This window comes from Cucumis melo, chromosome 6 (assembly GCF_025177605.1).
Source record: "Cucumis melo cultivar AY chromosome 6, USDA_Cmelo_AY_1.0, whole genome shotgun sequence".
Lineage (NCBI taxonomy): Eukaryota > Viridiplantae > Streptophyta > Magnoliopsida > Cucurbitales > Cucurbitaceae > Cucumis > Cucumis melo.
Genome location: NC_066862.1, coordinates 10,323,936 through 10,396,024, shown reverse-complemented (window position 1 = coordinate 10,396,024; position 72,089 = coordinate 10,323,936). Strand labels below are relative to the sequence as shown.

General features: G+C 33.1%; 3 protein-coding genes and 1 pseudogene across 3 annotated transcripts; 3 read left to right on the top strand and 1 right to left on the bottom strand.

The window, feature by feature from the left end:
- The first annotated feature begins 15,445 nt into the window (after positions 1-15,445).
- On the top strand, positions 15,446-16,358 carry LOC127150089 (uncharacterized). Its single transcript, XM_051086924.1, has 3 exons — positions 15,446-15,643; positions 15,719-15,910; positions 15,984-16,358. Exons 1-3 carry the CDS (start codon positions 15,461-15,463, stop codon positions 16,329-16,331), a joined length of 723 nt encoding a protein of 240 aa, XP_050942881.1. The 5' UTR covers positions 15,446-15,460; the 3' UTR covers positions 16,332-16,358.
- Positions 16,359-21,979: 5,621 nt separating this feature from the next.
- Positions 21,980-31,202, top strand: LOC103496112 (potassium channel AKT2/3). Its single transcript, XM_008457846.3, has 9 exons — positions 21,980-22,672; positions 26,818-27,036; positions 27,782-27,940; positions 29,002-29,059; positions 29,147-29,464; positions 29,581-29,820; positions 29,910-30,227; positions 30,387-30,618; positions 30,845-31,202. Exons 1-9 carry the CDS (start codon positions 22,422-22,424, stop codon positions 30,952-30,954), a joined length of 1,905 nt encoding a protein of 634 aa, XP_008456068.1. The 5' UTR covers positions 21,980-22,421; the 3' UTR covers positions 30,955-31,202.
- Positions 31,203-45,295: 14,093 nt separating this feature from the next.
- LOC107991457 (uncharacterized mitochondrial protein AtMg00810-like) lies at positions 45,296-49,002 on the top strand. The gene is made up of 2 exons (XM_051086726.1): positions 45,296-45,728; positions 48,998-49,002. Exons 1-2 carry the CDS (start codon positions 45,296-45,298, stop codon positions 49,000-49,002), a joined length of 438 nt encoding a protein of 145 aa, XP_050942683.1.
- Positions 49,003-49,263: 261 nt separating this feature from the next.
- On the bottom strand, positions 49,264-49,517 carry LOC127150030 (xanthine dehydrogenase 1-like; annotated as a pseudogene).
- Positions 49,518-72,089: the final 22,572 nt, after the last annotated feature.

Below are 72,089 nucleotides of genomic sequence, written 5' to 3'. Positions count from 1 at the left end.
TAAAGAGACCCATGAGGCTAAGCTAAGATTCTTTGTGAACAATATTATTGAAAAAGACTCTTGTGGGTGTAAACATTGTTGGTTGCCCCATCACTAGTAAATGCCAAATGAATTACTTTGAAGCATTGCTAATTGCAATTGGTCCATACATTTATTAATACCCCCATTGAATTAGGGCCACATGTTTCCTGTTTTCCTTTTACAAAGGTCAAAAGACATGTTTTTGTTTCAACTGTGGACCAAATATGTTGAGAAGGAAGGAGAAAAGAAATAAACTTATATATGGGTAACTTTACATGTTAGGGTTAAAAATTCTAACACTCTAACATGTTAAAATCAAACTCTCAAACTTACGTAATTGTAGAAATTGTAACAATTGCATGAATTTGAGTGTTCAATTTCTATCCTTCAAAAATCAAGTTAATATGATTATTGTATAAGTTTGAGGATTAAATTCTTAGAATTAAAAGATTGAGAGGATAATTACAACTACCATCGTATCTCATGTAATTTTTGTAATTTATGATGGACACTCTTATTTCAACATAATTTTTATTTTGACATTTTCCAATTTGACGGTAAAAGCAATTTTGGACCAACAAAAATAGAACTTGTATTTAAAAATATAAGTTTGAATTCCTTGAGGGAATGTGAGGCAGACAAAGGCTCTTATGAGGTGGTTTGTTTGAACACGTAAAATTAAGTTTTGATGAGTGGTTGATTCAATATTAATTGTACTATATAATAGTGCTTAGGTTACATTATTGTTGTTATTATTATTTGAATATGTGTCGGTTGTGTTTATGTCATTGCACTTTTAGCTAAGTGGTAATTAATATATGAAGATCAGATTTAAATAAGTTGGTTGTATTTTGAGAAAAAAAAAACCAATATCTTGAAAATAATTTTGTCATGATCATTGATCCCTATGTTGATTAAAACTTAAAACCAAATATAATTAATAGCATTATCGTTTCTTAAAAACAAAACTAATAGCATTGTTTTTTAATAAATGTCTTTAAATATATAGCATAGTTTTACTTTTTTATTTGTAATATAATAAACTCAAACAAATAAGTAATGTGATAAACACTAATAAATATCTATTTGAGTCTATTGTAGTATCAATTATCTATTTGAGTTTATTAAAGTGAAATTTTATTATATTCGTAAATATTTTTTCATAGTTTTGTCATTTAAAAAAAGTTCTCTTATAGCTTGGGTAAAAAAAACCATTATTTATAAAAAAAAAACGTTTTTACTAACAAAATGAACTAAAATATTTACAAAACATAACAAAAATTTAAATTTATTAATGATAGACACTGATAATGTATATATTATTCTATTTTGATTGTACTAAATAAAAAAAGCATCACATTCTTTAAAAAAAAAAATACAACCACTAGAAGAAATATGCCCTTTAATGTCGGTTGGAAAAAATGAAAATGGAGCTTTAATGTCGCTTTTTGAAATGCGGATGTTTAATGTCGGTTTAAAACCGACATTAAAGAGAGAGCTTTAATGTCGGTTTAAAACCGACATTAAAGGTATAGTTAATTTTTTTTTATTTTTAAAAAACTTAAATACCTTCTCTCTTACTTTACTCTTTTATTTCTCACGATCCCTCGCCACACGATTTCTTCCCTCTCCTTATCAATTTCTTCCATCTCTTCTCAATCTCATTTTCAACCTCTTCTCCGACGAATAGTCACCGCGCACACAATCGTCGTCCCTTGTGTCCAGCCATCGCCACGTCTGTTACTATTGTGCTCGTTCGTTGTCTGTTCACAGTCCTCATTCCTCACGTTTGCGCGTTCGTGCCCAGCCCTCGCTACCACCGTTCCTAGCCCTTTCGTCGACCACTAGCTGCTAAAAAGCTTTTCCCACTCTTTCACGACTTCATCGATGTTCTTTCTTCTCGTTCTTGCTGTGAAATCTCATTTTCAATACTTCAATCCCTTTTTTTCTTCCGTACAAAATTGGAGAACATAGTTTCATCCGAGGTTAGGGATTTTCTTTTATGTTAAAGCACTTGAGTGTGGTTTTATCCTTTTAGGTTTAATATATACATATGTTCCCTTAACTCTGGAAATTGCTGAGCTTTCTTTTAGGTTTATTCTTTTATGGAACTGAACGCAACTGCTGAGCTTTCCTATTGGAGACGTTCGTATGGATTGTTTTACGAACGTTTTTCCAACGTTTTACGATTGTTTTTCCAACTTTCCTATTGGAAAAAGCATCATCGGCGCATGAATTGTTTTTCATGAGGAACAGAATGTTGAAGGAAGGAGATAGGAGACGTTCGTACCTTCCATACCGGCAAGACCTCGTCGGATTCTGGGCAAATCTCAACACCGTGAGCAAAGCATTACCTCCATTCTAAGCCGCTCAATAGGTTCTACTACTAAATTCAATATTTAGATTAATTATTTTTTATTAATTTTCATGATAATCGTAATTCTCCGAACATATCCATGAGTTTTTGATCATCTTCAAACACAAAAACGGTTGGATTATTTGACTGTATATATATGAATAGTTGTTTGATCTATGAACTCCATGATTTCTTAGGTGTTTAGCTTAAGAAATGTAGTCGATATAGATAGGAGTTCTAAACTATACTCTTTGATTTACGACTAAATTTGTTTTCTAAAATTTTACTTCATTCCTTTGTAAGTGTTTGAATAATTTTCATTGATCGAATTCAGTTCTTTTTTTTTTTTCTTTTTTTTTTCACCAAGTGGGTATCTCTTGACTTTCTTTCTTCTAAAGTGTAAGAAAATATTATATGTGGTATGTACAAAAGACACTAGAAAACTAGAAAACAATTGAATGATGGATGAGTTGACAAAAAAAATAATGATTTGGTATATGTTGCTAAAAAAATCAACATCTTTTAGTCCTTTTTGCTTACTTCTCTTACGCTGTTTGGTACTATCCTGCTTGGACAATATCACAGGGATACTTGCTGTAGCTTACTATAGAATGAGTCATTTTATATGTAGCGGTTGAACATAAAGTTCCTTTACAGTAAACATTGCTTACTCCTCTTGGACTTATATGTGCATTGTTTCCTGCTGCAAGAAGTTGAATCCGTTTCGTTATTTTGTGTGTGTGTGTTTTTTTTTTGTTGGTTTGTTCTATCTTTCTTGTTTTCAATGCTTAGAGAAGTAGGATTTAGCTCATCTGGTTAAAGGAGAGGTTAGTTTAATATGTTAGGGGAAGTTGTCACTGCAAAAGTTGTATTTGAAAGATGGGTTTTTGTGTGTGTGTGTGTGTATTTGCTATATGAGGGGAAGTTCATTCTGAAGTGCTTAGTTCACTAGCTTGGCTGCAAATGCACCGGCATTTGTGGTGTTACATTATGTAATAGGACCTGAATGTAAAAATATATGAATACCCTTAGCATGCACACAACTAAGTATATCTTTTTGATTGCTATTTTCATGAGACACCTCTGATGAAATTTGTTTCTTGTTAAAAATAGATAGCTTTTTTTCCTTCATTTTACTCTGTGGCAATGATAAGTTTTCTAGTTTCTAAGTTTCTGACCAAATTTTTTTACACCCAAGAAGATATTTGGTATTTCTTAGGCTAGGTTTGGTTTAGGCTTGGGATGGTTTTGACATCTTATCATCACTTATGGAGAAATATTCCACTAGTTGCTTCTTTCTGACAAGGTTACTATAGTCGATATTTCTTCATGTTTATATCAACTTTCCTTGTAATTCAGATTTACAAAATAGTTTTTCTCTTTCTTGCTTAAGCTTTGTATTGTTCATCTAAGGCCTTTCAAAGTTCTATTGACTATATTTGATGTGTTTCTTGTGCAAATACTTTAAGAGTGAGGAATTTGTAGAGGCATCCTGATAAGGAGTAGCCAGTAGGTCATTTGCTATCCACTTCTTGAACTAATACTTATTACAAATATGACATTTTGTGAGCGTCAAGCTTGCTTCCCTTGATGGTAGGAGAGGCTTTAGTGTGCTCTAGAAGATAGTTTATGTTATCAAATATGAGGGAAGAATAATTTTACTTTTTAGTATAGGTGTTGCCAGGAGGTGGGTGAGTTGAAAGTTTCTATCTATGTGCAAATATAGAGTTGCTTACAACACACGGGACATGTCTAAAGTTATAGTGTTTGTTTCCTGTGATTAATTTCTAAAAAAATATACTTAGTAGGCTGGTTAATGTTGTTAAACAGAAACCAAATAGCAGTGAACCTAGGAGAACTTGATGACTTGCTTTAGCTGTAGGAAGATGCTAAAATTTTGTTCTTTTCATTCAAGGTTCTTGTTGATTATGGGTTAAAGAGTTAGTTATATTATGGGTTAATTTGTATGAGGCAGTTTCTTGTGAAAAGTATGAGGCAGTTGAAGAAGTTAAATGACTTGTGGTGGTAGTATTCAGTGTCAAACTCGTGTGGTTTTTAACTTGAAAAGAAAGAGGAAAAATATGAGACTTAGTCCGATGCAGATTAGTGTTTTGAGTCTTTTAACTAATTGTTAGTGGGATAAATGCAGTTACTTTATCAAAAACAAAGAAGAAAGGAAGGGACCACAAGAAATCAATGGTGGAATCGATCAGGCAGGCTGTGGAAAATTACAACTCAGTGATATGAATGTACTTCCTCTATGTTGTTTGGTTAGCTTCTCGATTGCACAAGAAAAGATATAAATAATAAATAGCACATTTTATAAATAATAAAGAAGAGGTTGAGAGGTAAATAAGCATGCACTGTTTAAAAATCGACAAGCTCTGCCATAAAGTAGCAATTTTGACAAGTTGCTATTTCATTTTAAATTTATATACCTTGGTATTTAGATTTCATGAATTATGCATTCTGGTTTTATTTGTAACCTTTTATTGATCATTAAATTGTTTCTGGTGTGGCCTTAGTTGTGTGCTTTTTTTGCTTCATAGGTTACTGATGGAGAGAGATTGCCTTTAGCTGTTAAGGAGATGGGAACTTGTGATCTTTATCCTCAAGTAAGTTATTTACATCTGCGTTTGAATTCTCTGTATATTTTGTCATGAATTGGTTGGAGCTATTCCTTTATCTTATAAAAAACCTTTGATTGTAGCCTCCAGTGATATTTTAATATTTTCAATATATATAATGTTTATAGATGTGTATGTCAATATTTTTAATATACACGAGCACTTTCCATGAACACCGCTTTTGCCCGTGTTTGCTGAGTTTTAGTTCAGAACCTCTCAAGAACTTTTCTTAGGTTCTTGGCCCCATTTTTCTGCTACTGTTATGTTTTATTCTAAGTCAATGAAGTTGTTGAGTCTGAGTTCAATTCCCAATTATAGTTTCTTGTAGAGTTGTAGTTACTTGTAGAGTTGTAGTTACTTGATAGTTACATTAATTCATATACCACGGGTAGAATATGTTTGGCTACCAATTCAAGTTACATATCAAAGAAGGGGCAAAAAGGTCAATGGAGGTCAATCGTCGATCAGGCATGAATAGAAAGTTGATAACAATTTGTTCATGGGAAGTTAACAAAATCTTGCCTTTGTTTGGAACTATCATATCATCCTCATTTTGATATTTTGATATTTCTACTAACAACTAGGTCTTAACATTGTTAGTTATCAATTCAACCATCTTGATGTCTTTTACAGGGAGTTATCACTAAACAAATGACTGCAATAGAAGAAATGGTTGCAAGTGAGTACAATTAGCCAGACCCTCATCTTTGTGACAAGATCTTGAAGTTAGTCATTTGTGAAGCGTTCTAGTTTGCTATTAGTTGCAGTTTTAGTTATTGCTCTCTCAATATATTCTTTTTCTTTCTTTTTTTTCAAAAGATGATCAGTGTAATAATTAAGCTTCATAATTTCTGTGTTTGGATCCAAGTTGTATATAAATGTACACATTATTAAGATTTCATTTTGTATATGTACAAGTAAAAGATTTCATTTTTAACTATTTGGTGTCATACAAAATGGACAATAATGCAAGGATTTAATAAAAATAAATTTGAAAAAAACGACATTAAAGACATCGTTAATGTCGGTTTCAAAACGACATTAAAGACAGCTTTAATGTCGGTTAAAAAAAATTAAAGACATCTTTAATGTCGGTGGAAAAGCGACATTAAAGATGTATCATAAGCGACATTAAAGATATATTTAATGTCGGTTATCCACCGACATTAAAGATGAACCGACATTAAAGGCCTTTAATAACACCTTCAAAGATGTCGGTTTATAACCGACATTGAAGGCCTTTAATGTCGGTTTATAACCGACATTAAAGATGTCTTTAATGTCGGTTATAAACCGACATTAAAGCCCAACCGACATTAAAGCCCTTTAATAACGCTCGCAAAGATGTCGGTCGCCAAGTGACATTAAAGGCCTTTAATGTCGGTTTTAAACCGACATTAAAGGCCAGATTTCTTGTAGTGAACATCGAATTATCGAATTGATTCACTTCCAACATGTACAAGAAAATAGGAACAACAATTGGAAAACTTTGTGATTACGTTACATTGAACGAAATTCTTATGATGCAAACAACAAATAGAATGAAGAATTGGAAGTCGTAACCTCAAAATAAAAAAACCAATATCAATGTGTTGTTGAAATGTTATGGTTTTTAGCATATTTGACTCGTACTATTCGGGTAACACTATCAATGTGGTCTATGGGGATTATTTTTTTATTCACTCATAATGTTTGAACATATACTAGAATGAGAATATTTGCATCAAATTCAAAAGTCTACCATGTTCTAAAAAAAGGTACCAAGACCACAACAAGAGAGCTGCATAACGTAGAATAAGTTTTAGAATATTTAAAATGTTGTCACTTTATTTAAATTTCACATCATTTAAACAACTATTTCAATAGTAACAATTCTAAATTTAAAATAATAAAAATAATAATAATTTAAAATTATATTTTCTTCCCAATGCTCACTTTGAGGGGCCGTTTTTTGCGCTTTACAAAGTTTGTTCTTTGTTTTTTTGTTTTTCTCAATAAAAGAAAAGATGAATTCAACAATCTATTTTTTTGAAGGACGTCAGTAGTTCATTTGCAAATTAGATAAATAATCGGAACATAGTCACGTGAAGTTATTTTTTTTCTTAAAAAAATCTAACTCATGGTTTAATCCAATAAATTAAGACATTAAATAATTATAATAGCTTAATGTATTTCAATTTGTTTACAATTGAGTTCGATATATCTTAATTAACTCACTCACTTTAATTTAACGAAACTAAATTAGCTAATTATAAAAAATAAGAATTTTTTTTAAAATATAACCAACCAATAAAATATTTACCCCAACAATTTTGAAGAAAGAAAATGTTCACAGACCCACAATGTGAAATACAAAAATTATACCAGTATACATGGGATTGATCGGCGCGAGTAATCTTCTTCTAAACGATCGTATGCTGCAATTTAAACGATGGTTTATATTATTATACACGATCGTATAGTTCATTTTAAACTATAAAAGAAAAGGTTTGAAATTTAAACGATCAACTAATAAACTCTAAATGATGGCGAGAAAACTTTAAACATAAACAATCGTATGATATAATCTAATCACAAATATAAGAATAGACGATCGTGTAATGAAATAATATACTTTAAACAATCGTGTTAACTATGGTAAATGGTCGTATTGATCATGATAAATGATCGTATTGATTATGGTAAGCAATCTTGTTGGTTATGGTAAGCAATCATATAGTCCAATGTAAATGATCGTGAAAAACTTCAAATCTAACAGTCATATAATACAATATACACAATCGTTTAAATTTTGGGACACAATCGTTTGTAAATGCAACGGTACATAATTCTTTTTTTAACATTTTTTTACTAATTTTCTAAACAATTTAGAAATTTTACCAAAGACGATGAAATAAATGAAATAGGGGCTAGATCTAAACGATCTATCTTATACTCTAAACGACCGAAGAAAGAAAATTTGGAAGAGGAGATGAATAAACCACAAAGAAAAAAAAAAAAGAATAAGTGAAGAAGTACACAACTCTCATCTCGCAATATTCAAAACCAACAAAAGCATATATGGAATTTATGAAAAAATAATCGTACTTCATAGACTTCTTTTATTTTGTTATACGGACCGTAAATATTTAGAGGTTTTGTTACATGATTTATATGTAAATTAACCAAAAAAACCATATCTCATATTAATGTACAAGAAAAGCAAAAACAACATTTAAAATATAATGGTTCTTTTGGTCACACTTTCAACCTTTTAATTATAAAAAATGAAGCATCATATAAGGCTCTTATTAGACTTACGATATTTGTATCCTCAATCGTATATGATTGTTACAATTTTTAAAATGTGCAAGTTTGAGAGTTTAATTTTAACTCTTATATAAGTTTGATGCTCAATTTTTATAAAAGAAAATTTGTGAGCATAGTTGCAGATACCATCATACTTTAAGGAGTCATTTGTTTTTAGGAAACATAGACAAACAAAATCTTTGATGCTCAAAATGATTGAGATGTCTGAAATCTTTATAATGTTATGTTTGTTTTGTAGGAATATACTCGCATATATATGAGAATATTTGATAATTGTGTTTGTTTCACAGAATTTCTACTTAGAAAGATCTTAAATTTACGTAATACGTCTAAGAGTTGGCCTTACGATTATATTCTATTAATTTACAATTGTTCTAACGTAATTTGAATTTATACCATATGTTTTATAAATTTGAAATATCTTTAAAACTAATATTGAAGTAAGGACAGAAAGGAAATATGGTGTTGCCTTTAACTTGAGAATATGAAAAACTCATATTTTAGGAGGGCATCCAAAATTCTCGACATGCCCTCCATAAGAGCATGCTAGAATTTCCAAAAATCTCTAGATGTCATAGCATCTTAAAATATCGCAAAACAAACACGATAATCCATATGTTCATTTCATAAAAATCTAGGATACTCGTGAAACAAATGACCCCTAAGAATTCACTTTGACATATTAGAATCAACTAAACTATATTTAAACGAACAAAAAGTAAATTAATTTCAGCTTAGATAAAAACCAAATGATTCATATTACTTAATTGGAAAATTTTTTTTACAAAAATCATCGCTAAAATATAACGGTAGTTACAATTACACCATCAAATTTTTTGTTGTAAAAATTAAATCCTCATGACTCTACAATAATGGTATAAATTGAACATTAAATGCTCATTCCTAGAATGTATACCATTATTACAAATTTTATAATTATGTTAAGTTTAAAGCCTCAATTCTAATTGATATAAAAAATTGAGAACACAATATTAACACCAGAAAGTTTAAATGTATAGTTGCAACTACTATTCTCGACAATGTATTCTAAGGGATTATAGAAAAAGCAAATTGGTGATATTAATTAATCAATCCACAAAATTTGGTTAACGGAAGTTACATTATGTAGGACCTATATATTGGCCACCCAATTTGACTAACACAAGGGTTTGTGATTGTGATGTCACCTTTGCCCAAAAGCATAGTGTACGTAGTAGGTTTTATTTAAGTTTTAATAAATAAATAAAATGAGGGTATGAGTCCATGATTCTTCCATGGTTAAAAAAATACTCTAGATGTTTCCTAATTTTCATTAATTTGTATTTTATAGTGTCACTTTTGGGAATTTCATATTGTTGATCAAATTAGAGAGTTTGAAGAAACAAACAAATTAATTAAGCCATATGGGTTGAAGCCTGGTGGACCATATATCATATATTAATGCCAAAACAATTGGATTTTAATATATATATATATATATATATATATATATATATATATTGTTGGCCTACCCAATTTTATTTTTCTTAGAAAAGAAACCTTACCCTTGGGAAAAATTAATGATACATTTTGTTACATATGGGTCAAATGTCGGGAAAGATTAGAAAAGATAAATCTATGATAAAGTAAACTTGAAAATCAAATAAATAATAATGCATCAACTGATTATTGTTTCAATTAGAACAGATGATGTAAGATAAAGAAATATCTATCTCATCATCCTAATTCTACGAGGAAATAAAATAAATTTATATCATTCTCTCTAGAAATACATCCTTATAATTTTCTATCAGCTAACTTCAACTTCATCTATAATTTAATATTTTTTAATTCTTCCTCATTTTAACTCACTTTGGAATCATAATTATTATTCTTTGTGTAATTTTCAGATGCTCTGATCTCTTTTAAAATTATAAATTTATTGTTGTTGTCACGTGAAGATTCTTATGTACATTTATTTTTCTATTTGAATTTTGACATCAAAACACATTTTGGAAATTTGTAAGACTAACATCCATCAATTAATAATATGTTATGCGCGGTGAGCGTAAGGACATTGGGAACCCTTTTGTAAGGAGGGCGTTAGGGTTGTTGGATGGTTAGTTGAGAAGATAATTTTCTCAGTTGTTTGCACTCTCACCATACTCTTTCTTATTGTCTCAAAACAATTTGATTGTATGTTATCAAGATTGGTGTATGAATCAGAAAACTATATTAACTATAAGAATAGTTGTTCATCATTAATTCCAAATCTAGAACATTTTGTCGTAAAGACCACTACCTTGAAAATTAAAGCAAATTCGACATGTTCTCAGTATAAAACATATATTTATGTTAGTTGTTCCCCAAATTTAACACACACATCACTCACTTTCAACAAATACTCATAAGAAGGATGAAATCAGGAGAGAAATTAATTCAAAACCATTGAGAAAAAGCATTAGAAGAAGATGATGAAAAAGAAGAATACATAGATTAAGGAAAACGAGCATGTACACTACAAGAAAATGGAGCATTCCCGACGCCGAAGAGCACGTCGACATAAAGAACGTCGGGAACGGCATAAAGAACGTCGGGAATAAGGGCTTTCCCGACGCCCTCAACAATGCGTCGGAAGATGCGTCGGGAAAACCATCTTTCCCGACGCACCACGAAGGCGTCGGCAAGAATACGTCGGGAAAAGGGGTTTTTCTCGACGCACTGTTCACGGCGTCGGGAGCGGCGTCGGGAATAGGGGTTTTTCCCGACGCCGCATGAAACGTCGGGAAAAGGGGTTTAATGAGCATCGGGAATTCCCCTTTTCCCGATGCATTTTGAGGGATTTCCCGACGCCACGTCACTGCGTCGGGAAATCCCCTTTAAATTCGTTTCAGTTCTGTGAATTACAGAACCGAAACCGAGAGGAGGAGAAAAAGAAAGGAGAAGAGTCGCCGTCGTTCAAATTTCTTTTTGTTCCGCCGCCGTCCGTCGCCGACCGCCCTCGTCGTTGTTCCTCGCCGCCGTCTACCACTTTAGGTAAGTGAAATATGTAAATTTATTTAGTTTAAGTTTATGTTTTAGGGTTTTTTTTTTTATGAAAATTAGTTTAGGGTTTTTTTTTATGAAAATTAGTTTAGGATTTTCTTTTGGAATAAATTTTTGTTTGTTAAATGTATTTTTGTATAGAGTGTGTGTAATTTGTGGTTGAATTGAAATTTGAAATTTGAATGGTTTAGGATTTTTGTTTTAGAAAATTGAATAAAATTGAATGGGGGTTGAATTGGGGGAGGGGGTTTATTGTTAAATTGAAAATTGAATTGGGAGGGGGGTTTATATTTGAATTGAAAATTGAAAATTGAAATTGGAGGGGGGGAGGGTGGTTAATAGTTAAATTGAATTAGGGGGGATGTATAGTTAAATTTAAAATTGAAATTGGAGGGGGGGAGGGTGGTTAATAGTTAAATTGAATTAGGGGGGATGTATAGTTAAATTTAAAATTGAATTGGAGGGAGGGGGTTAGTTAAATTGAAAATTAAAATTGGAGGGGGGGGGGGGGGAGGGGAATTTATAGTTGAATTGAAAATTGAAATTGGAGGGGGGGGGGGGGGAGGGGAGTTAATAGTTAAATTGAATTGGGAATGTAATATGTGTGTTAAGATTTGTTTTGGCTATCCTGCAGTTATGGTAGCCTGTTTGTGTTGAATATTTTTATTGTTGATTTCAGATGGCTATCCTGCAGTTATGGTAGCTTTTTTGTTTTGAATTTGTTTATGTTTGGGATGGCTATCCTACAGTTATGGTAGCCTTTTTTGTTTTGAATTTGCTGGTATCAAGGGATGGTAGTTAGGATAGCTTGAAGTATTTTGTTGTTAATAATTAGGTTGTGTTGGCTATCCTGCAGTTATGGTAGCCTTTGTAGTTTGGAGGGGTTTGTAGGATGCGAAGATATTTTGAAGTATTTTGTTGTTAATAATTAGGTTGTGTTGGCTATCCTGCAGTTATGGATAAGGGTTGGATGAAACTTAGAAATAAGTTATCCCTTGAGTATAGACATGGAGTGACCCAATTTTTAGAACTTGTCAAATTTCACGTTGATGCTTACGGACGATTGAGGTGTCCATGCAAGAGATGTTTGAATTTAAATTGGAGCTCATTAGAGGGTGTGGAACGACATCTGCTGACTATAGGAATATCCCCCTACTACACAGAATGGGTGTATCATGGAGAGTCATTAAGCTATAGAGGTACAGAAAACTTTGAGGAAGGAACTAGTAGTAATCCTTTTAATGAAGGAACTAGTAGTACACAATTTAATGAAGGTGATATCTTTGGTATGCTTAATTATTTTACAAGCCCCTATTGAACATGAAGAGGAAATAGAGGAATTTCGTTTGGAAGATGAAATGGCGATGAATGTTGGGGTAAATATAGATGAAGATACAACAAATAATATATTTCAGGACTTATTGAATCAAGCACGTAATGAGTTGTACCCCGGTTGTTCTGAATTTTCGTCGTTGAATTTTTTGGTTAAGTTGATGCATGTGAAAGTTCTAAATGGTTGGAGTAACAAGTCGTTCGACATGTTGTTAGAACTTTTAAGAGCAGCGTTTCCAATGTGTAATAGTACTATTCCTAGTTCATTTTATGAAGCAAAATGAAAACTTCGTGACTTGGGCTTGGGATACGAGACTATTCACGCGTGCAAGTATGACTGTGTATTGTATTGGAAAGAGTTTGCTGATTTGCAACATTGTCCTACATGTGGCGAGGCTAGGTACAAGGTTAATCATAATAGAGGGAAAAAAATTCCGCATAAGGTATTGCGCCACTTTCCTTTGGTACCTAGATTACAGCGCTTGTTTGTATCGCAGGAAGGGTCTGCTGACATGGGATGGCATAGGGACAAACGTGTTGAAACAGATGATGTCTTGAGACATCCAGCTGATGCAGAGGGGTGGAAGCACTTTGATTCTGAATTTCCTGATTTTGCTTCTGATCCACGAAACGTGCGTTTGGGCTTGGCTTCAGATGGGTTTAACCCATTTGGTCAAATGAGTACCTCGTACAGTATGTGGCCTGTTGTGTTACTTCCTTACAATTTGCCACCATGGAAGAGACAAATTTCTTTATGTCATTGCTCATACCCGGTCCTAAATCTCCTGGTAGGGAAATTGATGTGTATCTCCAACCATTGATTGAGGAATTGAAAGACTTGTGGACTTTTGGGGTGCGTACGTATGACTCTCTTACAGGTCAGTTCTTTCAGCTATACGCAGCCTTGTTGTAGACGATTAATGACTTCCCAGCGTATGGTGACCTATCAGGGTGGAGTACGAAGGGATATCAGGCATGTCCTATATGCATGGGTGATAGATCGTCCTTCGGGATACGAGGTAGAATATCTTTCATGGGACATAGACGCTATCTTCCACAGAATCACGTGTGGCGTAGAAGTAGGCTACACGATGGAAAGGTAGAGCGTAAGGCTCCTCCTATGGTGATGAATGGGCATGAAATATTAGAACAACTAGATCAGTTGGAATTTCCAGTTATGAGTAAACATCCTTCAATACAGGATAAGAAAAGAAAGAGAGCTCTTAATTGGACGAAGAAAAGTATTTTTTTCAATCTTCCTTATTGGTCGAGACTTTTGTTACGTCACAAACTTGATGTAATGCACATTGAGAAGAATGTTTGTGACAATTTGATTGGTACGTTATTGAACATCGAAGGGAAAACGAAGGATACCACGAATGCTAGGTTGGACTTACAAGATCTGAAGATAAGAAAGGATTTACATCTTGTAGAAGTGGGTAACCGATTGGTGAAGCCACATGCGAGCTACACGTTGACTACCAGTGAACGAGTAGAGTTTTGTAAGTTTCTGAAATCAGTTAAGTTTCCTGATGGATTTGTTTCCAATATATCGAGATGTGTGCATGAAAGAGAGGGGAAAATATCAGGACTAAAAACGCATGATTGTCATGTTTTATTACATCGACTGCTACCAATTGGTATTCGAGCATTCTTACCGAAGAACGTATACACTGCTATAACCGAATTATGTAATTTTTTTCGTGACTTGTGCGCCCGAACGATAAGAGTAAGTGATCTAGACAGATTGCAAGCAGATATCATAATCATACTTTGTAAGTTGGAAAGAATATTTCCACCTACCTTTTTTAGCGTTATGGTGCACCTTGCCGTTCACTTACCATATGAAACGAAGATTACTGGTCCGGTTTCTTATAGTTGGATGTATCCGATTGAAAGGAGTCTACGAACGTTAAAGCAGTATGTTAGAAACAAAGCACGTCCTGAGGGGTCAATTGCAGAAGGCTATGTCATGAATGAATCTAGTACCTTTTGTTCACGTTACCTACGTGGTATAGAGACTCGATTCACAAGAGATGAGCGAAATGATGATACCATTATAGAGAACGAGGTAATTGGTGACTTTGAAATTTTCAAGCAGAAAGTACGACCCTTAGGTGCATCAAGTGTTCGTGCTATATCAGAGGAAGAGAAACGACTCTTCCATTGGTACATACTGAATAATGCTGACGAAATATCAGAGTATCGCAAGTAAGCATATTCATCATCTTTGTAATTTTTAAATATTTGTTATATATTGTTCTTACAGAAATTAAACTCATCTCTATTAGGAAACATTTGAGGCTCCAACGTCGACATGCTCAAAATTCTATGGATTTGTATAAAATACATGAACGAGCATTCCCTGAATGGTTTCTAACTTTATATGTTATTGTCTATTTATTGAGCAGGGTCTTCTTCTCAACAAACAACTCCGACTCCTAGGAGACGTGCGCAGTCTCGACTCTTGGAGTTAGAGCGCCACGTTGCAATAAATGGGCGCATTCCGATGACGATCGCCCCTAGAGCGGAGAAGCCTATTTCTCCACACGCCGTTCGCTTCAGCCAGGCGATAGGCGTGTGCGTGCGAAAGACATTTCCCGTCCGCTATCTTAAGTGGGCGGACGTTGGGAGAGAATACATTGAGGACGTCAAGGGCGACCTCCAGGTAATTAAATGCACTACACATTTATATATGATCTCATTTGAAACATATCTAACTTTAACCAATCTAATGTGTTATGTTTGTAATGTGCAACGATTGTTTGTGCTTGATTTCAATGATCAAGCAATGAACAGGTTTGTTGAGCATCAGATGCTCACGACCTTTAAAGAGTTCCGGGCCGACTGTCATAGACATTTCAAAAAGTACAGCGACCCGGAGGAGGCTCGTGCCAACCCACCAAACGCATTGGTTGGACGTGATGAGGATTGGCACTTCCTCTGCGACCATTATATCAGCCGTGCATTCCAGGTATTTGTCATGATTAATTATGATAACAAGTTTTAATATGTATAAGAAATAAACAATATAATTGTTTTAATGCAGGAGCAATCACGGACAAACAAGGCTGCTAGACAGAAGCAGCCTTACAATCATAGTAGCGGGTCCAAGTCGTTTCTACAACGACAGTATGAGCTCGCTGAAAGAAGAGGGCAGCCGGTCGATCGTGTGGAATTGTTCCGGGAAACACACGTTCGAGCTGGGACATTCGTATCGCAGGCCGTCGAGGATGCGCATGTAAGTTATATATTATCCACTTTTATTATATATTTTTGCGCATTACCTAACATAATTTTTAAATTTGTTGCAGAATCAAATGCTGGAACTTCAATCCCAGCCTACCCCAGAGGGTAGTCAGCCACTCTCTGAGGATGAGATATGCGATCAGGTGTTGGGTAGACGACCAGGCTACTCAAAAGGCGTTGGTTGGGGACCCAAGCCGAAGGCCCGCAGAACGGCAAGTGCAAGCAGTTCGTCGACATCTTGTTCGCAGTCCACACAAAAAGAGATTGAATTACAAGCTAAACTTCATGAAGCTTTGGAACGGATTGAAGTACAAGATAGAAATCACCAAGCATTAGCTTCACAAGTGGAAGCTATGAAAAAGATGATTGAAGACCTAACTCGTGCACAACAGGGACCACCACATGATCCCTAGCTCTGCGGTACCTCGTTGGGAGATTTTTCATTATGTTTATGTTTTTTCTATATTGAGAACTATATTTTGTTGTAGTCAACTTATTCGTATTATTAATTTTAATTCTATTTTTTTAATTTGTGTTTGTATATTTATTAATTTATTTTAATTTAATCCAAAACGTTGCGAAATTTTTTTGAGCAATCCGAAAATCATTGTGAATGTTTAAGCAAAATATTATAAGGAAAAAAGTAAAAATAAAATATTTAAAAATATATATAAAAAATATTTCCCAACGTTCATTACGTCGGGAAAAAAACGTCGGAAAACAGGTTTTCCCGACGCCGGGAGATGCGTCGGCATAGACGGCATCGGGAATAAGGTTTTCCCGACGCCGTTGATGCCGACGCATCTCCCGGCGTCGGGAAAGGTTTTCCCGACGCCGATTTGGTACGGCATCGGGAAAGCCTCTCGCGACGCATTTCTCCCGACGTTCTTCCCGACGCCGTTTTGTACGTTGGGATATCCTTTCCCGACGTACTTTGCATTTTCGCCGACGTATTTGTGCGTCGGGAGTACCCCGTCTCTTGTAGTGGTAGTTTTGAAGATGAAAACCAAAAAAATCTTTCAGATCTGAAACCCATTAAACTTCCAGATGAAATATTACACACACCAAAGCAACAGTTTTTCAAATCCAAAATTATAGCCATGACGTTTAGAAATTTAAAAGTAAAAGAACTAAAAGATTTTCATTTTGTAGTACAGTCGCAATTACTTAAACTTGCTGATTCAAATGACAAAACACATGTGGGAGGATAGACTTAACTATCACTTTATCCACTTATGCAAGTGTCATAATGATTCTTTCTTATTCGAGTTCTTGCAATAAGTTGCAGGCACAAACGGTTTGTGTGCCATTCCGAATTAATAACATTTAAAAACTCTTTTCTTTGAAAGGTAACGATACGAATGTCATTTGATAGTTCAAATATATTTTTAAAATGAAACAATATTTATTACTATCCAAATTAAAATTGATTTCCATCACTAGCTAACCAAAAAATATTTTTATTTTTTATTTTTTTTTTGTGAAAATTTAACAATTTTATCAAAACCTTACATTTTTTAAATAAAGTACAATTTCTATGTAAATCGATAATTTGCTCGATAAAATATAATGAGATCTCATCAATTCAAATTTATTTTTATCTTATAGTGGATTAACCTTTTTCTTTTGTTTAATCCAAAGGTGTAAACAGCGGTTTAAATTACATCTTTTAGAATTATACAAAAAGTTGTAAAAATTCAAACTACAAATGCTTAAGTCTTCGAACACTATCTTTATTCGAGGTGAGTTAAGCTTACTTATGTAAATTAATTATTAATTAATTAGTATTATTTTTAAGGATTCTTTTCAAAAATATATAAAAGCGGTAAAATATTTACACTCTAGAACAATTCCAAAAACGAAAAAAGCCCATAGGCCCATCGTGTAAAATACCAAAAATGCTCCGTCAACCATGTCGTCAATAACGCGTAATATATTTGCGATTTATACGCGATCGTTTAGATATGGTTCAATATGTACGCGATCGTTTAGATATGGCTACAAGGCGATCGTTTAGATATGGTTCAATATACACGCGATCGTTTAGATATGGTTCAATATACACGCGATCGTTTAGATATGACTATAATTTATACGCAATCGTTTAGATATGGATGCGATCGTTTAGATATGGTTATAATTTATACACGATCGTTTAGATATGACTACAATTTATACGCGATCGTTTAGATATGACTACAATTTATCTTTTCAATTCTATCGTTTAATTTTATTACACGATTGTTTAGATTTGGAGACCCAAATCTATATGATTTTTTTTTTAAATTTGGCACATGATTTTTTTAATTCTTTTGTTATATGATCATTTATATTTCTTTACACGATCATTTACTTTTTTTACATGATCGTTTACCTTTTTTTACACGATCATTTATATTTGGCTACTCCAATTCAAATGAATTCTTTTCAAGATTTTTTATACACACAATCGTTTACTTTTTTTAAACGATCATTTACATTTGACTACTCCAATGTAAATGATTTTTTTCAAGATTCTTTATACACAATCTTTTATTTTTTTTACACAATCATTTACTTTTTTTTACATGATCGTTTACATTTGTCTACTCCAATCTAAATGATTTTTTTTCAAGATTTTTTATACACGATCTTTTAGATTTTGTTTTTTTTTTGTACACAGTCTTATACACATTAGATTTTGCTATTTTTTTTACACATTTTTATACAAAGTCGTTTAGATTTGGTTACCCAAATGCAAACGCATAAAAAAAAAAAGAAAGATGATGGAAAGAAATCGCAATGAAAAAAGAATAGGAAAAGTAGAAAAATGATGAAAAGAAATCGAAGTGAAAAAAAAAAGAGGAAAATAAGAAAAAAGATGGAAAGATTAAACGACGTAAATAAAGAATTGAAAAATAAGAAAGAGGATGGAAAGAAATCACAGAAAAGAAAAAGAGGAAAGAAGAAAGACAAAATCTAAAGGTAAGAACGGAGAAGACAAAATAGAGGAGGAAAAGAAGATGGAATGACAAATCTGAAATATTTAAAAAATAACTAACTTTACAGGCTGGTCCGTAAATTTGTTACATTTACGATAATTTGCCTTTAAAATATAAGATTTATTGTTTTCTTTATTAACGAAGTTTATTACCAAGTGGACAGATATAAATATCCCATACATTATCATTATTGTGTCTAGAATAAAATATCAAAATTTAATTTAATATCACATATATTTCATTTTCCAACACCAAATACAGATATTAAATTCTTTAATTAATCCAAATTAGGTTTGTTAACTATATTAGAAACATAAAATTACAAACTACAACTTGACAAAATGTACAAATAATGAATAACATGTCTTATTTTAATACGTTTATTTACATTGTGTATCGTCACATCTCAAGTTATACCAAGAGAAAGTTATGATAGTAGTCATTTCAGAGCATGTCGGTTTAAAAGAAAAAATCGAAAAAATGGTTGTATATTATCATTATTATTAAAAAAAAAAGGAAAACTCTCAATTGAATTGACTAAAAAAAGAAAAATAATGTTTAAAACATGTATTTGCATGGTATAGCAGTGCAATAAAGACTAGCATCATGTACTATATAGTTTCTATTCAAGAATATTTTTCAACATAGAATGGAAGGGATGAGTGGATGGCTAAGTTAGGTTAGGTGTGAAATTAACAAGTATTGGGTGGGTGGGAATTATTTAAGTTTTTTTTTTTCACCTTTTTTCTACTTTTTAACTTATCATATATTATAATGTGTATATTATATATATAAACAATACATATTACTAAACCCTTGAATTAAGGTTTTGGAGGCTTCTTTATCTTATGAAATCTAGATGTAGTGGCCAAAAACATCTGGGAAGAAGCTAAGAGCTTTCCATGGAAGGTCTTGAATATTATGCCTATGTTTTGTTGAAGGGTTCTAAAGCTATTGTCTGCCCTAACTTAAGAGTCGATGGAAGTGGGTCATTAGAGTTCGTTTTAGGTTAAGGCTTTTTATGTTTTTAATAATTATAACCTATAGTTAACTACAATATTACAAGTTCAAATCTTTTTATTAATATGTATATTGTATTCTTTTATACTTGTTACTCTTTCTCTCTTTGTTATAATGTTTAATTAATATTTTTTATCCATACCAAAATAGTATGTATTTCTAATTTAGCACACATATTATTAATATATATTCAAACTAAAACAATATGTACTTCAAACACAAACTATTAGAATCTATAAACGATTATAACTCACACATTGTAATTAATAACTAGCTCAATATCTCAAACACCATCGTAAATTCAATCTTCATCTTATAAGTCGAGTTAATTAAGTTTAAACAGATCGATAGGTATGAATTGATCAAAGGTTTTCATGTACAAGTTTTTTTCCTTCTTTAACGTAAATGTGATGGTTCTTTTTAGTACAAACGGTAATAGAGGATTTGAACCATAAATCTTTTAACCTTCAACGTGGATATTGATTCTTGTTGTCGTAAATGGGATAATGGTTGAAATCCAAACTTTTAGGGAAAATTATTGTCGAGTCACTTAAATTTTTGGAGCCATACTTATGTTGTTAAGTTTTGTATATTCATTTCTATTTTCCTAATCAATCATTTATCATAAATTGAAAATTACTAACATGAAATAATATTGGATTTTGAAACTAGCTATCATAAAACATTTTAAATATGAGTTTTGAAGGACTCAAAACTATATCTACTTTTGGGAATTTGCAATTCTTACCCACCGTGAGTAAAATACCATATGGACAATATATACATAACGACGTCTTTCTAGATGTGTAAAAAAACTTCGATGAATAGTAAAATAAAAAACTATTTAGGATAAGTAGCATTTAAAAGTAGATAATATAATATCATATAATTTTAGAATACAAATATATCATAATTTTTCTTTATAACATATAGTTTTAAAGTCAGTCCCTACATCTAACCGCAATGATAATAATTTGGAATCAAATTAATAACACAAAAGAATAGATATATAGGAATGGAAGTTGATACCAATTATCTCGTAACACGATTTATATAATTAAGTCATAGTAGATTATCTCATAAAACAATATGTGGTTGAGGTTTATTGAGTGTGTGATGTAATTCAAAAATATTAATAACAGAAATCTCGACTAGATGAACCTAGACCAAAGCCTAGATAAGTAAGAACAAATTCTTGATGTAATGAAAAGATATAAAAATATATATACAAATACATGACCATTTGATGAGTATAGTTTAAGGATGGATTATTGTTAAGCAAATTGGACAAAATTTCACCTATTGACCAGCTAGGGAAGAAAGGATGAATCTTGATGGCATATATCCAACCACAACCTATTAGTACAGTACATTTATTTTTAAAAACCAAAAGGATATATAAAATGGTTAGTAAGTGATTAACAAAAAGTTTCTACAAAATTAACAGTAAATAATCACATAGAGACAAAGTTTAAGATTTCTTTAAATTCTTAGAAGTACATTAGATTAAAATTAAACAAACTTACAAATATAAAGACCAAATGACATTTTTAAACAAAATAATATGTTAGAAATCTATCGTATAAAAAAAATTAAGAAGATATCACCGTATAATTTTAACTATATGTTAGTTATTAATAACTAGTATTTTAAGAACATTGTCTTTTAGGGTAGGTTATAATAATTTTTACGTTTGAAATACAAATTATTTTTATTTAAGTAAAAGAAAGTAAATATTGAAAGAAAAAAAAAAGGAGAGAAGACGAGAGAAAAATAAAAAACATAATAGCACTTGAGAATTTTACAATTATTATTGAACATAATTATAGATTATAAATAGTTGTATACATCATACGGTACTCTATACATAAAGTAGACTACAATAACCTACTCATCAACTTCCAGTCGGTAATCCAATTGACCTCAAACCAATGAATAGATACAAATTTAAAATTTTCCATAATTTAACTTTAAAAAAAATACAATTTAACATATATATATATATATATAAAAGTTTTTAAGAGGGTGAGAGAGATGTACTTTGATTGATGGATTGATTGGAAGCCTCCACGCCACCCAACTTCATTTGTCTATTCAAAGCCTTTGATAATTCTTGAGAAAAAGAGTCAAAATCATTCAATTTCACATTTATATTATACAAATCAAAAGTCCAAATCCCAAACCACTAATATCAAAGAAGCTTCCCTTAATATATCACCATTACGGATAAATTAAACAATCCCTATTACTCCAAAATTAATTCCCATCTTCATATAAATACCCAATCATACTAAAAACAACCCAAATTACCAAAAGAAAATCCCAAAACATCTTGAAAGGACCACCAACCCAACTTTCCCATCCATCCCTCCACAATAATAATACCACCATTTCACCACCCTCCTTTTAATTTCCCTCATACCCCATTACCACTTTCATTATATTCCGATCCCCTCCCTAAGAAACATTCATCTCTCCTGCCTTGAATTAACATCTGAGATCATGGAGATGAATCTCCCTAACGGGGTAGGAGCGGCCGAGAAAAATGGGGAAGAGAAGAAGAAGGAAGACCAGAAGCAAGGAAGCGAAGATCATGACAACGACAGCGATAGTGATAGCGACATGCCGTCGTCCTTGAGCCTTAGAGAGCTTTCCAAGGTTATACTTCCACCTTTGGGAGTTTCAAGCTTTACTGATGGCAGTAAAGTTAAGTCTAATAGATGGATCATCTCTCCCATGAGCTCAAGATACAGGTACACATACAAACACACAAGTTCCTACTTACTCACTAAAACTCATCTTCTCTCTCTATATATAAAGTAGTTCAAACAATCTCATTTTTCCTTCTTTTTTTTTTTTTTTTTTGCTTCCTCCACCCAATTATATATAAGCTCTTCTAATTTATTTTTAAATATATTTTTGTCTAATCAATTAATTAGATACAGAAAATAAGAGAATGAAACCTTTTTTATTCTTAGTATATATTGAACTGTTGCCAATTTAGTATACAACATCCATATAACATCATCTCAAAAAGTTTTATTTTTGAAAGAAAAAAAGAACTTACAATATAATCACTTTTTATTGTTATTGTTGTGGTGTGTATTTCAAGGAAATTAATTTTTTATATAAATACATTGGCTTTGACCTGTGGTAAATTTGAAAATGAAGTGCATATAATTTTAAAATGAGTGGCTCAAATTAAATATTGTGATAACATTTTTTGTTCTAGTCAAGGGTAAACCAAACCAGTACAAAGTTTCTCCTCTCTCTCATATGAAATTAGTGTAATTAATTGTTCAAGCAACTGACAAAATATTTATATATATCTTGGATCTAACTGACAAAATATATAAACTCTCTAATAAGAATGATTTCAAATTTTTAATGCTTTTTTTAAGCAATTTTTTTAATGATTTTAATGTTGCTGTCTTAATATTTTTAATTATAAATGGAAATCTATCCATATAGATTTAAAAATTTAAATGTATAATTAATTATAACTAAATAAGTAAGGTATCAATTATTACTATTTATTAAACGTACTAAATATATTTATTTAGAATGGTGATCCAAAAAATAAAATTAGACAAATATAACTTTATTACTTTATTAATTTGAAAAGTCATAAAACTATAAGTATACCTAACATACAGTTATGCTTTCATTTAATTTCTTCAACTAATTTTTATTAAGTGTTTTTAACTAATAATATAGATAAAATTTATAATCAAACTTTAAAATTAGTGTTCGATTTTTGTAAAATTAATAAAAATATTCCATGGAGTGATAAACTATTTGATAACTACCGACACAACATTAGGCTTTTCGGTGGTACCAAAAAGATTCTTTTCCATTTAGAGAAGGTTTTTTTTTCCACAATGTTTCATAATTAATTGTCTCTATTCCCACAAAATTAAAAAAAAAATTTATTTAAATAATTATTTCATTCAATGCAAATTTATGGGAGAGAGTATTGTACAAATAAACTAATGAATAAGTCAATAAATTTTACAATTATTTTTTATTAATATTTTTTACTACATTTAATTGAGTGAAATGAGCTGTACACTAGAAAAAAACTTATAAAAATATTGGGTTATTATTTGAATAACAAAATTATTTATAAATATAATATGCTATTAATAGAGTCTGTTTTTGTAGCGTTTAAACATGAACGTGCAAAAAGAGGAGGAGAAGAAGTAATTAAATGAAAATAATATAAGAAGGAACAAGAAAGAGTATCCGGGGGGAAGAAGAAAGAGAATTGGTCCTTATTCTTTTCATAAGATAATAATGTTCTTTTTTTTTTTTTTTTTTTTTTTTTTTTTTTTTTTGGGAATAAGCTATAATTATCATTAAGTAAATGGATGAAAATTAAGATTGTCTTTTTAAAAAGGGAAAAGTATCACTTTCTTATATATATATTCTTAATTCTAATACAAATATACCAAATTGAGTCCATCATCTTGAAAAGTGATTCCCTTTTGCTATTGAACAGTAACTAGAAGTTCTTGACTCTATCTATTTTATGTAAATAGATAATTTAATTGATTCAAAACATTGATCTCAAACTTATATTTAAAGAGGTGTATAGTTTTTATGCCTAAAATATTAATTGAAAAGATAAGTTTAATTTTTTTTTAAGTGTGAAGGATTTAATTTTTTTAATAAAACGAATAAAAACATGAAAATTTGAGAACTTTTATATTGAAAAAGAAAAAGTAAAAAGAAAAAAAAAAAAAGGAGAGAAGGTGGATTTGAAAGTAAACGAATTTTAAAGAAAGTAGATATAGATTATAATTTATAGCACACTGCATTGTGTTCACATGGGGAACAAAAATATTATTATATAAAGCCCCCTTTCAAAAGAAAAATACCTTATCTACGTTATAAGTTTGTGTTTAGTTTTTTTGTTTTCTTCCTAAAATTTCAAAATATTACAATTGACCTCTCTCTCTTTTTTTTTCTTCTTAATCTAGTTCCTAATTTTAAAAAACTATGGTTTTGTTGTTTGATTTTGACTAAATTAAAAATAAAATTTGAACTTAACAGACTGTTTGGAAACGTTTCTAATTATCGATTTCTTGGTTTTTGTTTCTTGTCTTCTGTTTCTTTCTCTTTTTAGAACAAGAAACGGTAATGCGTTTAATAACTGTTTCTATTTCTTGTTTCTTGAAAGAAAAAACAAGAAACAGAATACAAAAAATGTATTTGATAACCGTTTCTTGTTTATTGATTTTCTTCTAGATTTATTTTTTATTTTTCACATCTACTTCAATTAAACATTAAACAAAAATATAGGTCTATCCATCAAACATAAAAAATAAAATTATCAAAATTTTATTCATTTAATACGAAGAAGTATCAATGCACGAATAAAAATAATAACATAAATATAAAATTGTATTTATTCTTCAAATGTTGCCAAATTGGATTGGCAATATCATCTCTCACTCAGACCATTTCTCTTAGATGACGTTAACTCACTTCTTAATCCATCAATTTCAACAACCTCATCGTTGTTTTGTGACATCTAGAATTTAATATTAATTTTAAAGTAAGTTATTATATCTTCAATATTCAGAATTGAAAGAAACAAAACGAAATTTAACCTTTAACTCTACTACCTATGATGCTTTAGAGAAAAACCCACAACGAAAACCCAGATTTGCACAAAAAAAAGACGAAAACTATGGATCCAACAAAGAGGAACAATCAGGCAAAAACTATGGATTCGACGAAGAGGAACAATCCAGTGAAGAGGAAGAGTTGGGGTTGTCGAGGAAGACGATGAAAGGTGAAGAGGAAGACGGTGTGCAGAGAAAAATGATGGGTGAAAGAGGAAGAGGATGATTACTAAGAAGAAAAGGAAACCAATAAAAATAATTAAGAAAAGGAAAAATAAACAAATAAAAATAATTAAGAAAAAGGAAAAAGAAACAAATAAAAATAATTGAGAAAAATGAAAAGGAAACCAATAAAAATAATTGAAAAAAAAAAGAAAAAACCAATAAAAATAATTGAGAAAAATGAAAAGGAAACCAATAAAAATAATTGAGAAAAATGAAAAGGAAACAAATAGAAATAAATTGAGAAAAAGGAAACCAATAGAAGTAATTAATTGAAAAACGGAAAAGAAGAAACTATTTTTTTTTGTTCCCAATAATTTCTTATAAAACGAGAAACGTTTACTTTTCTTTAGAATGAGAAACAAGGAACGTTGTCAAACTCTGTTTCTTAATAAATAGAAACAGAAACAGAAAACAAGGAGCAAAACATTACCAAACGGTTCTAAGAATTTAAATTTTTGAAAAATAAGGAAAAACAATTCATTTATAAAAATTGTACCTTTACTTAAGAGAGAGTTTTAAATTGAAGAATTATTGTAAATGACAAAATTATTAAAAATATCTACAAAACATAACAAAAATTCACATTTTATTAATGATTGATATTGATAGATTTCTACGTTTGTTCATCAGTATCACTAATAAAAATTTATTAGTGACTATGAGTGATATATTTGAAATTTTAATATATTTTATAAATATTTTGGTTCATCCTATTAAACTTTCATTTTAAATTTATATAATTTTTTAAAAATAAACTTAAGAGACGATTTCAACTATAATAAAATAAATTAGCTAAAATATTTATTAAATATAATAAAATTTCATATTTTAATGATTTTATTGATTTATTTTCATAACAAATCATCGATTTATTTTCATAACATTTGTTGAAATCCATATAGAATATTTTCCAAATCCTCGAATATAATCATATGTAATTAACATGATTTTACAGTTTGAATTTTCAAACACAATTGTTGTAATCAGGAAAAAAAAATATACAAGAAGTAAAAAAGTAAAGATAATGGGAGGCGAATTTGCAGGTGGTGGCAGTCGTTCATGGTTGTTTTGGTTGCTTACTCGGTGTGGGTCTACCCATTGGAAGTGGCGTTTCTGGACGCAATTCCTAGGCGAAAATTATTAATTGTTGATAGTATTGTCGATATCTTCTTCGCCATTGATATTGTCTTCACCTTCTTCGTTGCTTACATTGATCATCGCACTCAGCTTCTCGTTCGTGATTCTAAGAAGATAGCTATCAGGTTTGAATTCTCAATCCCATTTCCCCTTTTCTCATGACGGGGCATTATCAAATCTTGTTTTTAGTTCGAATTTTTAAGCAAGATCTGATGTCCATTGGTCTTTAAAGAGATCTGCACCAGTCTCTGTTTCTGTGTTTCTGTGGTAAATTTGTTTGGACAGTAGTTGAAGCACATAGTAATCAATCTTCTAATTAACCTTCTAGAACACTGGTTAGAAGCATCTAACATATCACTTAGATTTGAAATATATAGAAAATCGAACAATTAAAAATCAATATCAATCTAGAAGAAAATAATATTACAAGATTTGAACATGAAATTTTGAAATCACGTAATCTGATACAATAAGTGTTTGATCAAATGGTTTAGCAGGTTGGAGAAGGTTATTTCACATTAAGATTACATGGAAGGGAAATATAAATTAGGAAGGATAATTGAGATTCTAATTGACTACATTATGGCACAGCAGATGCTTTTTTTAACATGAAGTATCAATCTTAGAAGTTCATCCAACGACAATTTTACACAATGCCTTCATTTGTCAAAATGATGTGATGTATGTACGACGGAAATTACTATTACCTCTTAGTGCTTTACATTTTGCCCAATATGATGTGGACAAGGTCCACAACAACACCACTTGCTGTCTGTAATCTTGTGAAAATGTTAAGGGTTATCACATTTTTGTGATGAGATTTTTAGCCTATACCTCTAGCCTGCGACTTATGTAAATTGTTTTCCACAGGTACTTGTCAACATGGTTCTTGATGGATTTGGCATCAACAATCCCATTTGATACACTGGCCTATCTTTCCACAGGCAAATATGATCTTTGTCTCCCTTTTGCCCTCCTAGGATTGCTAAGATTTTGGCGATTGCGACGGGTCAAGCAATTTTTTACCAGGTTCGTTTTCGGTTCATGTTAACCCATTGATCATGTATTCCAAAAACTCAAACCCATTATGAGGCGTCTGAGTCACCGACTTCATTAGTCGGTAATAAATAACTAACTGAAATTGCACATTATTGTGAAACTCTTTCACTATCTCTCTCATTTTTAGGCATTCTAAGAGTGTAATAATGCCAAGTAACCCTACAACCCGAATTACCCAACCCATATTATATGAGTTGGGTTGGATTACGATGAAATATGGGTTGGGTTGGATTGAAAAAATTAAATTTTTTCGAGTTGGATTAGGTCTCGAGTTGGAGAGTTGAACAATTCGGTTGAACCCAACCCTATATATATATATATATATTATTTATTAAATAAAACTCTAAAAAATAATTATGTTAAAAAATTTTCTTCCTCCTTCGTGGCTTCCCTAAGTTTCCCCTCTTCTCCATTTCTCTTCCTCATGCCCCATTGTCTGACGCCTCCGCTCCTCATATTCTAGCCGTCCATCTACCTTTTGGCTGTCCGTCTCTTTTCTTCTACTCGTCCGTCCCTCTCCTTCTGTCTTCGCAGTTCATCAGTTCGTCTTCGCGGTTCGTTCTTTGTCGTTCCTCTCCTCCCTCTCCTTGCCCTTCGTCTCCCTCTTCTCAGCCATCAATTTCCTCATCTTCTCACTTGATGTTCTCAATCAACTTCCAACTTCGGACGGTGATTTCAAATCAGATATAAAATTATTTATTCATAGTTTGTTGAGTTCAAGATTGACATTTGATGTTAACCTCAAGATATTGTGAAAAATGAAAAATATTAAAGGGGAAGGAGAATAAACAACCCAACAACGACCCAACCCATATTTTACGGGTTGGGTTGGATTGAAAACTTAATTCGGTTTATTCCGGTTGCTAAACCAAACAACTCGAAAATATGTCTCTCAACTTAATCCAACCCGTTTACACTCTAACACATTCTTTGAGTAAGCTCACAAAATGAAATCAGCACCCTTAACTCTAGACTCCACGACTCATCTTAGTGCCCCCAACAGTTGCTTAACGCTGGCTTTCATTTTGCAGGCTTGAGAAGGACATTAGATTCAGCTACTTTTGGGTTAGATGTGCTAGGCTCCTATCTGTAAGTAAAATAAAAAATTTGTTCAAACTGATTGAAACTACCTGAAAGGTTGGTTACAAGTTGATGAAACATTTGTTCTGTTTGTAGGTCACTTTATTTTATGTCCACTGTGCCGGATGCGTCTACTACTTATTGGCTGACCGATATCCACATCAAGGGAAAACCTGGATTGGAACCTTATTTCCAAATTTCAAAGAGATTAGCTTTGGAGTGAGATATACTTCAGCCATGTATTGGTCTATCACCACAATGACAACTGTTGGTTATGGTGATCTTCATGCTGTGAACACCGTAGAGATGATCTTTATCATTTTCTACATGCTCTTCAATCTCGGGCTTACTGCTTACTTGATAGGTAACATGACAAACTTAGTTGTTGAAGGAACTCGCCGCACTATGGAATTTGTAAGCCTTCATATCAGTTCGTCTTTATATTGGTTGCTAAATATGAATTCCATTGTTTAACTTCATTATTACTTGAATTGACATTACAAATTTGGTTGATTTGATCACTTCTGTAGAGAAACAGCATTGAAATGGCATCAAACTTTGTTAACCGAAATCGCCTGCCTTCGAGGTTGAAGGAACACATATTGGCATACATGTGCTTGAGATTCAAGGCTGAGAGCCTAAACCAACAGCATCTGATTGAACAGCTTCCAAAGTCAATTTGCAAAAGCATATGTCAGCAATTGTTTTTGCCGACCGTGGAGAAAGTCTACCTCTTCAAGGGTGTTTCAAAGGAAACACTTGTGGTGCTGGTGAGCATAGCGCAGTTTTTTGGCTTGGCAAACAAAGGTTTGAGTAACTGACATGTAAGTTTAACTAACTATGCCATAAAATGGGACAGGTAGCGAAGATGAAAGCCGAGTATATACCGCCTAAGGAGGACGTGATAATACAAAATGACACTCCTGATGAAGTTTATATCATTGTGTCTGGGGAAATTGAAATTATTGACTGTGAGATGGATGTGGAACGGATTGTTGGGGCGCTACACTGTGGCAGTATGTTTGGGGAAGTAGGAGCACTTTGTTGCAAAAACCAAAATTTTACATACAGAACCAGAACTCTTTCACAGCTCTTGAAGCTGAAAACAAGTGTATTACAGGAAGCTATGAATTTCAAACAAGAAGACAGTATGGTCATTGTCAAGAACTTCCTTCAGGTTCGTATAAATTTCATCTCCCTTTCTTACTAGAACTGAATTTTCGAGTATAAGTCCTCCGAAAATGGAACAAGATAAATGAATTTTGTTGTTTATGCTCGGATACTGTTGAAATTCAGGGATTGTTTTGACCCAAAATCATCAAATAAACTATTGCAGGAGCGTGAGCTCAGCCACAAAATCACCATAGAAGGATCACCGGAAAAAGAGGTGCCGACGCTGATTGAAGAAAAGGATCAAAGTTTCAACTGGAAACACTCCATTGAATTAGATTTTGCTAGAGTGAACATATACAAAGGCCATCCAGTAGCCAGAAAACAGGCTTCTTGTGATGATCCTGGAAAGCTTATCAGGTTGCCACATTCAATGGAGGAGCTCAAAAAACTTGCAGGTAAACACTTCTAATGGAAACTTCGTTACTTTATCATTGAGTTCAAGATTTGCTTACTTTAGAATAAACACTTTTGACCATATAACCAAGCAATACCTATCATGAAAATCAGCTAAAAACATTTTTAATCTTTTCAAAAGTTATTTTAGATTCGCCATTTCCTCATTGTTTCAGAATCAGATTGATATGATCTTTCCTTGACTCCACTATTTGGCAATCTTAACAGGTGAAAAGTTTGGATTTGATGCTAGAAATGCTGTTTTGACAAATGAAGAAGGCTCTGAAATTGATTCTATTGATGTGATAAGGGATAATGATAAGATTTATTTTTCATAGTTGCAGATGATGAATCCTTGTAATCTGAGGCTATGAAAATAAATAGCTATTCGATAACCAAGGGAGATTTTCCCCTCAAAAATTAGAAAAAAGGGGGAAAAGTTGCAAAGCAAATCTGCCTTATTTTTGTATTTTATATTGTTTTATCATAATTTTTTTAACGAAAATGTATGAAAAAAGTATATATAACAGAACGACCACTCAATTTTAAATAGTTTACTAATAGAATTGTTCATAAGTTGGATTGAGTTGCGTTTTTTAGACCTTCAATTGTTCAAGTTGTAAATTTTTTTAATCCAAATATAGCGTTTATTAATTAAAAATGAATCCAATCCTTTTCAACTAAAAGGGAAGTCTAATGTTAATAGGTAAAATTTTGATTTAATTATTTTCGTATATTTAATGAAGGTTAAAAACTTAATATTAATTTTTCTTTTTGAGTGTTAACAAAACTATTTTGTTGGGTTGGTCTAAGTTATTCTACCAATCCATTCTAGGAAATTTTATTTTATTTAAATCCAACTTAATCTCAATGAATTGATAATCAAACTCAAATCGTACCAATTGAGTCGGGTTAATTGGTTTTCTCACGTCATTAAATTTTCTAAATACACCTAAAAAGTTGCAATTTACATGAAAAAAATACATCTTTACATACTAATGAGAGAGGGATATTGATGTATATGCTTATTGTAGACAGTTTGTTTATGGAGGAAGGAGAGAATTTGTGCAACAAGATCTTCATCATTTTTTTAATTTAATTCAACTGCACAAGATGATTATGAGTATGTATAGAACGATGAGATTTTTTTTTTTAATTTAATTGTGTTTATTTTAGGCACCTCCTATTTAACTTTTTTATTTTTTTAATTTTATTATTTCAGGTCTTTTACTTGTTTTTATTTTTTATTTGTTTTTCACCCTTTCAAATATTATATTTTACAACTAATTTATCTATATCTGAATTATTTTGATAAATTTAAGTTAAATAGATTTCTAAAAAAGCGATTTTTATTAAATTTATTAAAAATCAAAACAAAATCAAATGAGACTATTTAATATTAAATTAAATAAATTTTAAATCCTTAAATAACCTAAAATAAATGTATAACAAGTATTTTAAAAAGTATTTAAACTTTAAATGTATAAGAATTTTCATTTTAAAAAAATTCAATTTAATGGCGAGATTTGATTTAAGATTTATTTCAATTAAATTTTGAATCCAGAATTTTTATCAAATTATGCTCATACTTTTTCAAAATGTAGTCTTTTCTCTTTCTTCTTCCTTCTTTTTATATCTTCATTAATTCATTATACTTTTTATTTTAAAATGAAAAACAATAATTTATTCAACCGTAACGATTACTTAAAGAAAGTTGAAAATTTTAGGTCGTATTTAAAGAAACTAGTAAAAGACACGTGCATTATACGATAATCTGTAGCTTTAGATTATAGTAAACATTGCATATATATGTTTTGATTGTGCTAAATTTAAAAGTACAAAATTCTAAATTTAATAGAATTAGATCAACATGGAAAAAAGATACAATAATTAGATTAAAATATAAGAATTTAAATGTAAGGCTCGTATATATCAAAAAAATGATTTCTTTATAAACAATATTTTCTTGTACAGCTTGAAGGTAACTTATTGTCACCTATGAGCTTGATTCAAATATTTGTTGTCTTCACCGAAAATTCTCCTGATGGTGTAACATAAAGTTGTCCATAAGAAAACACAATTTTCAGGAAGATATATTTCAGCATTAGGAATTGTTTGTCTTTGTGCTTTGTTAATTGTTATTGTAAAGCGTAAATGAATAGAGAATTGTTTTCTCTTGAACTTGAATGGACATCCACTTTCATTTGGTGGACTTAATGGTATTCTTGCAAGCAAAACTTATTTTACTGCATGATCCCTCATTGCTATTGCAACAGATATAATACTTTTGCTAAATGATCAACACACCAATCTTGTCTCATTACACAATCCATTGGATGAATCTAAATTTCTCAATAATAACGTTGGTAGAAAGAAATCAAGAAAGCCTTTTATATAGTAGAAAAAATATTACAAAAAAATTTCAACTTTCAAGTTTTTAAATTTGTTTTGTTGATTAGAATTAATAAGATATCTAATTTGTAACTAATTTCTAAAATTGTAAATGAAAAACATGTGCATTCCAACTCTTCGCATTTCCACTAAACTTAAGTATAATTAATTAAAAAAGGAGTAGGTAAATGAAAGACCATTTGCATTCAACTTTTCACATGGTGCATACTTTAATTCCACTAAACTTAAATATAATTAATTTAAAAGGTAGTGAGAGAGGGTGTGCGTTTTATAATTACATGTATTACAAAAAAAAAAAACAAAAATGAAAAATAAATTTACCATAAAACGAAATAGTGTTTCGAACATAGAACTAAACTCAAAGGTATAATAGAGAGAAAAAAAAATTCTCCACGTTGAGGATTTTATATATACTATAGACTAAGGCAAATTGTTTAAGAAAACTAGGACGATTTGTTAAATTAAATATACAAAATTTGTATATTGAAGTTCGAATATGAATTTTAAAAAAGTTAATAATTTATTTGCACGTAACAATTACGTAAAAAGGGTTGAAAATGGATGTCGTATTTAAAGAAATTACTAGAAATTGTTTTATGAAAATAGGACATTTTGGGAAATTAAATATACGAAATTTGTGTATTGGATTTAGAATATAATTTTTTTAAAAAAATCAAAAATTTATTGGCACGTAATGATCACGTAAAAAATGTTGAAAATGGACATCAGATTTCAAGAAATTACTGAAAATTATTTTACGAAAATAGGACATTTTGGTAAATTAAATATACAAAACTTGTGTATTGAATTTAGAATACAAATTTTAAAAAAATGTATAAAAAAATAAATTTCATGACACTACCTGTATAGTCCTTTCTCCAAACATATTTTATCATAACCACCCTATAACTCTTTCTTCATAACCTTTCACCCAAACACATCTTATCATAACCTTACCTACATAACCCTTCGTCCAAACACATACTATTATAACACTAGTTTTATTATAACATTAACCCTCCATAACGCAACCTTTTCCCCAAATGGCCCCTAAGCTATAATTGGGTTGTACCCACCTCTTGTGTAGTCCGACTCTCACTTAATTAGAATGTGCCAAATGACACAACATTTTTTTTAAAAATATATATTGTTTCTAAATTTTTTATCCATATGGTAAAGAGAAGGGAAGCATGGTGGTTTAGGTGTAACCTAGATTGTACTTAATCATTTCTCTTTTTTATTGTTATTATTTTGAGGTAAAATTTAATTAAAAGCGTCACAGTTGCAATATAACCTTATCATGGTCGAAGGAGAAAACACTATTAGAAAAAATGTCTTTTTCATCCCCAAAAGGATGTAAAAGTGACCAAAGACATGAGTTATTTTGTTGATCTCCTCAAAAGGTGTTAGAATAAATGGATATTGTTTGTTTCTTTTTTTCGTGAGAGGATTCATCATGAGTGGATGCATCACTTCATGAAAACTAATAGTTGTTTGTGTTTCTTCACATGAATGGATGCATCATGAGTGGATGCATCACTTCATGAAAACTAATAGCTATATTATAGAAAAGGACATGACCTTCGAATGACACTAAATAAGCCTATAAGTAAGGTCATTTTCTATTTGGTTGAAAGGTAGATCATTGTCTATAATCCCTTGTCCTCTTCAAAGAGAATTCTCTTCATTATTCACAATCTTGACGTTCGGGAGATTCACAAAGTTTCGTTTGTTGATCTTCTAGACAGGGTGTTACCCTTAGAAGAAAGTTGATATATTCTATCCTAGGAGACAATTACTCTCGAAACTCAAGCACTAGGGTAAGTAAATTTGTCTTAAGGAGACAACATGAATTCGTTGGGCTCAGATCTATAATACATATATAATTTTCTATTTTGTTGTGCTGATAATTTTGCTAACAATCTTAAGACAAATTTAGTACATCTTCTTTAGTTCGGATTTCAAACAAAACAGAATGGTTTTTTTAGATTTTCTTCACAGTGGTTTCATATGTGTCAAGAATGGTTTAATCACAATGACTTTCTTCATCATTCGTTTTTGCTATCATAATGATTCAATATCAATTTAGTTTAATATTAATTTTGATTTTCTTCCAATTCCTATTTTTATTCAAAGTTTTCTTACAATACCATGATTGTGTCTTTGTAGGTTTATATATATATATATATATATATATATATATATATATATATATATATATATATATATATATATATATATATATATATATATATATATATATATATTTATATATATTCTTTCGATTTTATTTCAGTATCAAGAATCTTTTTTCACTACAAGAAAAGTGGTATTCTATGACACTTCATTACAAGAAAAGTTGAGAGGAGAGAAGAAACAATTGTCATAATATGTCAAAATGCGCGTTTTTGGCGAGAAAAGACGTTGTTTTCGGAAATTATTTTTCGTGACAGCTATTTACTGTCATAAAAGGGTTTAGGATTTATTAAAATGAAAAATCCTAAAATTTATTAAAATAGAAAATCCCTAAATTCTCATCCCTCCCATTTGCGCCCGCTGCATTTCTCCCATTTGCGCCCGCTTTCATTCTTAACCTCGTACGTCTTCTTCTTCGTTCGACGACCTACGACTAATGCTCCACCACGGACGGCTGCGCTGACAACTTCTTGCTCTACCACCCAAGCTGCATACCTTCTCGCTCCACCACGAAAACCTTATCCAAAACTAGAACACGCAAACCTTCTAAAAAATGCCAATACTCTTAGAACACGCAGCAGCACCAACAATCAGCCTTCGAACCGGCCTCTCAGATCAACTCCTCTTCCCAACAGTCTCGCGGCAGAGGTACTTTATTTCCTCTTTCACTCCGTGTTTCTTGTTGGTCTCAGATTTCCAATTTACTGTATTTGCAAATTTTGGTTTATGCCGGAGAAAGATGAAGAATATTATTCTGATTGTTGTTGATTATTGTAGACATGAGGCCCCCGAGTTCCATTTTTCCAAAAAATTATGATACCTGCATCAACATTTTTCAAATGATTTTCACGGCAATCATGATTATTTTGGGATTCAGTAATTAATCAATTAAATTAACTAATTAATGAAAAGAACAGCAATGAGTTACACTATGATTAACTAACCCTCTCTATACTCATTCAACCTCATGTTTTAATTTCAACTTTATTTTGGTTTTTACACTTTTACACTATGTTTGGGAACACACCATTTAAGTTAAAGTGAAGAGTATTGTGAAAGACACGCCCATGTTATTAGCAGCAAAGTATGGGGTGGTGGAGATGGTTAGCAGACTTTTCCAACATTTTCCATTGGCGATTCGTGATAGTGACCAAGACAAGAAGAATGTGGTTCTTTTGGCTGCAGAGTAAAGACACGCCCATGTTGTTGTTTGTTTTAGGGATGATATGACTTATAAATTAATGTTGTTTGTTTTGCAATAAAATATGAAATTGCTTGTTAGATCAGACTTTGTAGCTGGTAAATAAAGTTAGCTGCTCAACCCGCTGAAATCTCTTTCATTTTAATAGTCATCTATATTAATTACTCTGTCTGTGTATTGGTATTTATACTCATCTTCTGCACAATATCTCCAATTCATCCTCTATAGTTACTTGTTCCTACAAATTATCCAAGTTGTTCTCCAAATTTCGTTTCAGCTTTGTTGGTCCCTAACCACCACCCTATTGTCATCATTATCATCACCTTTTTTTTCTTTGCAGCAAGGAATATGGAGCTTCCAATAAATGCCAAGTTAAGATTTAACATATCCTTGTAAAACATTTCACAACCAATGTCGCTGGCAGTAATGTATTTTGTATTGTAAACAATTTGGACTTTGTATATGTATTTAGCATTGTAAAAATTTGATGATGGATAAAACACTCATTTTTGCATTTTATCTTGTTTCTTTTTCCTTCTTTGATCAAATGTAAGTTAGTACCTCCAAGCTAATCTTGTCTTTATGAATTTTCTTAAACTCTATAACCTACGTTAATTCCTCTTTCTTTGGTTTGATTTTTCTTTGATAAGCTGGTTCTCACTATCCATTTTACAAAATGGTTTTATCAAAATTTTGGTGAAGGTTTGCGAGCAGAAAACCAAGTATGGAGGGGTTCCTCTACTTCAGCCTTAATTATAAGGTTGTTTACTTTACTTTACTTTTTGTTTTGTTAATGTAACTTCTCTTATCAAAGAAAGAAAGAAAGAAAGAAAAATGGTGCCTTGTGGTCTAGCAAGATGTTGCCCATGGTTCTTACATGAAGTACATCTATATTACTTGAAGTTTGCATGTACAAATATTTAATGTTGTGTGCATTCACTTTAGTTCACACATTGACTGTTTATTGTGGCCTGAGATTTGTTTTTCGAAAGGATATTGTAATTATAGTTTGGATTTGTAGTAGTAGCTTGTTTCATTGTGATCGAATGAGTTTTTAGGCTATTGTCAAGGTAAAAGAACATCTCTTTTGAGCATGAAGAATGATTTTTACTATGTATTATACGTTAATAAAGATTTGTTTGTACTATGTACTATGTATTATATTATGAAGAAAGTTCATTTTTCTGCTTATTAAGAAGGTGGAATCTGTTTGGCACGAACTTAATAAATGTCGACTAAGGTTTTGGGTTGCTATATCTAATTTGCTCATTACCAGGGATATAGAGTGGGCAAATCTGGTTTTTGGGCTTGAGCAGGTAACTCTTTTTCATCACCTGTTTTCTCCTGGTTAGTTATTCATGTGCAGATTTTTATGTCACGCTGTTTAGTGTGTCAAATTATTTAGTATACCTTGAAATTTTTTGTGGAAGTGTTAAGAACTTGAATGCTTGCTTCTCTTTGATTGATGTTCTCTTTCAAAACTATGATGATCGTGCAAAACATTTCTAACTTGTAATTATATTATTCTATATTTGAATGTATCCAATAATAGATGCTTGAAATTCAATCAATGCTTAAAAGCATAGTTTTTATCTCAGGTTGAGACAGTGGAACAATTTGGTGTTGTAGTCCTTATTTTTGCTCGAGGACTGGAGTTTTCTTTGACAAAGGTACACTTTTTAATTGGCGGTTTTATTTCTTTACTCAACGAATGTGTTAAATTTTTCCTTATGTATTAAATGCCTACACTTATAGATAATTTTCTCTCAAGTTAAAAGTTGAGGGAGTTGTAACTGTTTTTGTACATTAGTTATTGGTTTTCATATTGAGATAAACTTAGGGAAAAATATTGTGTGGCACTCAAATTTTCATCTCTACCTTCTATACAAGCTCGTAGTTATGCAAAGCCCAATTATTTGCCTATTGAGGTATGTTCTTGTACTCATAAAGTTAATATTGGTTTCTATTGTAGTTCAAAACTCTCTATTGTAGATTACAGCCGCTTGATAATTGTTATGTAAGTGACGTCTGTGAGTTTGCCAATTTTATTTTGAATTCTTGAATTGTTTGCTTACTTTGTAGGAGAATTCTTAAGAAATCTGAGGTAATGAGTAAATGTTTTCGCATTAATTATTTATATTTAACTTGTCTTTCAATCTTATGAATGATAATATACCTTTCTATGTTAATTTGTTTATGGTGTATGGGGTTATAGAGATTGTGATGATGAAGGAAAATTTTTCAAAATGGTTGCTTGTTGAAGATATGTCAAGCCATGGAATTTATTTTTGTCAGTATTGTCATTTTCAGTTTGTCTAAGCAACCTCTTACGCAAAACTTTAATTTCTTCTAATTCTCATTGAATTTATCTTCTCTTATAATCGTTGTCGTTTTCATATGTAAAGTAATAGGCAGGTATGGTAAATGCCATAATCTAGTTTAGGACATAATGTATAACTGAATTTTATGAATTTGTTATGAAACTATCATTTGCTTATCTGATTTTTATATGATGTTGTATGTCACATCTTTCGTCTTTGTATTCTCTTATGTTGTAACTAAATTTTCTCTTTGTTTCACTTTTTAGGCTATCAGTTCCACTGAGTTAAGAAAGGTGACATATTTTTGGCAGATGTAAGCACTCAGCTAGAGAACAACAATATCACAACTGATGTAAAAGTTGACACACACTCCAATGTATGTCTAAATGACTAAACATATAATAAGGTTTCCATATGTTTTGAAAATATAGTTTCACTGAATAAGTTTGTATTTTGAAATGCTCCAAGTGTTGCTGGTGAAAGTCTTCTTAAAATGAGGTGTTCACGACTCTTGTGGTTAATTTATTAGAATAAGATAGACTATATATAAAAAATATAAGCTATCAATCTATCGTGCAACACTAATTATCAAACAATTTATACTCGTATGGGCACAGATTGATCTTCAGGTTGAACTCCAATATCAACATGAATATGCTGGAATAAGCACTGGCATTGGTCCGACTGCCAACCCCATTGTTAACTTCGCTGGTGTTATTGGAAATGAGAAACTCTCACTTGGAATAGATTTGTCATTTGACACTGCTTCAGGAAACATTACTAAATTGAATGCAGGCTTGAGTTACACTCACTCTAACCTTATTGCGGCACTTACCTTGTAAGGAAGCAAACTCTTCCTTTTTACTTCTTTTTTCATACCTTTGTTTATTTATGAGAATTTGACTTTCAGACATTTCTTAAAGTGTGTATGTGCTCTATATTGTTGAAGTGTGTTGTTTATCATGAAGTGAATGTGATGTGTTTATGTGGGTGAATATGTTGTCTTTGTTGAATCATTTTTTTTTCTTTTCTTTTCTTATTAGGTTTTGTTGAATCCATTGGAGCAATGAAGCCATATTTACGCCAATTCATTGATGCATAGGTTTTTTTTATAGGTTTGGTAGGAAATTTTTTTGTTTAAATGTAGTTATTTAAATAGTTTGTTCGTACCAAAACACATTTGTATCAACAATTAAAGTAATATTACAAAGTGTGTTGGGCCTATAAAAGCGTTCACTGTTTTTCCATATGTGATTGTATTAGTTTGTAATGGTATGCATAATGGCAGGGCAACAAGAAATACAAGATTCAATAAGAAAGAGGGCTGTAAAATGATGACAGTTAAAAAGTGTCATAAATGATAAATAATGACATTTAATATCTGTCATAGAATATTAACAATGACGGCTATCCTCCGTCATAAAAAATAAACTATGACAGTTATAAGCTGTCATAAAATATAAACAATGATAATTATTAACTGTCATCGAAAATAAATAATGACAGTTACACTCTGTCATAAAATGTAAATTGTGATAGTTATTAATTGTCACCGTAACTAAATAATGACAGTTATAATCTGTCATAAAATGTTTCATTCGTGACATTTATTCTATGTCATGAAAAACCACTTTTCGTGACAGTTTTTAACAACTGTCATGAAATACTTTCCATGACTGCCGCATCAATGACTCTAAAAAACTGTCACGAAAGCTTTTAATGACAGCATTTAACTGTCATCGTAGGTCATTTTTCTACTAGTGTTTACTTCAAACCCTTCACAGCATCTTGAGCTTATAATTACCAAATATATATATATATATATATATATATATATATATATATATATATATATATTAAATACTAGTGTATCGCCTAACAACATATGTTAATTATTGCCTATATTTCATAATTCGTTTGAAAATATTATGAAGTGATAATATTTTCTCTTTCTAAGGGATTTGTAATAATAATAAAAATAATTAAGTTATTTGTGTTGGAGTTTTTGTCTAAAAGATTTTATGGAATATTTTTGACTAATTATCTTTGATTAATGAATTAAAAGATGAGATATTTAAGAGATAAAAAGATTTCCCACTATTTTAGGAATCTTGTTGAGAAAGGAAGATCTATACATATATTATATATGTGACGTTACGTAGCGCATATGCATGGTATGAAGAAAAAAAATACAAGTTGAAGAAGATCCTTTACGTCAGGGTCATCCGCAGAAACTACTGAGTTTCAAAGGTACGATGATCTTATGTCTATAAGGTCGTTATGTTGATCGTAGTAACATCAATTGATGAGTAACAGACAAAACAAGTGATTGGTATGATCACGAGGATCTTTAGAGGGATCTAAAGACGTTGCCAAAAATATTCGCTCATGTGTTCAGGGGGAGCCTGAAGCTAGACATCGTGAAGATAAGTAATTCAGGGGGAGCCTGAAGTTTGATGTCAAGACGCATGTTATTAAGTTATATTATTGAACAGAGTACCATATGTTGTATCGATATATATTAACTCAAGTGAATATTAATAAAGATTACTCATCAGGGCTGTACACAGCTCCCTAGACGTAGGCAATATTAGCCGAACTGGGTTAACAAAGTTTCATGTGTTATTCTCCTCTGCTGTCCCTCTAGACATTACAACTGTTATTAGCTTTAGTATTAATTGGAGACTTAATTGATTATTTCACTTTTTTTTCAATTGGTATCAGAGTGGGTTATTAGATCATGGAGATAATTAGAGAGGGACCATCAGCTTCACGTCCTCCTGTGCTGGACGGTAAAAATTACTCTTATTGGAAGCCTCGCATGATATTTTTCATTAAAACCTTGGATGGAAAATCATGGAGAGCACTTGTTGGTGGTTATGAATCTCAAGTGGTTACTGTGAATGGAGTATCAGTGCCAAAACCAGAAATTGACTGGAAAGATGCTGAAGAACAAGCTTCAGTTGGAAATGCAAGAGCCATAAATGTTATCTTCAATGGTGTCGACTTAAATGTGTTCAAACTTATTAATTCCTGCACTACTGCTAAAGAAGCTTGAAAAATACTGAAAGTTGCATATGAAGGAACTTCTAAAGTGAAGATATCCAGACTGCAGTTGATAACTTCAAAATTCGAAGCCTTGAAAATGACTGAAGATGAGACGGTCTCTGAATACAATGAGAGGGTCCTGGAGATACCTAATGATTCGCTACTACGTAGTGAAAAGATATCTGAATCTAAAATTGTTCGCAAAGTGTTGCGCTTCTTACCCAGAAAGTTTGATAGGAAGGTCACTACGATAGAAGAAGCCCAAGATATAACGACGTTAAAACTTGACGAGCTACTTGGATCGCTACTTATGTTTGAAATGGCTATGTCGGATAGAGAAAGTAAGAAAGGTAAGGGGATAGCCTTCAAATCATCTTATGATTAGGAGACCACTGTAAATAAGTCTGGTAATGAAGCTAATCAAGATGAGTCAATAGCCGTCTTAACGAAGCAATTCTCTAAGATGGTCAGAAAGTTCAAAAGTTTGAATACTGCTGGAAAAAGTGAAAAAACTGGAAGACATGATGGTGAGAACTCTATAAGAAAGGTTAATGACTTCTCTTACAGAAGGAATATCGACCATGGTAAGAAAAAGGAGGATGTAGGGAGGTCGTTTAGATGTAGAGAATGTGAGGGATTTGGTCATTATCAGGTTGAATGTCCCACTTATCTCAGAAGACGAACGAAAAATTATTGTGCTACCCTGTCTGATGAGGAAGATGATCATGGCATGAATGATTTCACCGCATGTATTGCAGAAATCAATTCTGAAGCTGATAGTGAGTGTTTCGATACTAATGAGGATGAAGAGCTAACACTCGAAGAACTCAAAATGCTGAGGAAGGAAGACTCAGAAGCCAGAGCTATTCAAAAAGAAAGAATTCAAGATTTGATGGATGAAAATGAACAATTGATGGGATTCATATCATCTCTGAAAGTAAAGTTGAAAGAAGTCCAGTATGTGTATGATCAGACAATTAAGTCTGTGAAAATGTTGAATTCTGGAACTGACAGCTTAGACTCAATCCTGAATTCAGGGTAGATTGGTTCAAGTAAACATGACCTCGGATTTGATACTTCAACTAGGGGTGTCAAGATTATTCCAGAAGTAAAATTTGTTTCAGCTTCAGTAAAAGAAACAACAGACCTAAGTTGTAAAAAGTTGAGTACCGATACAAGTGCCAAATTCTCCAGATAGGTCTGTTATTATTGTGGCAGAAGAGGTCATACACGATTATTTTGCTACAAATTACTGAGAGGTAGGAGACATCAACAGAAACCAAATCTTATAAACCAGCAAAATCAGTGTAGGCTCACCAAAAGGAACAATAATGTAAGGGGAACTCGCATAATCTGAAGGGTGAAGACTTCTTAGAAGTGCAATATTGCATTTACAACAGTTCAAACCCATGTTGATGCTTGGTACTTTGACTGAGGGTGCTCAAGACATATGACTATCAATCGATCTTTCTTTACTGAGTTAGAAGAATGTGCCTCGGGTCATGTCACTTTTGGAGATGGGGCAAATGGAAAAATTATTGCAAAAGGAAATATTGACAAAAGTAATCTACCCTGTCTTAATGAAGTTAGATATGTGGATGGACTGAAGGCAAACTTGATTAGTATAAGTCAATTATGTGACCAAGGATACAGTGTAAATTTTAACAACACTGGTTGTGTAGACAGACAAGAATAATCAAGTGTTCATGAGTGGGAGAGAAGAAGCAAATAACTGTTATCATTGGAGTTCCAATGACTCAAATATATGTCACTTAACTCAAATTGATCAAACCTGGTTATGGCATAGGAAATTGGGGCACATTAGCTTGAGAAGTTTTGATAAAGTTATCAGAAACGAGGCGGTTGTAGGCATTCCTTCGTTAGACATAAATGACAAATTCTTTTGTGGTGAGTGTCAAGCTGAAAGGCAAACCAAAACCTCCCACAGAAGGCTAAAGGAATATTATACTATCAGAGTACTTGAACTTCTACATCTTGATCTCATGGGTCCCATGCAAACTGAAAGTTTGGGGGAAAGAAGTATGTGTTAGTTGTTGTGGATGACTACTCCAGATTCACCTGGGTTCGATTCTTAAAAAGAAAATCAGATACTGTTAAACTATGTATCAGTCTATGTTTGAAATTGCAACGTGAGAAGGGACAAAAGATAATCAGGATCTGTAGTGATCATGGGAAGGAATTTGATAATGAAGATCTGAATAACTTCTGTCAGACTGAAGGAATTCATCATGAATTTGCAGCTCCCATAACTTCTCAGCAAAATGGAGTAGTTGAATGGAAGAACAGAACGTTACAAGAAATGGCTCGAGTTATGATACATGCAAAAATTTGCCTTTGTATTTTTGGCAAATTTTTGGGCAGAAGCTGTAAACACAGCATGTCATATTCACAACAGGGTCACTACACGATCTGGTACGACAGTTACATCGTATGAATTATGGAAGGGACGGAAACCAAATGTTAAGTATTTTCATATTTTTTGAAGTACTTGTTATATTTTGGTCGATCGAGAGTATCATTCCAAGTGGGATGTGAAATCTGATCAAGGGATCTTTCTTGGTTATTCTCAGAATAGTCGAGCGTATAGAGTCTTTAATATTAAATCCAGAACAGTCATGGAAACAATCAATGTTGTGGTTAATGATTTTGAGTCTAATTTCAATCAGTTTAATATTGAGGATGATGAGACCCATGTTACACCTGAAGTTACTTCTACGCCTTTTGATGAAATGCCTAAAGGAGATTCGCAGCCAGATAGTGCTAAGACCAATTCAAACATAACTGATGAGGTCATAAACAATGAAATTGTGCTTGTCCTCTCTGCACATGTGAAAAAGAGTCATCCATCAAGTTCCACAATAAGGGATCCGTCAGCTGGAATTACTACCAGAAGAAAAGAAAAGGTAGATTACAGGAAAATGATTGCTGATTTATGCTATGTATCAGCAATAGAACCCACATCTGTTGAGAATGCTCTCAAGGATGAATATTGGATAAATTCCATGCAAGAAGACTTATTACAGTTCAAGCGTAACAACGTTTGGACTTTGGTTCCTAAACCTGATGGGGCGAACATCATAGGAACTAAGTGGATCTTTAAAAATAAAACTGATGAATCTGAGAGTGTAATAAGGAACATGGCCCGTTTGGTGGCTCAAGGTTATGCACAGGTAGAAGGTGTTGATTTTGATGAAACTTTTGCACCTATCGCTAGACTTGAAGCTATTCGCCTCTTGCTCAGTATATCATGTTTCCGAAAATTTAAATTGTTTCAAATGGACGTTAAAAAGTGCCTTCCTGAATGGATACTTAAATGAGGAAGTCTATGTAGCACAACCTAAAGGGTTTGTTGATTTTGAATTTCCTCAGTATGTCTACAATGAATAAAGCTCTATATGGGTTAAAACAAGCTCCTCGGGCTTGGTATGAACGACTAACAATGTATGTTGGTTAAAGAGGATATTCAGGAGTGAGACTGACATGACACTATTCATAAATAGAACCAGCACTGATCTCATTGTAGCTCACATTTATGTTGATGACATCATCTTTGGTGGATTTCCTAAAACCCTTGTTAGTAATTTCATTAACATAATGAAATCTAAATTCGAAATGAGCCTAGTAGGCGAACTGTCCTGCTTTCTGGGATTGCAGATCAAACAGAGAAGTGAGGAAATGTTTATATCACAAGAGAAGTATGCCAAGAACTTAGTCAAGAAGTTTGGTCTGGATCAGTCACAGCACAAAAGGACTCCAACTGTGACTCATGCTAAAATTACCAAGAATACAATAGGTACTGCAGTAGATCATAAATTGTACAGAAGCATGATTGGAAGCCTTTTATATTTGACAGCAAGCAAACCTGATATTGCCTATGCTGTGGGAATATGTGCTCGGTATCAGTCAGATCCACGTACCTCCACTACTACAAATTTGGGTTTCAACGACACTAGTAATCAAATTATTGTGTCGTTAAAAGTAAAAAAGGGTGGGGTAGAAGAAAAATGTGTCGTTAAAACTAACAAATGCAGACTTTTTAACGACACATTTTTTGCGTTGTTATTTAATGTTTCTTGACAAAAAATTTGCGTCGCTAATTAACGAAAAAATTTATGTGTCATTAAAAAGTTATTCAAATAAAAAAATAATTTTATTAATTCTTGACACAATTTTCCTTGACAAAAATTTTGCATCGCTAATTAACGACATAATTAAAGTGTCATTAAAAGGTTATTCAAATAAATAAAAAAATATTTCTTGACACAAATTACAAGTGTAAAAAAAAATCCCTAACTTGACCATTCGCGCCGCCTCCTTGCCTTCGACACCGTCTCTCTCAATCCAATCTCTGCCGTCGTCTCCCTCCGTCCTCCACCATTTTCATACCTTAGCCGTCGTTTCCGTCCGCCACCCACCTCTCAAAGCCGTCCGACCTCAGCCGTTCTCTCCCTCCCATCCACCATCGTTGCCGTTTTCTCCCTCCACCAACCGATCGACCTCAGCCGTATAAGCCTTCCACCATCGTCGCCGTTTTCTCCCTCCACCACCCGATCGATCGTTGCCGTTTTCTCCCTCCATCATCCCCCGCTCGCATCTGATTTCCGGCCGCCGACGTCGTCTCTCTCAATCCAATCTCTGCCATCGTTCAGGTAATTCCGTCGTCAATGTAACATTCTGTGTTTTCGTTTTTGTTCAATTTATGGTGTTTTGGGATATGGGTAATGTTCTTTGACCTCTCTTTTTGGTCTTATGATACCATACCATTTTTTGGGAATTCTAACATGAATTTGATTCTCTGTTTTCCTAATCTATTGGGTTTCTTCTTCCCCTTTGTTGGAATATTGGGAATTTGGTTGGTTGTTATTCAGCTGTTTTTTGGCCTCTTGTTCAAGAAAATTCTATTGGGTGTAAACTGAAGTTGGTGACTGATCTTGGTTTTTTCTATTTCTTGTTTTGATTGTTTTTCTTCTGTTTATGGAGCTTTTTTTAATCCCTTCAATCATGGAGCTATTTTGTTATATAACTACAAAGGAGTGACTTATTGTCTATGGAACAATGAAGAATCACTTGGAACCTATACAATATAGAATTATAGACAGAAAATTTTCAATGTATAATTGAAAAGTGATTGATACTTTTGACATACAAACTCTTCAAGTGAGGGAAAAAAGAACTTAATGGAACGCAATAAGAGAACCATAAAAAAAGTTGTCTATTGGAATTGAGAGCTAAGACATTTTTCTGGTGGCCTTTTTCTGTCGTTGAACATGTTGGGCTCTTTTTTTATTTTTTAACTTAAGACTGATAGTGTTTGTTTATTTTGGTTGTAACTTTGGGGTTCTTCTCATTCGAGTTGTTTTTGAAATCTTGTAGATTTGTGTGTATTTACTGCACATTGAGCTGTTAAGGCTTCCTTGGAATGCAGAGTGTTTGGTTGCATTAGATCATCACTCATCTTTAGTGGATCAATTGTGGTTGTCATCTCTTATTTTGGCTTCATCCTTTGGGTCTGTTATTTTGTTTTCTATGATCCAAGTTCGAAGATTATCTTCTCTTCTATATGTACAATAAGACTATTGAAAACTTTCTAAAGTTTAGTGCTTCGGTGTCAAGTTTTCATAGTATTCTAAAATGCGTGTTTTATTTTTCCTTTCATTTTTAAAAGTAAGATGGCAATATGTGAAGGTATAATTTCTATCTTTTAACTTCCTCGCGCTTCATAATCTCATTTGATCTTCCATGTCCAGCTCGTGTTGTGGCGTTTCAGCATTATTCTCGCTATTTTCTTGTTACCTACCGTCCATTTGACTCCTTTTATTTACACATGGAACTGTGTCTTAAGATTCGAGTTATCGAGTTTTGAATGGTGTTAGTATATTGTCCTGGTTAAGGTTCAATTAGTAAATTCTCTGTAAGTATCGAGACTTTGATCCCTTTCGAGTTTATTGTTTCTGTGGTTTTCGGTCCAACTTTTAAAATTTTGTCCTGTTTAGGTTCGTATTGTAAGAATGAGGTTTGAGATGGTTTCAAAGTAAATGATAGCTCCGGTAAACTCTTTGAGCATTGTTTTGTGTAACTTAGAAAATATTATTGGGTCTTAGACGTGGGTATCAATTTAAGTTTATGATTTATGATTGATTTGAGATGGTTGAAAGTCAAAAAAGGATTTTTTTTGTCATTGTGGTCTCAAAGAATTTGTTCTTCGAAACTCAATCTCGAGTTCTGAGTTTCTTTATTATCTAATGTGGAAGCTGAATGATAATTACACTTGATTTTAATAAATGTACTGTCTTTTCTGTGAAAAATATAATTTCTCTTTAACCTTTCAAGAACCGTACTCTTTGAAGCATATTGTATATTAAACTCTTCATTAAGAAGAACCTTCGCTTTCTGTTCTTACTCGAGTAATTATTAAAGCCCTCTTTATGAGAGAAAGATGTCTTTATGAAATACCAGCAGCTTTTTATTAGTAAATTTCAGTAAAAGGATTGAATTGAGGAGATCTTTGAAGCTTATTTTAGTGTTCCATCATCACCAGCAACAGTTTTGATGTGACCACATTAGAAACTTAAGTGAAAAATATCTTAGCAACCTCTTCAGCAAATATTTCTCTGCTTTTCATCATTGATAGCTTTCTCATAAATGCATAAATATTTAAGATAAGACTCAGAAGAGGCACCCCTGTATTGTTCATTTTTGCTTAGTCATACATTGAACTAGAACAAAATCAATAGCTTTGAGTTTGATTGACTTAACAAAAACTTGGAACAACACCTGAGAACTTCTACCATATCTTCTTTGACAAGATCTAGTGATTATTCATATCATTTTGAATGGTTCATGCACTTCATTTGTGTTTTCTTTGGACCAAAGTTATACATTGAATAGAATAACCTTCTACACTTGTATCCTAACTTTTACTAGTCAACGTTGAATTTCACTATCAACTATCATCTTTTTAGGGAGCTTTGTCTTGCTCCTATTTACATAAAAACACAATAAACTAATCATCATTAGATACAAAAAGTCATTCAAACATGTTTCCTATCACAATACCAAGCTATGTCTAATCGCTCGGATTACTAACTAATACCAAGTTTGCTTGGCTAGTTCATTGTCTGCTTCGTAGACTGCTTGCATTGTGGTTCTAATTCTGTGAACTGTTTGTTTTGTTACTGTTAGATTGAGAGGGATTTTTTCTGTTTTGTTACTGTTAGATTGAGAGGGATTTTTTCTGTTTTGTTACTGTTAGATTGAGAGAGATACTTTATGGTCGTAGGGCCTGGTTGGAGTTTCTTACTTTTAAATATTTTACTTCTGCTCACTTTTAAGAGTAAGAATTTATGATGAGATATCTCATATAAATTTTCTGTGATTGGGAGAAAATATTGAAAATAATATCTCCACAAATAAAATTTGTGTGAACTTATGGAAAATATAGTTGGTGTTTAAGTGAAATCAAGTTGAATTTCCTGTAAAATGGTATACATTGCTCAAATATCCAACTAAAACGGTATAAATATTACAAATAAATCTCATATTACCTTGTCCGTACTTGTCTCTGATATGAAGACAGAACTTAGAGGAATATTAAAGGCAGAAGCAGCAACCTGTGCAACTTTTGTATGCAATCCTTGGCCCATTTCAACACCTCCATGCGTAACTAAAACTGTCCCATCAGTATAGACATGAACCAGAGCACCTGCCTACGGTTAATAAAATGTATGAGGTCAGATTTCTTATGGATGAAATATTACCCAGATAATAGCACGGGTATTTTCAGCAATGGTCTTTTCCCACCTGGTTCATTAGCTTTAGTGTAAATGATATGCCAAACTTTGTAGGAACCATAGCTACACCACGCTTCCTCCACCGATTTTGGCTGTTAAACTGTTCGACTTCTTTACGAGCATTAGAGGACCACCAAATCCACGGAAAGCAGTATTACTAGGAAAGTTTGTGAATAAAACCTTTCCCTGAATCCTCACATTTGGTATCTCATATACATTATCTGAGTGAAACATAGCACATTCAAGGATAGCAAGAGATAGATCTAATGAATTTCCACCATTGTTGTAGATTTCCAAATCAAGAGCCATCACTTTTCCCTCATTTGTGAACCCAACCTAGGTCAGTTGTTAAAAATCTTATTGTTATATGGTTTCATAACATTTCAATTAAAGAAAGGATACTTGCAAAAGCAACCAATTGATATGTTAAGAAATTATATTGACCATAAATCATCGACTAGGAGGTCATGTGTTCAAATTTCTGTTAGGTCATTTTCTCATTAATTAAAACTGATCCTCATTGATGTTACTTCTGAAACCACAAATCAGGGGAAGAGTAAAGAAACTAAATTTTCTGTAGTATCAGCTTGTGCTATTGAGTATATTGTTTAATGGTTATTAAACATGATCATTGGTACTCAATGAGATTAAAAAAGGCCCTATCTTCTCCCTCTATGATTCCAAAAAAAATTCATATGTAAAAGATTTAAAATACAAAAGAAGGCATTGTCAAGTATTTTTGTTTAACTATATGCTTAACCAGTTATTGAGGAGGAAGTCTCTCCCTTTTTCATACTGGCTTGTCGTATATTACTGTCCAGGAAAGAGGGAATGTTTCTTCCGAATTATATGATACAACATTGACCCCATTCACGTGCTTATTTTTCTAACTTCGTAAAGATCAACATCAAATTAAAATCCAACAGTAAAGTCAGACTGTAAAAGAACACCTTATACTTTCCAAGAAAGCTATGCCACTGCCCTGTAATCATCATGTCTGTATCCCTGTCTAGTGTCAACTTCACGGGCTGATTCAACAAAAATGAGGGGACGAATGCATTGTGGTTCTAATTCCGTGAACTGTTTGTTTTGTTATTGTTAGATTGAGAGGGATTTTTTCTGTTTTGTTACTGTTAGATTGAGAGAGATACTTTATGTTCGTAGGGCCTGGTTAAAGTTTCTTATCTTTCAGTTTTATGGTTTGTAAGACATGAGTATTCTTTAAGGAAGGTTTAAAATATCAAGTTTTAAGGTAGCCATTAGGTTAGCTCCATTTTGAAACTCGTTTTTGACACTTGCAAGTCTTTGTGTTTTAGGAATAGTTGTTGAAGCGCATCACATTTGCAACACAGTCAAAATCAATTTCTAGTTACCTCCGTGAAGTTATCTTCCGCTGTTGATTGCTTCTCCTTGCTCCCTCCTTCGTCTGATTCGTTCTCCGTTCATTTCGGTTCGCTCCCTTCACTCTCTTTTCTTCCATTCACATTTTTTGGCTGAAATTTGAGTTCTTTGATTGCTATTTTGAATCCTATGTTATTTATCCCATCTAATAGTTCTACACTTAGGCTTTGTTTTGTAAGCATTTGGTTTTTGGAAATTATGCTTGTTTTCTTAGACTTTATTTACAATGTTTTCACTTTTTTAACTGAATTCCAAGAACAAAAACAATTTTTGGGAACTACTTTCTTTTTTCCATCAAAACTTGGTTTGAATTTTGAAAATATTCTATAAAACTAGATAACAACAGAACGAGAGGAATAGACTTAGATTTAAAAAAAATATTAAAACTAAATGGCAATCAAACTACGACTTAACAATTGAATATATTTGTTCTGATTTTAACGCTTGATATGTTAGTTTTGATTTTATTTATAGAGGCGTATATCATGTTATTTGGCCTGCACTCAGAAAAATCTTCTTTTCTTCTAATTTTCCTCTTCTTAAAAGGCATGAGAAACAAAATTTCTCATTATGAATCAGCACAAGGATGAAAAAACAACAAATCCCATTGTGCTTCATTCAAATATATAAAATGACAAACAGATTAAATCACACAGCCAGTAGAACGGCATCTGTTTCATCTTCCCATAGTGGACCTTCTTGTGCATTCCTAGTATTAGTCCGTCCTTTGCAAATTCTAGAACCATGCCCATAATCCACCAGCCACACTCGATCCTTTTGTATTTGAGACTAAACTTTGAAGATTTCCCTAAGCTCTCTTTCCCTTACTAGTGTAATAAAATAGTCTATTACCTCCTCTTGAATTTGTATGGGTTCAAATTTCTCCATCTTCAAGCATCATGATTCAGGTTTTTCGATCTTGTGCTGCAAATTTCTATTTTCTAATGTTTCCGATTGATATCCATTCAACTCATTCAATACTATTCCTATTTTCTAATGTTCCAATTGAAATCCATTGATCAGGTTCTTTGGAGGACACAGTTGCTTGAGGCTTCACTCATTTGTATGCTCTAGATCATTGGCTGTTTAGATTTGTGAGACAATGACTTGTTTGTTGTTTTTGTTGTGTAGTCTTTGCCTTCATTAATAGCTCATTCATAACTGCTCTAATTGCAATTTCACACAGCTTCATTGTCCCATTTGAAAATTGTTATTAACCACTTTCTTCTTCCGTATTTGAGAAGGGAAGCAATCACAATCAGACGCTTAAGCTTAAAACATATTTAACAATGGCCTTTCTCAAACACCCACTTGTGCAATACCAACACATGGCCATTTTTTGAGTGTTAGTGCTTTGTAGAACCATCAAGTTCAAGATATAAACCTTTCCCCTTCACCACTTCAATTCTTCACTAGTTAGCCTCTTATGCTAACCCTGTACCAATCAAGCTATTTTTTAAATTGAAAACCTTTCTTGTTCATCATAGGATTTTTTTCTCAACCAATTATACTTTGTGGTTTGGGATTGAAAATGAACTTTTTTATGAAGAACTAAATTTACATTGGGATTGAAAAGAAAAAAAGAAAGAATAAAAGGGAGATCCATAAGGACCATAACCAAGCCCAAAAAGAGAGGAATCAAACTAGAGAAAAGGATATATCAAAAGGCAAAACATGTAGCTTTTTTAAAAAACTAAAAGTTGGTTAGAGGTGATTCTTAAAAACTAATGACAGAGAACTCTAGAACAAGATTTGAAATGTAACAAGCCCACCAGAAGTTGTGACCAACCTTCTTTATTTAGAACAGATTTTTCCAGCTCCCATAGGGAAATGGTTTTGTTTATAGTAGCAATAGCAGCTTATCCAAATGAAAAAACAAATTCCCCCATTAATTCATTCAAGCCTAAATGATCAAAAAAATGGGGGAAAATACAAGTAACAACTATCACAACTTCATCAATATTACAAGTTCTTAACAGACCCAAAACCAAGTTAACAAGCATTAGCCTTCTAGAAATACCACCCACCACTAACATTCCCCATTTTGACCAAAGTTAAGTTTTACTGTGTCCACCAAATCTCTAAAATAAAATTTGAAGCATGATGTGTTTTATCCAAGATAGCTCATAAAGGAGTTGGTAATATGACAACAACACAACATTGTAATGCAGTCACACAGACAGTTCAATCGCAATCACCAAGCCAAGCCATTTCTTTCTATTTTTTGTAAACAAACATTTAAAGAAGTCTACACGTTTGGAATTAATGCCTGAATGTATTTCAAAGAAAATCATAGTGAATTGATATGAAATCTCTAGGCATCAGATCTAATAACCATGTTGAACAATGTATATTTCATTGTCTTAATGAAAAGACTGTCTCCTTTCCAAATAGTCTAGAGGCCAACCCTCCACTGCACAACATAAAGTATCTGCTACAGACGCTCTTCTTTATTATTGATCCCACCTTTGTAATTATTTAAATTGACTCTCTAACCGGATAGCTTACTTGCTTTGTCGGTTAAACCTACTGTATCATCCGCAACATGCGGAGTTTAATGATCATATTATCACTTGCTATTCAAACCCTCTGTATGAAGTGGGAGGTTTTTAGTTGAGTCCCCATATCCTACTGTTATCTCCAAGTTGAGTAATAATTTAGCAGGACATCTTAACTGTAGTTGCACTTTGTGACACAAGCATAAGATATGAGAAAGATAAAAGGTCCTCCCTCCCCCTACCCAATACCAATAGCATAGGTTTAGATTGATAATGAAATTTTATGTTTTATACTGACATTCAGGTTTTTAGCTGAATTTGCATGAGATTTTTAATCACAGTTTCTCTTTTTTGGATGATAGCCTCTTAACCTCTTTATTTGCTACATTTTGTTTTTTCTATCCATGGATATTGCTGTATGTATGTGACATATCTGATCTTTAATTGTTGTTGTATGGATGTGGTGGGGTATAATTGAACAAAACATTTACAAGCTGAATGACATTCAAACTGTTGCTTCCATTCGTCTGCCTTCACATCCCAAACAATAACAGTTTTGTCATAGCTTCCAGTGAGAAGATCTTGTTTCTTCAGCCATTTAAATTTTGAAGTCTATTTTAGTGGAGCACGAGAGGAGGCATTTTTTTCTAACATACACTTGATCTTGTTTTTTCAGCCATTTAAATTTTGAAGTCTATTTTAGTGGAGCACGAGAGGATGCATTTTTTTCTAACATACACTTGATCTTGTTTTTTCAGCCATTCACCGTTGATTTGTGTTTCAGGAACCGTCGTCGAAACGCCGCATATTTGCAACATCGTGGAAATTAATTTTTGGTTACTTCGGTGAAGCCGTCTTTTACCGTGTATTGGTTCTGCTCGTGTTATCAGTTCATTCCTAGAACGCTCCTTTTTGCTGGTTCGTTTCCATCATTCTCTTTTCTCCCATTGGCATTTTTTATGCTGAAAGTTAAGTTCATATATGTTTACTACACGATGTTTATCATATACGTTTACTTTTAAATATTGAAAACTGACTTTCTTCTTTATCCTAGCACTTGCAAATGATAGAGATAAGAGAGAAGAATGTTGCCACCTTGAGTAGTAATAGTTAGCCTGAGTAATTGATAATTAAGATCTCGTTTTTTTCTCTTTTTCATTTGGGTTTTTCTGCTCTTTGAGAACTATGTCCTGCATAAGTTAAAGGTGTTCAAGTACGTTTTATTTGGATGCCAATGTTGTTCTCTTTCAATATGCCATTGATGTCCTCTTTCGGCTCATATCTCTTATTATGCATCCTATTGTAATATGAAGATACATATTTTAAAAAGATCTTCAACTCCCAGAATTAGATTTAAGAGAAGTTGGCCCGAATGACTCAAATACTTTTGCTTCATTTATTTAATTTTCTTGTGACTGGAATTAGGTTACACAAACATGAAAGTTGATGAAAGTAGATGTGATTATTGATGATCTAATCTTTTTCTTGGCAGCCCAAACATCTTCTGGATGATGCTAAGTTTCCGACAAACAAACTTGCAGCATAGAGAGCTGAAAAAGAATCCCTTTTATTTAGATCACTTTTAAGTTGCAAAGCATCCTTAGCATTTGGTTCCGACTACCCGGTAAGCTTCTAACGTTTTTTTAACTTAAATACTGCACAGGTCTAATCCCGTATATTGCTACCATTCCTTTACAAAACTCTTGTTTGGTTATTGGTACCTAAATATTAGTTTCCTGATCTGTTGTTCTTTTTCTTTTTCAACTATTGCTTTTATGGTTGGTTTTCCTTTACCAATGCATTCATGTCGTAAGTTATGTTGTTAACATTGTATATGTTTGTGAGTTTATATATTTTTTCTTCTTCGTGTTTTGATTCTTGTTTTCTTGCTTAATTGAGAGGTCCCTTTGATGTCATTGAGATTGACTTCGAGTATGTTTAAGTTGTTTCAAGACTTTTGAAATTCTGCACTTGCTATGTTGGAAATTCCATCTTATTGAAGTGTTGAGTGCTTTACTTTTTTCTTCCTTTCATAACTTTATGGCCATTTTTCTATCACCACGATTAGAAAATTAATGTATAATATCATGTGCCCTTTTCTAGTAGTTTAATTAATGTTGCATGACCATACCCTAAAATATTACAAATTGGACAGCTTTCAAATTATATGGGAATTCTTTGTAGTCCTTATATGTATATGATTAAATATTTATTTGACTTTACTGGATCATCATATTAATATTATTGTTGTTATTTGCATTCACCCTTTTGTTACACAAAAGTTCCATTCATTAATGCCCCATGTGTTGGCAACCTATTAGCCCGTTTTGTTTTGATTTTTACTGCTGGAAATGATCTTCTTACCTTAAATACCTAAGAAGTGATGTTCGATGATTGTTTTTTCTTTTCTCTTTGTGGCTAAGAAGAGCGTTGTTTGTCTGTTTCCTTAAAAGAAATGAAGAACGATTGTTGAATTCCCGTTTTGTTGTTGTTTTACACTGTTTCTTGTTGTTTTGGTGGCTAATTAGCCAGTCACGCATCAGCTTAGTAGCTATTTGTTCTATGTGAATGGTCAGTAAGCTCACCTAAAGCAACGTTGTTTAACAGCCATACAATTAAGGTAGATCGTGTAGTTTCTCTTCAAGGCTGTGAAAGTACATGTCTCAAATCATGTTTAATTGTATCGCTAAATGGAGAAACTGAAGGAGCAAAATCTCAAAGAAACCATTAAAATAATAAATCTAAGTACCTTCCAATGAAGGGCTATATATATACAAATAATAATTGTGCTAAAGGCAAAGTTTCAGCAGAATATTTAATGTGTAAAACACTAATTATAGCAAGAGTAATGGGATATCTAATAAATCTAAGTACCTTCCAATGAAGGGATATATATACAAATAATAATTGTGCTAAAGGCAATGTTTCAACAGAATATTTAATGTGTAAAACACTAATTATAGCAAGAGTAATGGGATATCTAATGAACAATCACAGCTGTCATTCAATTTTTTGTTAATTGTATGGTTGTATGCTATATAATGCTATTTTGTATGCTAGAAGAGTTTGTATGCTGCTATGAAGAGCTGAGATGACCCATATTCACCATAGGCCTTTTCGTTTGTAAACATATGTATGGTGCTGCCTCCAGCCTAATAATAAATCTAATCAAGACAAGTTTCAGAACTAGGAATTTCCTAAAGTTTTCAATTTAGTAATGTTTTTGAATAGGCTCCAATTTTATTTATATTTATCTTTTCTTGTTGAAGCTAGTAAGTTCTGTCATGTCACTAGAATTCACTTGCTTGTTATAATCCTAGTGGACCTGACAACTAATGCTGTTTCTCTCCGTATAGTTGCTTTGGAACTTCAAGTGTTTTTTTAGATGTTTTTTACTTCTTGATAGGTGATGACTTACAAACTTACACTTATGTTTTGTTAGGTCCTTTTGAAAGTTATGCTTATGCACGTTGTGACTACTTTGTAAGTGGTTTAAGACTAAGTTTGTTGAACTTACACACTTGGTTGCCAATTAGGCCAGAAAGTGCTTTTTTTCAACTTCTTTTAACTTTTTGGGAGGTTATGAGTTACGAACTATCACTTGAGCATTGTTAGGTCATTTGAAAGTTCAAGTGACACTTATACACGTTTTTAGAACTTTTTAGGTTCGTTTGAACTTACAATGAAGGTGAGAGGAACAATCCATGGATCTAAATTTGTTGTGCTCATTGATTGTGGAGCAACACACAATTATGGAGTGATCCTAGGCTACGGTGCTGCTGTCAAGGGAAAGGGTGTGGGAAGAAGTTAAAATCATGCTGAATGACTAGTTTGTTGTGGAAATTTCTCTACACAGGCTTCAGGTTGGTGAGGGAAAGATATCAAAATGGTCTCCCCACAGGAGATCATCTCCTCCTCAACCTCTCTCTCTAGATGGTCTCCCCACTACTCCCCCTCCCCGTCACCTATCTTCTCTTAACGAACTATTTAAACTCTCAGTCACTCCCCACTTACTAGGTGCATGGTTTCTCTAAATTAAGACTAGATTTGGAATTTTGGAGTGTTTTTCTAAGTTCTAACATGCTTGTTTTAGACGCAAATTTAGAGGCAGGAATTTGATAGCCATTTGGTTTCTTTTTATTTTCTTTTAGAGGATTTGGCCAGTTTTCTTACTATTTCTTTGCAAACAGGTTTGACTAAATCCTAACTTCTGAGATATATAAACCGTGTAATATCGTCTAATGGACAAATCATGGATGATGGAGAATAGGATGTCCAGGGAGTATGAATTGGGAGTGGAAGCGTTCATTCAATTTGGTTTTCGTCATGCCAAAGGTTCCAGTACTATCAGGTGTCCATGTTTGAAATGTGGAAACCGTTTGCCGCAAGACGAATCAACAGTCAGATATCATCTATATGCCAATGGGATCGATCAAAGTTATAAGATATGGTTTTGGCATGGCGAATCTTTTACATCAGAGACTTCATGTAATCAACAGGCTTACACGAACAAAGAAACGGTCGGCGATGATTTATTTCATGTGATAAATATGGTTCAAAATGTCCGCGATCAGTTTTCTGAAGTACCTAATACGTTTGACAATATGTTCGATGATGCAAAGAAGCCTCTATTTCCTGGTTGTAAAAGATTCACAAAGTTATCAGCATTAGTTAGGCTATACAACCTGAAGGTTAGATTTGGATGGAGTAATGCTAGCTTCTCCGAACTACTGGCAACGATTAGCGAGTTATTGCCTGAAAATAATAAAATGTCGATATCCATGTATGAAGCAAAAAAAACGCTTACTGCTTTGGGCCTTAGTTATCAAAAAATAGATGCATGCCCTAACGATTGTTGCTTGTATAGAAAAGATCTGGCAGACATTAGTAGGTGTCCTAAATGTAACATTTCGAGGTGGAAGACAAGTAAGAACTCAAATGAAGAGATTAAGGGAGTTGCAGCTAAACAGCTGTGGTATTTTCCAATTGTTTCGAGGTTCTTAAGGATGTTCAAGAACTCCGAATATGCAAAGCACTTGTGTTGGCATGCAAATGACAGGAAAGTAGACGGTGTGTTAAGGCATCCAGCTGATACTCCATCTTGGAGGTTGGTAGACCATTTGTGGCTAGATTTTGGGTCCGAACCGAGAAACCTCCGCTTGGGGTTGTCCACAGATGGCATCAATCCATACGGAGATTTATCAACGAAATATAGTTGTTGGCCTGTGATTGCTACAATATACAACCTTCCACCATGGCTATGTATGAGGAGGAAGTATTTGATGTTAACTATGTTAATCTCGGGATCTAAGCAACCAGGATACGACATAAATGTCTACCTAGCACCTTTGATTGATGATCTCAAACTTATGTGGGAAGAAGGTGTTCAGTGTTTTGATGCACATAGAAATGAAAGATTCACCCTGCGAGCTGTCTTACTGTGGACTATCAATGATTTTCCTGCATACGGGAACCTATGTGGGTGTAGCGTGAAGGGGTATAAGGCTTGTCCAATATGTGGGGAGGAAACTTCTTCTATAAGACTACCACATGGGAAGAAAAATGCATATATGGGACATAGAAAATACTTGCCACGTCATCACCCTTATAAGAGACAAAAGAAAGCATTTGATGGTAATCAGGAGCATGAGACACCTCCTCTCCCTTTATCAGGCGAGACAATTTATAATAGACTTAAGGATAAGACCTTTCCATGCGGTAAAAGGTCTACTAGGAGGTTGAATGAAGATATTTCGAACGACTACTGAAAGAGGATTTCTGCATTCTATGAGTTAACGTACTGGAAAAAATTACATGTAAGACACTGTCTTGATGTTATGCATATTGAGAAGAATGTATTGATGAATATAATTGGTACACTGCTTGACATACCGGGGAAGAGTAAGGATGGATTGAGTGCTAGACTTGATTTCGTAGAAATGAACATTCGACCCGAGTTGGCCCCTGTGTCCGATGGAAGTAGAACTTACATACCTGCAGCATGTTATACATTGTCAAGAGAGGAGAAAGTCTCTATTTGCAGAACTTTGTCTGATCTTAAGGCTCCAGAAGGTTATTCGTCGAATTTCAGAAGTTAGGTATCTTTAGAGAACCTAACGCTCTCTGGTCTTAAATCACATGATTGCCATGTTCTAATGCAACAACTTCTCCCAATTGCAATACGTGGAGTTTTACCTAACAATGTTAGAGTGGCTATCACTAGATTATGTTCTTTTTTCAACGCTATTTGCTCCAAGACTTTGCGAATATCAGATTTAGATAAATTGCAGCAAGACGTTGTTGAAACATTATGTTTGCTTGAAAAGTACTTTCCACCATCATTTTTCACCATTATGGTACATCTATGCGTCCACCTTGTGCGAGAGGCAAAACTTTGTGGACCCATATACCTTCGGTCGATGTACCCATTCGAAAGATATATGAAAGTGTTGAAAAGTTATGTCCGTAATAGAAATCGTCCGGAAGGATCGATTGCAGAAGCACACATATGTGAGGAAGCTGTTGAATTTTGTTCTGAGTTTCTATCTGGGCTTGACCCCATTGGACTAGGTTCATTTAAATCTCGAGAGGAAGGTCGGATCGAAAGACTGTTATCTGCTGGATCATCTACTACACCTAGTCAAGTTGTACTAAAACAAGCCCATCTACACATACTAGAAAACATTGAAGAAGTTCATCCATACAGAGAGTACGATTCATTACCTTTGACAAGTTATTTTACTTTTATATACATTCTTTTAAATAAATGATACTCACTACTTCCAACTCGATTGGCCTTACATAGACGACATATGGAAATCTTGAAATCTTCCAACCCACGAAGGGCAAGAAATGAGAAATGGTTGCGAGATGAGCACAACAGATCATTTCCTAACTGGATACGAGACGAGGTATGTTGTTTAAATGTACTTTCATGTTATTGACACATAATAGAAAGTACGAACAACCGTGACTAATTATGATCGCCATAATAGGTCATGCGTGAAATCCAAGAAGGTCAAGTCGTGAGCACGACAATCAGATGGATTGCACATGGCCCACATCCCGTTGTAATGATATATGAGGGATATAAAGTCAATGGAATTTGCTACAACACAAAGCGTCGTGATGACACTAGAACGGTTCAAAACAGTGGGGTTATGTTCGTTGCATCAACAATGCATGTGGCTAGTGCCAAAGACAAAAACCCGATAATTGCTGACATGTCCTTCTATGGTGTGATTCAAGGAATATGGGAAGTCAGTTACAACACTTTTGGGGTCACACTGTTTAGATGTGACTGGGTCGATACGAAGAATAGAGTACGAGTAGACGATCTTGGATTCACACTAGTTGACCTCAATCGTATAGGACACTATTCAGATTCATTCATATTAGCATCACAAGCAAGACAAGTGTTCTATGTTAAAGATCCCAGTGATGATAGATGGTCCGTCGTTGTGAAGCCACAAGAAAAAGATTTTGTTGATAATTGTTACAACGACGAGCTAGCCGATACATCCCTCCATTGTTCGGCAATTTTAGAATGTCCAGCAGACATGACTAGAGAAGATGAAGAGATCCCATATATCAGGGTCGACTGTGAAGGCACTTGGATAAACACATAAACATTTGGTAATATAATGTTTCTCCAAAGTTTCCCATCATTCATTCTAGTCATTGAAAAACATTCATTTTAAGCCTAATAAATAATATTATTGTTTCTTTCTTTGCAGGACACTTTTAATTCCAATCTGGAAGATCTACTTGTAGTATTCAATAGTCCACTTGGCAGTTCTTAGCTTTGTTTTTTAGTATTTCCATTGAGCGATTAGTGATACTTGTAAACATTTTCTTTTACGTCTTGTAACAAACTTATCAAATCTTCATGTATGTTGATCTATATGTTATGTCAACTTTTTGATGGATCTCACTAATGGATTATTGTTGTTTATGATTATTGTTTTTCATTTCGCTTAAATAATTGATATGTTGATAAATAGTGTATTATACTGAGAATTATGTGTCATTTCATGCAGGTGGACCATCACTTACCAAACAATGACACTTGGAAAACAAGCTAGATTAGAAGCTAGTTGCTCGAGCGTACCGAGTACCGAGGGAGTCATTAATAAAAGTAAAGGTACACGTGGACCTACGGGAATGTCTGAGATCACACGGGTTAGTTGTGATGGACACAAGAGAGTGGTTGAATACAATGAGCTCGGTCAACCCATTGGTGAAAGTGCAACCAAGTTAAAGAGTTTCATTAGAACAACCGTGCGGGTTCATGTTCCGATCAGTTACCAATCCTGGAAGGATGTACCTACAGAGCTCAAAGATAAAATTTACGAACTAATTGAGGTAATTTTCTGACCTTTAGTTAGTAACGTTGTTCGCATTTTGTCACTAACGTTCATTATATAATGTAATGTAATAGGGTGGCTTCGTAGTAGACCCCAGATCCAAAAAGAGTATTTTACAAAATGCGAGTGTATGTTTTCGAAACTTCAAGTCGTCACTAACTACAAAGCATGTATTACCATATAAGAAAGATTTGGAGAAACTAAAAGACCCACCAACAGAATACTCTTTTATCGATCGTGAGCATTGGAACAGATTTGTCACTTCCAGATTAACCGAACAATTTGAGGTAACTATAATCACCATTCTCTTCATTCATATATGACAGTAATTATACTAAAATGTAGTTTATGTGTGAAGATGGTTAGCAACAAGGGACGTGAGCGGAGAAAGAACAACAAGTACAACCATCGAATGTCGCATAAAGGTTATGCAAACCTTACCGAAGAGATGGTACGCAAAGAATAGTTTATATGCTTGTTAACATAATGCAACATGTAATGCGTTATAACTAATCATAATGTTCTTTCCTTTTTTAGAAAGCAAGCACATCTAATGGTGAGTTAATTGATCGTGCTTTAGTATGGAAGAAAGCACGAACTACTAAAGATGGAGAGATTCCAGACATAGACACAAAGGAGGTGGCCAATAAAATTGTAAGTACTTTCCTCTTGTAAGGGTGTTTTTTTTTTTTTGTACTTACTAAAAATACTATAACCTTTTCATGATAGGACAACCTACTTGTTTCAAAACGTGCGTCTCATTCAATGGACAACGTAACTTATGATATATTATCGCAAGCCATCGGAGGGAATGATCCACTAGGAAGGATTCGAGGGGTTGGTCAATACGTCACACCAAGTAAATACTTCCACACTGCAAGAGAAAAACGAAAGAAGGTCGGTAAAGAAGAAGATTATGCTGAAGAGCGAGCGAGAATGGCTGCTCGTATCTTAGAACTGGAAGCAGAATTAATGAAGCATAAGAAGGTTCCTGAAGTGGCCACAAAGGGAGAAACTGACGAGAGCAAGATCAAGAGTCAAATGGCTTCTAAAAGCATTGACACATCAGATGATGCAAATGACCATGACGCAAAAGAAGAAAATAGACAAGTTTTAGAAGACTTGACAATAGAGGACTTGACAATAGAAAAACAAGATAAGGTAGAAAGCATCTACTTTTATTTTTTTAACTCAAACGTTATTTTTTTAATGATTAAATATCTGATCAATTAACACTTATGTGCGGCGAAGGTTGGTGAGGAGAACAAATATGTTTGTGCATCGATTGAGACTTTGACAAAAGTGAAGGTCAGTATGAATTTGATTCCTATAGTTTCCAATTTCTCAGATGCAATATAGTAATATGATCATATTTTCTTTCAATGTATATTGTAGGATGGCACTTCTTGTCGACTTGCTACTGGGACTAAGGATAATGTTGTCGGTGCTGGAACTATTTTCGACTACTACATGGACGGTGACAACGTGAAGGTATCAGTGGACATGGTTACCGATGGTAATTGCTTCGTTCCTGTTCCAACAAGGGAAGGTAGGACTATGCTTTCCCAAGAAGTTGGTTCACAGTTGTTATGGCCTCGTCATTTAGTCATTCCCCTAGACGAAAAGGTAATGTGTTTTTCACAATTGTTTATGTTTAAATATATTTCATATGGATGAGATTTTATGTTTGTGGCAGATGAAAAGCGTGTACCAAGCTGATCCGCGATTACCGTCGTTGACATTGAATACAAAGAGAGCACCAGTTACACTACGATTATTGCTATGGGAACTTGATTATATTGGGTCAAAAATTCAAATTCACGTACCTGTTAAAGTTTTTGGGTATGAACGAAAATGTTGCATATTCCTCGAGGCACTCCAAGAATTTTGTCGAATGCAGCCTATATCAACCCAATGCATTGATGCATTCATGTTGTAAGTTACCTCTTTTGTACATCAATTACATAGTATAATAACGTGTACCACGCAGTAAAGTCGAGTATGTTGTTCATATTTGTAGTCACCTCTACAAAGTGATGGAAGAGAATGGAACGTTGGGATCCTACAAGTTTGCAGACGCTGGCTCTATTTCATTTGGTATAAGTAAAGAAGATCGAGCACAGATCCTGAATGCTAGATTGCTTGGGACCGACCATCGTCAGATTTTGATGTTTCCATACAATTCAGGGTATGTGCAAAACTTTTTTCAGCTAATGCACCTAATGAACTATATGACCTTCATTCTAAGTTTAACTCACATTTACCTGTCAATATAGAAACCATTGGTGTCTAATAGCCATCGATTTTTCAAGAGGCACTGCATATTCGATGGATCCATTGAGAAATCGAATTAACAATGATGCCTCTGATGTCGTCTGGATGTATGTTGGAACTTTTATCTATGATAAAACAATAATGAGTTAATATGTTGCATATGAGACAATGATTGTATAACTTACGTTGTTTGATATGCATTCTTAGGGCTTTCGACATTTCGAACAAGAAGAAGCCTGTTTGGAGGATAATCAAGGTATGAGGAATGGGGATTTAGTAGAAGAAATAGGTAAACATACTTTATGTTTTGCAACTGTAACATGGGTATTTTGTTCTTTTTCTCTGATGGATAGTGTCCGAAGCAAGGTGGCATTGTGGAGTGCGGGTATTATGTGATGCGATTCATGCGTGATATAATATTGTCAAGCAACAGAACAATCATTGAAGTAGTAAGTATTTCATTTTACCTTTTTGAACTACTTATGTTATGTACAATTGTTGCATATTAAATCATTTTTAAATGATGAATAGATGGAAGGATCAACCTCAACATACTCACAGGACGATTTAGATGTCGTAAGAACGGAGTGGGCTGAATTCGTTAACAAATATATTTTCTGTTCCCAATCTCAAAGGTAAAATTTGTAAACGAGACAACTTTATATGCTTTTTTGTGTGGATTTTATTACAACACGTGTTGTTGCGTCGACTATCCTGCAGTTATGGTAGTCATTGAAATGCTCTTTTGTTGATTTTTAGACATATGTTTGAGGAATCATGTTGACATGTACTTTGGATCTCTGTTCATAGTTGTGTTGACTATCCTGCAGTTATGGTAGTCATTGATAAGCTAGCTATTTTGTTGGTTCTGCTTACACATGTTTTAGGAACCGTGTTGACATTGTTTTGTTTTGTTAATTTCTCGTTCACTTCGTTTACTTGTAAAGTTTTATTCGTAGCATAGGTGTTTGTGGAATGGAGGAGGTAATCTATGTTTAGGTTTATTAATGACCTTGGAAGTGGGGAGCGGGACGGTGGGAGTGCTAAGTTCATGTTTAAGCTCAACTTTAAGTTTAGAAGGGGTGAGGGAGTGGGAAATTGGGGGGGGGGGGGGGGAGATACATTTATGTTTAATAATGACCTTGGAAGGAGGGAGTGAGTTGCTAAGGTTAGAAATGACTTGGGGGGCGGGGGGTTGGGACTAGGGGTACGTTTATGCTTAAGTTGTTCTTTGATGCAAACTGAAACATTGTTGGGTCTGTAAAGAATGAATCAAAACAAATTATTGCATTACTTATATATTATGCTTATGCTTATGAAGTTGGTGTTTTTATTTCTCTTCTGCTTCCCTTATGAATCTTTTACTAAGAAACTTGGTTGTATGACTTGGGTGGGAGGGGAGTGATACATTTATTTTTGATAATGACCTTGGAAGGAGTGAGTGAGATGCTAAGTTAATGTTTAAGTTTATAAATGACTTTGAAGGGGGGGCTAAGGATACGTGTATGCTTAAGTTTTAAATTTAAATCAGAATATTGTTAGGTCTTTAAAGATTGAATTGAAACATATTTATTTGATTCTCTGTTTATGCTTATGCTTATGCTTATGTAGTCGGTGTTTTTCTTTTATCTTTTGTGTTCTTTATGGGTCTTTTATAAAGAACCTTGGTTGTATGAACTTTTGACGTTTATGTTAAAAAGTTCCTATTTGGAATGTACTTAATGTTTATGCTTATGCTTATGCTTATGCTTATGCATTTTCCGTAATGAAAGTTGACTAAGGTTCATTTTCTTCAACTTTGTAGGTAATTGAAGAATAGATGGATCATGGTATCGATCAAGTTCATTCCTACATTAGTTTGATTAGATTAGGTCGTACATATATTACAGTTAATTTATCTTTTGGATTATTGGAAAACCTTTACCGACAATGTAATTTACATTTTTTATTATCAATATAAATATCTTTCCAAACAAATGTGCATAATGTTAAAATGTAGTAATTAATTTTTTTTGAAAGAAGAAATATATGACAGGAAATACGTGCTGTGAAAAAGAATAATAACGACACCAAACATGTGTCGACATATAAGCCTTTAGTAAACAGCAATAGTGTCGTCAAAGCACATTTCTTGGCAAGAACTATGTGTAACGAAACATTTATAATGACAATATATTAGTGTCGTTATAAAGGTATTAATGATAATATATTCGGGTCAAGGTATAGATAACGGTGACACATTTGAATTGTCAATATAAGGGTATTAATGACAATATATTCGTGTCGAGGTATAGATAATGATGACACATTTAAAGCGTCAATAAAATGGTATTAATGACAATATATTCGTGTCGAGGTATAGATAACGGTGACACAATTAAAGCGTCAATGTAAGAGTGTTAATGACAGTATATTAGTGTCGAGATATAGATAACGGTGACACTTGATTTACGTCAACGTAAGTGTATTAATGACAATATATTTGTGTCAATGTATAGATAACGGTGACACAATTACAGCGTGAATGTAAGAGTATTAATGACAGTATATTAGTGTCGAGGTATAGATAACGGCGACACCTGATTTACGTCAATGTAAGTGTATTAATGACAATATATTTTTGTCAAGGTATAGATAACGGTGACACATAATTTGCGTCAATGTAAGAGTATTAATGACACTATATTGGTGTCGTTTTATAGATGAAAGCGACATATTTATTGCGTCAAGGTGAAGGTATTAATGACACAATTTTAGTGTCATCGAATCATGTTTAACGACACATTTTCCAAAGTGTCGTTAAAGAGCTTTTCTTGACAGTGGCTTCAATGACGCGAAAAGTGTGTCGTTGAAACTCTTTATGACACATATTTTGCGTCGTTGAAGGCCAAATTTGTAGTAGTGTGCCGTGTCGCACTTGCATCTTAATTCCTTAAGATCGGCTAGTTTTCAATGCAGTTGAGCTGGTCAATGGCGTACTCCATGACATTTTGAATTATGTTCGTAGTCTCTACAGAGTGACCACCCTTCTTCCTCTTTAACCCACTTGAAGCATTCCTACTGTCACCTAACCATCAGAGTCGACTGGCCACAAATTCATCAAGTGACGTGTTTAGTCCTTGACTAAACACAGTAGGGATCTCCATATCATTACCATTGTCAGCACCAAATCTTCCGTACCTGAAAGGATTTTCGACCCCACATTTGTAAATGTCTCTGAGCGCCCTTTTATCGCACGGTCTCTCCCAAAGACGTAGAAAAAGTCATCGTAATGGGGAAAGGATCTGTTTAGTAGGCCCTTCGCAACAGGATGACTCTGTTCAAATGTTAAAGTGGATGGAGCTAGTTTATCTTTGATTATAAACGAGTAAAGGAAAAGACAGGAAATAGCATGCCTTCACCCAATCATCGAATACATCCTTTTCGACAACGATGCACTTCAATTTATCGTTTTAGCCAAAACCATTGCATGGAACGTTTTTTTCATCGTTTTTATACGACTATCGATAGTTGTGGCCTAAAAGTTATGACTTGGCATCTTCTGAGTCATCATTCTTGCAAACTGACTATCTGGGTCTAAAGTTGTCGTTGTCAGACTGTCAACCACCAATGTTGACCAACTTCATAAGGCATTCCATGAGGGCTGCTTCCTCCTCTTTTGTCCATAAGTGCTTGGGGGCCCTTGAATAACTTGTCATACTAAAAAAACACAATCACATTAGCCAACGGAGTAAAGCTACACAAATAAGTCACATAATAACATAAAATAGTGTGCTTCCAGTGAACTTCCAGTGTGTCACTCATATTAATGGTTAATAAATACATTTGATATAACAAACACTAAATTGCTCAAACAAACATATTTTTAATGCTTTCATGCGACCAGTAAAGAAAATGTAAACAATGAACTACTAATTCAACTAATCGTGCTATTGAGTATGAAACTCCCAATCACTTAACATTTCTTCGACTAGCTTGTCCCTATAGGCACTCCATTCGTTTGATGTCTCAATATACTGTATATCGTCTCCTATCGTTGTTGTATAGGTCGAATCAACCTCATCTACATCGGGTGCTATATCGACGTTCGTCATCTCTCTATTGATGAGGTTGTGAAGTAGACAACATGTCAATATTGTTCGACATTGGACATGTACAAGATAGTATGGCTTTCCTCAAAAGGTTCCCTATCGACCCTTAAACAGACCAAAAGCTCATTCAATTACATTTCGTGTAGATAAATGTTTCATGTTGAAGAACTCTTTTGCTATCAATGGTGAATTTTCTGCTCCACGCCACTCCTAGAAGTGGTATCTTTGCCCTCTATATAGAGCCAGAAAACCTTCAACATTAGGGTACTCGACATTGCATAGGTAATAAAACCCTACGATGACAAGCACACTTTAAATGTTGACCCTCGGGTGTGATAAAATTTAGTTGACAAAAAAATGGACTTACGTACCATTCGACGCCTTCAAGCTATTCGATCTCGAAATAGAATCTCGAAGGATGCATGATTCAACAGCGGATGCTTCCTAGTTGGCTAGGAGGATAACAAAATTGCCTTAGATATCACAGACTCCAAGGACACGTTTGTGGAAACATTGCTCTTTCGTGTTCTATGTTGCGGCCTCTCATGTGCTGGAACGTTAACCTTGATATATGTGTCGTCTAATTCTGCATTGTATAAAGACTAGGCAATTAGCAGGTTTCACCTCTTCACACTTGAGTACGTAGTTTATTTAAAAAAACAAACCTCAAACCACCTCTAGCATGGATCTGTGCACTCGTTTGTAACTAGTTGTAGTTTTTTCAACAACTCGTCATGTGTAATCGTAAAATTGCCAACAAAACTATGTTGAAGTGCCCTGAAACTATCTCGCCTGACCACATGAACTCCCGTTAAATCTCTCGATTCTTCACGTCATGACGTGGAGGAACATTACGACCATCTCCTCCACATTGAAAATTTCCATCAACATTAATCCGGCGGAGGTCCTAAGTAGGTGGCATAGAATGGCAAAACATCTTCAGTTCATTCTCGTACTTTGTAGACATATTAGGTCAGACTCATGGATCATGCCTAGTTTCATAAGGTACATGGGTTATTCTCTTGTCGTCATTCTGTAACCACTCTAACATTAGTAGTAACTGACATTGGGATGTTAGGAACTTGGTAAGTATGGAAGCTAATTCGTATTCATCCATTATAACTTCTATATTAATACCCTATTGAAATAAATGGTCCTTTAAGTTTGGAACATTTAAAAAAAAAAATGAAAGACGTATCATTACAACAAACAAGGGAGGATAGTAAATGAATCATGATTTTCTGTTACCAAGCATTAGGTGTGACAAAAATAGTAGCTATTTTATTGAAGTTGTTATGTTTCTTAAATACGCATTATACGACTTAAATGAATTTCTAATGTTTCAAAACTAACGCCGCAAGTGTAATGGTTTCATTTATTCATCTATAGTTTTATTACACAAGTCAACGATATTGTGAGATGCATTTTATATCGAAATACTTTCTCGTAAGTAACCAAAATTTTGTAGAAACACTAGTATATGTAGTATGCCTCTAAACATTTTTTTCCCTATAATTGTAGTAGAAATTGAGTAAAAAATTTTAGCTTTTACAAAATTTTGCAAATTAATTTTTTAGAATACTAACACAAATTTTTTTAAAAAGTTTGTACATTGCTAAAAATAGAGAATGTTTTTCTTTTATTTTGAAAGACATATTGCAAAATAAAGCATTGTTTTCTGTTAAATTTCAAATGATAGTCTTATCGTTTGGTATGATATTTTTTTATGGTCACTTCGTAATTTGTATATTGTCTAATACGAGTGATGAATTTGGGAAAAAGATATTAATTTTTACTTTTAGAAATTGAAGTGAGTGGAAAATACAATGCTTGTCTAAGATAACTACTTTGAATTTCCTATGTGCATGTTTTAATATATTTATATTCATGAAATAATTTATTCATAAGGTACGTGAACATATGAATGAAGTGCATTAAGATATTTGAAAAAATGAAGCAATTACATGAAGTTGGAGAAATACAGTAGTAAATATCAAATTGGTTGAAATCATAATAAATAATGAATGTTCATAAAATTACATATATGAAAATTCTCTTGTTTGTCATCAAAATGAAACCAAAATTCCATGCTAATACAAACAATTTAATATATGCATTGAAGGGAGACATAAAACCCTCTATTCTAAATGCATACAAGGAAGAAAATGGAAAATGGCATATGAGGAGCAAACTATGAAACAAATTAGGTTGTACAACATAAATCCGTAAATAGGAAGGAAAGAAAAAGTTTGGGAGGCGTACCATTTTCTTAACCGAAGTACACACATAAGCATATACTAGGAAATCGAAGAACGAACACATAACTAAAAAAAATGTTAAAGTAGGGGAATGAGGAAGCCTTAGAGTAAGTAAGTTTGCTATTATAGTCGAACTTCATTTTTAGCATCATGTAGAAGACAAATTATGCATTTAAATGGACCACACACAATATAGGAAAATACAACATTGTTTTCTAAGTGTGGGTGTCAGAAGAAATAATGTGAAATGTGTATAAAAACAAAATTTGTATAACAGGCTAGCAAACAAAGTAATTGCATTCAATGGAGGCCGTTGGAAATATGCATACAGAAGGAAGAAAGTAGGAAAAAGAGGGTGATGAATGTAACATAAAAGTGGGAAAAAAGCACTTCAGTGTGCACATCAAATAAGGCAGAAATAACAAAAAAAGGGTAATCAATGTCATTACTAAAATGTATGTATAAGTGGATGTATGCACAGAACAAAGGACCACAAGCAAATTAAGAACCAAAACAAGGGAACATGGTTGACATACCAACGAAGTGAAATCGTGCAGAAATGAAAACACAAGTAAGGATGCCCCAAATACAAATGTGGGACAACAATTTATAATGCAGGAAGGTAGTAATTAATGATGTAGATATATTTTTTTTATCAATAAAGAACCAACAAGATCCTAGGAAAAATGTTCAAGACATCGAATCAGGCAAGACATATGAAGGGGAAAAAGACAGTTAAAGATATGGTACAACCAAAGAGTGCAACATAGGTGTTGAAAAAAAATCTAGTAAGGGTCAAAGGATGTGAAAACTGTGTATTATGATATTACAAGAATGAGAAGTAAACAATGACATACAGTGAACAAATTAGCCATCAAAGGGACTCAAGAGAGGAGTGATATTGGCATTTCATTCAAGTTTTATACAAGATAATGTTTGGTTCACAACAAGACAGAGAGAATGGAAATGACCAAATACATACAGAACGCATAAAAATTATTCGTAAGAATAGAGAGAACAAAAAATTATTCATTATGTTATTCATAACAACACAGAAAGGACTTCATAAGAACACACAAATGATTTATACAAAAAAATTGCATAACAACAGAGATAGTTTGCAAACAAGCAAAGAGAAATGCATAACAAAAATTTCAGACAGGGACCTCATCATCGACTTAAATGGGAATTTTACAAACCGGATTGAAGACTGACCACCCTGTCGTGCTTCGTCATTACCATACCGGACTCATGTGTAGCAAATATTTTTTGAGGACTCGATCAATGTAGGTTATGTGCACCAAAGGCCATTTCGGTCTAAATGAAAACCAGGAGGGTGGAATCGAAGTGGTAAGGGCACGTCTTAGTGGCAAGGGCACACTAGAGCGGCAAGGGGAAATCGAACTGGCATCAAAACAGCAAAGCCATGCAACGAATTTGAGAGAAGAAGGTGAAAATTTTTGGAGGCTACACGTTTCACTCAACCATTCAACAAAACTTTTTAAATCCAAACTCCAAAGTCTTTTGGAGGCAGCAAAGAAACGTAACCATTAATGAAAGGGCTTTTAGTTTTCAAGATCTAAGAAGTCGAAAAGG

Excerpts from the sequence above, each read along its gene's own strand:
- LOC127150089 (XM_051086924.1), top strand. The coding sequence starts at position 15,461 with ATGAACAGGTTTGTTGAGCATCAGATGCTCACGACCTTTAAAGAGTTC. Across the intron at positions 15,644-15,718 it reads ATATCAGCCGTGCATTCCAG|GAGCAATCACGGACAAACAA; the intron begins GTATTTGTCATG and ends GTTTTAATGCAG. Across the intron at positions 15,911-15,983 it reads AGGCCGTCGAGGATGCGCAT|AATCAAATGCTGGAACTTCA; the intron begins GTAAGTTATATA and ends AATTTGTTGCAG.
- LOC103496112 (XM_008457846.3), top strand. The coding sequence starts at position 22,422 with ATGGAGATGAATCTCCCTAACGGGGTAGGAGCGGCCGAGAAAAATGGG. Across the intron at positions 27,037-27,781 it reads TCTAAGAAGATAGCTATCAG|GTACTTGTCAACATGGTTCT; the intron begins GTTTGAATTCTC and ends TGTTTTCCACAG. Across the intron at positions 27,941-29,001 it reads GTCAAGCAATTTTTTACCAG|GCTTGAGAAGGACATTAGAT; the intron begins GTTCGTTTTCGG and ends TTCATTTTGCAG.
- LOC107991457 (XM_051086726.1), top strand. The coding sequence starts at position 45,296 with ATGACACTATTCATAAATAGAACCAGCACTGATCTCATTGTAGCTCAC.